This window comes from Triticum aestivum, chromosome 5A (assembly GCF_018294505.1).
Source record: "Triticum aestivum cultivar Chinese Spring chromosome 5A, IWGSC CS RefSeq v2.1, whole genome shotgun sequence".
In the NCBI taxonomy this organism is placed as follows: domain Eukaryota; kingdom Viridiplantae; phylum Streptophyta; class Magnoliopsida; order Poales; family Poaceae; genus Triticum; species Triticum aestivum.
In genome coordinates this window covers 670,434,999-670,507,087 of record NC_057806.1, presented here as the reverse complement: position 1 = coordinate 670,507,087, position 72,089 = coordinate 670,434,999, and the positions used below count along the sequence as shown (strand labels likewise).

Sequence of the window (72,089 nt, the reverse complement as noted above, 5' to 3'; positions counted from 1 at the left end):
CAACTTATGAAGACAATTCCTTATCCTTTACAATTTCACATATTATATTCCCCGTTGAAAACTTCAACTAGTTTGTCATCAATCACCAAAAAGGGGGAGATTGTAAGTGCATCTAGTGCCCCCCTAGTTGGTTTTGGAGTATTGACAACACACCTAGTTGAGGGACTAATGTGTTTGTGAGAATTGCAGGATAACACAGGTAGAAGTCCCTCATTGATTCGGTTTTCCTACCAGAGATGACCCCTAAAAATGTATGAAGACATTGATGTCAAAGGTGGTATATGAAGATATTCACATTGAAGACTATGACAAGAGAAGACATCGCATGAAGCCTATGGAGCTCGAAGACTTAGATCTTTCGTAGTTCTTTTCTTCTTCTTTGTTCAGTCATAGGAACCACCGTACTGTTAAGTGGGGTCCAAGAGAACCAGTCAGAATGACAGAAGTGATGCTTAACCAAAACCTATGTCTTCGAGTGAAGACTATGAGAGCGAATCTTGTCCAGAGTCGGACAAGTCAGCTTTGCTTGTAGCCCAAGTAAAGTTGCCGTGTGAGTTTGAAATCTGACCGTTGGAACACGTGTCAGTTCCTTAGTGACCCAGGGTCATTTCGGACAAATCAGGTCGGGTTGCCTAGTGGCTATAAATAGCCCACCCCCTACAACCAAAAACGGTTGGCTGCTCAGAGTTAGTATACGGCTTTTGTCGTTTGAGAGCAACCCACCTCGAAGCCTTTGAGAGAGAATTCCTTGCGAGGATAAAGCCCTAACCACCCAGAGCCAAAGAGAATTAGGCATCACTTAAGTCTTCTTGTCTGTGTGATCTGAAGACTTATTACACTTGAGGACTGTGAATCCTCCAGCCGGTTAGGCGTCGCGTTCTGAGCATCCAAGAGACATTGTGGATTGCCGGTGAACGAAGTCTGTGAAGGTTTGGGAGTCTACCTTGAAGACTTACCAGAGTGATTGGGCGAGGTCTGTGTGACCTTAGCTCAAGGGGAATACGGTGAGGACTGGGTGTCCTGAGCTGCGTGTTCAGGACTGGGTGTCCGGGACTGTGTGTCCTCAGGTTTAAATACCTAGCCGCCCTAACCAGACGTACAGTTGTCACAGCAACTGGAACTGGTCCAACACATCATTGTCTTCAACGAGTCACTGGTTTCATCCTTCCCTTCTCTTTACGTACTGTTACTCCTTGTGAAGTCATTGTATGATTGCACTATCTTTTATCTTCACTGAGTGACTGTGTGTTCTGTTTGGCTTCATAATATCTTCCTACCTGATCGTTACTACATTGCTGCTATTAGTCATTGTGCTTTCACTCTATTGAATACTTGACTATGGCTTGCCTAGTGTAGTCTACCTTCCGCTGCAGGGTAATAGGTTTATTTCTATCGTTTGTCTTCATAACTTCCACGTTTTGAAGACTTTCATAAAAATCGTCTATTCACCCCCCCTCTAGTCGATATAACGCACTTTCACATACAATCACCAAACACAAATCAGCATACATAACAAGTGATGTTCTCACAGCAAAATACTAAACAACATGGTCATCAGGTTTCAGTTGTCATAGCAAACACAATTTCACATAGTAGATAAAAAAACGTCTTCTGACAGACAAATACGACAAAAGCAATGTAATCATCATCCGCACCAGCAGCGTCAACATCTTCGCCATGTGTATCAGTCCGGATCGTAATTCCCCATGGTGTCATCTTCTTCTTCGTCCTCAACGTCCTCGAACGTTGGCTTCTTTTTGATCAACTCTTGTATGTCCATAGCACGACAGTCAATCTTTTCGCCGGCGTCATTGATGTGATGGTTCTCAACGATATTTGGAACATCTGTGTTATCCTGTACATCATGAGCAGTGTAAGCATCATCTTGTTGTGCAACTTCATTAAACGAATTCCTCTGCTCAAACCTTTGCAATACTCTCCAGTCATCGCTACGTGCAAATGTGTCTTCCAAGAAAAATATCTGCGTTGCTTGATTTGCCAAAATAAAAGTCTCGTTGGTCTGGTACACCGCCTTGACGTTGATGGATTTGAAATAATCATCAGCTCTGGGTTTTGCGATCCTGGAAAACAGGTTATACCAACGACAGCACAACAGAACCACACACTGATGATCCTCGAAACTGGAGATATACTGCAACTGAATAATGTCTGTTATGTTAGCATACATTTCAGTTGTCTCTTTGTCATACGTATCCATGCTCATGATGGCACTGTTTTGTGTCTTCCTGCCTTCGTCTCGTGCAAGGGTGTTGTAGCGCACATCTCCAACAACGCAAGATTCATAATGTCTTACCCGAGTATCAGGACCCATTGCTAGTGAGTAAAGGGCATCATCAACTGCCTGCCCATCCTCCCGCTTCTTCTTAACCTATGGTTAGAAAATAGACAAGCTGATCATCTTATGTACTCAATATATTAAAAAAAACTAACAGTGCACTTCAAAAGCTTACATGATTCTTGAACCATTTCGCAAATCCTACCATAACCAGTTTGTCAATGTTTCTTGGATTTTGTGGCAGTAACTCCTCTTTGTAGATGCTGCACAACATAGTGATCGCATCAAACATCTAAACATATAAGAATGTGCTGCAAGTTTAGTAGATTACGTTGTATAAGCTGCAGTACTGCACTTACTTGATATAAGGTAGTATCTCAGGACAGTTATTCAACACATAGCAAACAATTTTGTCCAGATCTTTAGGTTTGTCCTCTTGTCGACTCTTCCCTATAACTCGAACAGAATAATCAAAAACATTGAGCCCAGGATTGTCTTCACCCACCTCTTTGCTAAGCTGATCAGCTGTTTCAATGTATTTTGAGCAGAATGTCAATGCTTCTGTAGCAATGTTGGCCTCTGCAATGGAACCCTCGGGTCTAGCTCTATTCCTAACATAGCCCTTGAAAGTGCCTAGCCGCCTTTCAATAGGGTACATCCAGCCATACTGTACTGGACCTCTAAGTAGTGCCTTATCAGGTATATGAACAACCAAATGCACCATCACATCAAAGAAGGCTGGAGGATATATCTTCTCAAGGTCGCATAGGATAGTTGGTATCTTGTCCCTAAGACGCTCCAAAGCATCTATCCTGATATTCCTACTGCAGAGTTCCCGGAAGAATTGTCCCAACTCTGCAACTGCTCTGTATAAGTCAGGGCAGCCCAATCCTCTAAGGATAACAGGTAAACCCCTTTGAAGTAGGAAGTGGCAGTCATGAGTTTTCAACCCTTGTACCTTGTTTCCATCTGCACTGACTCTCCTTTCAGGGTTGGAAGCAAATCCATGTGGGAATCTCACACGTGACAGGACCTCGCAGAATTCTTTTCTTTTTACCTTGTCCAAGACGTACACAGTTGGTGCCATATCCCATGGTTTACCTTCATCTTGCACCTGCAAATCCTTTCTAATACCCACATGTGTCAAATCAATCCTAGATTTTAAGGTATCTTTTGTCTTGCCTTCAATATTAAGAAGTGTGCCGATAATGCTGTCACATATATTTTTCTCGATGTGCATCACATAAAGATTATGCCTTAGATCCAAATCTTTCCAATACTCCATGTCCCACAAAGTGGACCTGCGTGTAAACAATAATCTCTCTTCTACCCTGCCACGCTTCCTTTTCCCGCTACCATTACCAGGATGGTTTCCTGGTGTAATATGCCTGACCTTCTCTAATTCCACTTACAACTCATCGGTGGTGAGCCTCTTTGGCGCATCACGGTTTTCAGGCTTTGCATTGAACACATGTCTTCGGTATTTTCTAGGATGCGGCTTGTCCTTGGCAAGGAAACGGCGGTGTCCAATGTAACGGATCTTGCTAAGTATTGCGTATAACAGCGGATTCCTGTCACAGCGAACACATGCATTGTAACCATGTGTCGTTCGCCGTGACATAGTGCCAAAAGCCGGATAATCATGGATGCACCAAATTATAACAACACGCAGAAAGAAATCAGCTGGTGGGCTGCTATATAGGTCTCGAGTGAGAACACCGTTCCATAGCTGTTGAAGTTCCTCCACAAGAGGCTCCATGAACAAATCAAAATCCTTTCTAGGACTTTTTGGACCTGGGATGAGCAAGGCCATCATGTAGTTTGATTCTTTGGTGAAGACATTTGGAGGCATGTTGTAAGGGCTAACAAGCACTCGCCACATGCTATATGTGGCCCTCTGGTGGCCAAATGGGTTAAATCCATCTGAAGCTAAGCCAAGTCTAATGTTTCTTGGGTCAGTAGCAAACTCTTTGTGTTTATCATTGAAGCTTTTCCACTCACTACCATGAGATGGATGGCTCATTACATTCTGATCTCTGTACTCCTGGTTCCTAGAATGCCACAGTACATCATCTCTTGTTTCAGCATCATGAAACAACCTCTGCAATCTTGGTGTAATTGGAAAATGTCTCAGAACATTATGAGGAATCTTCTTCACAACATCGCCATCTTTCCATCTTGATGATTTACATTTCGGGCATTCACTTAAGTTGGCATAATCCTTCCGGGACAGAACACAATTATTCTTAGAAACATGGATCATATCATATCCAATTCCAACTACACGAAGGAAATTCTTCATTTTACTGTAGGTGTGTGGCAGCTCAGACGCATCTGGGAAAGATTCGCGGAAAGCAGCCAACATCGCATCGAATGATTTGTTGGTCATCTCCTCAGATGTCTTCACCTGAAGAAAGGTGACCATAGCTGAGAATACTGACCGCTTATTTCCTGGGGTGACAGCAACGTTGCATTGTTCCAACATGCGGGCCCACCGTTTTTCTTCTTTAGGTGAAAGTTCACGGAATGCACGAGCATTTCGTAGCATTGTTTCAATGTTGGTCAAACTCACTGGCTCCGCCACCACCACCTCCTCCTCCTCTTCCACCTGAGCATCAGGAAGATCAAGATGGTGATCTACTGCTTCCACGTAGTCAATAACATTGACGTTCACAGCTTCACCATGATGAACCCACCTAGTATATGTGACCGACATCCCATACAAGTGTAGATGATTTTGCACAGTTGACTGGGGTCTTGTAACTGAATTCATACAACTGCTACACGGGCAGAGGACATCTCATTTCGGACCACCATACTCAGCTCTGATAAAGTTCATGAAGTTTTCCACCCCCTCGACATATGCAGCGGAGAATCTTCGAGCAGAAGTTATCCAAGTCTTGTCCATCTGTTAGACATACAAATTAGTTCTTCTACTAGATATTACAGGGAAAACATATATGCATTTTTATGAAGTCCAGAAAAAATACCTAGGTCGATGTCTAAAGCTATGGCAAGATATTTGGACGAGCAGATCTAAGTAACAAATTATATGTAAAGCTAATTTAGCAAACAGATTTGAGTGCCAAATTATGGCAGGCTGTTTCATAGTCAATGAGGCCAAGCCCATAGCCATCGAACTATCGGAGGCCATCGCAGCAACAAAGATCGAGTATAAAATGGTGTAGAGGTATTTCAGCTAACAGATTGGCTACTAGACCATGGCAATCTACGTCACAATAAATATATGGCAGGATATTTTAGCAACTAATCGGCCTTGGCATGCCATCTCAGCTAAGCAAATTGAGTGCAGAATAGGGCAAGGAAGCTTCTTAAGCAGAGCATATTGACAGTAAACTACTTCGGCAAACAGTGAGATTAACAGCGTCTATCAGCTAACATTCAGCGCTACACTGACATGAATGGGGCCTCAGTCTAGAATGCGCGTACCATGGGAGAAGCTGACCGCCGTGCGTCTCCACACGAACGTTGCCAGTGCTGGTGGCGCTGACGGCCGTGCGCCTCCACAAGAATGTAGCCAGAGGTGGCGGCGCGGCTAGAGGAAGGCAGTCTACGATAGCGTACTGTGGGAGCGAGAGGATCGCCGAACCGCGGCGCCAACGTATCGGCGCGGCGGGGAGGGCGGCTTTGGCAGAGTGAATGGAGTGGAGGGGGACAGGGGGGAGAGGAGTTTGGGGAATATTATTGGCTAGTTGGCCGAAGGGCGGTTGAATCGGATTTGGGGAAAAAATTTGGGTGTGGGGGGGGGAGGATTTTCGCGCGGTGGGCAGGGGGGAGTTTGGCGCATGGTCGGTTTTTCCAAGTGCAGTCCCACGTGTCAATGAAGAGGCAAGCCGAAGCGTGTTCCGTTTGCGTGAGCCGTGTGCAGGACTGAACATGTGTGGGCTGCAATGCGACCGTGACAGGAGTGTTGTGAGTGTACCGTATTTTTCCTTTTAAACTAGGTGCTTCGCCCCCTCAAAAAAAAAATCGGTTGCTTTGCGCGATCCATCGATACTACTACTAGTAATCCGGTAATCCCAACTAAAACGGCGCGGTCAGGTCTTTTCCCGCGCGATATGCTGGGAGGTTGGCTTAGTTGGGTTTTTTAGGACGAGTAATGCTACACCTACGTAATCTCAGTTACGTAATTAACGTAATGTGAAACGTGTGAGCTGTTGATTGTAGATTGGGGGGAGGGAGGGGCCCACCACCATGAAAATCAGGGGAGGAGAGAGAGAGGAAATTTATGTTAACCCTTTCGTAGGTTCCCGTAGTTGTAGAAAGATGTGTCCGATCCTGCAATATAGGCCGTCCGATCTATATCTAACGGATAGGAAGGAAACTATGACAATTTACCCACACTCCTCTCCACATTTGCAGATAAGGCTTTCCCTCGTTCATCCTTTTCTCCCACAAGATCTTGATCTTCCGTGCTACACACGGGCATCTTGCTAGTACTCCTACAATACGTATGTAATTGTGAAAGTTCATATACACCGGCCGAGATTAATGCAAACACGGCAGATTTTCGTTACATTTCCAACTTTTATAGGACAAAAATATAAAAGAAACCCGACCCTAAACCTATTCTACAGCGGCGACCGACGTCCTCCATCTGTGATCTCCATGTACGGGGGCGGGGTTCAAGACCCGTGAAGTGAAGGTGTGGTCTGCGGTAAGGAAAAGTAGAACACGGGAGACGGACCGGCCAGTTGGCACACCATGCCCTGCTGCCTCCCATGCCCTACTCATCCTCGGAGGAGTCCCCAACCTCGGCGGTGCAGGACGTTGGACGGCGTCAAGTAGGACGCGTGGCTGACGGTGCTCCCGTCGTCGGCCGCCAGCATGGCCACCGCTTGTGCGGCGACTTGAGCGAGGGCGGTGACCTCGAGCTCCATCCCCGAAGACAAGCTCTCCAACAAAGCGTTCGCGCTTGCGGTCATGGCGGATGTGGTTCCAGGTAGGAGGACGATGCGCTATGGTGTGGAGGTTAGCTAGGAGTTGCCGCTTTAAGTAGCGCATTCCGGTGAGGCCAAGCGTCCGGGTGCGTCATTAAGTCGCCGGAGTTGGTTCCGCGGGCACCGAGCCTCTTAATGACGACATACGAACGGACGGCATGAATGCGGGCAGCTGGCGCCGGCTGGGAACGCACCGCGCGACGGCGCGAGGGACGAGGGTTTTGGTGTGCCAGGGTAGTCAGCTGCGGTCGTGGCAACGTTGGAGATGCCCTTTGCTCACATGCGATCCCCGCATGTCATTGGAAAAGCAAGACGACCCGTCATGGTCTCAGGTCCAGAGGATGCAGTTGGCCGCGCTACACCACTCCGCGGACGCGTCGCGGTGCCCCGTGCATCCTCGACGAGCCGGGTGTTGGGGTGTGTTTGGATTGTGGCCAAAGTGCACCTTGCCAAAATTTTGGTCATGACCAAAAGATTGGTCTTTGTTTGGATGGTTGCCATTTTTTGGCATGCCAATGAACTCTAGCCAACTCTAGTTCATTTTTCTTGCCAATGTCGGCCAAATCATGGGCAACCAATACCTCAACCAAAATTTTGGTCATGACCCAAAGATTGGTCTTTGTTTGGATGGTTGCCATTTCTTTGTCATGCCAATGAACTCTAGCCAACTCAAGTTCATTTTTCTTGCCAATGTCGGCCAAATCATGGGCAACCAATACCTCAACCAAAATTTTGGCTACCCAATGCTTTGATGGGGCAACCTTGGGCACAAACCAAACATACCGTTGGTCGTGCCACAGCACTAACGCCACCCTCGGCAAACTGAAACCGACCGTGTCTAGCGACGATATGAGCGTGTCGCTCACCGCGGTCGCCGTGTCCAGAGGCGGTGCTGGAGCTGCGCCCCGTTGTTGGACCCAACGACCCACATGAACAGTTATCGGTGGCGAGGAGGTCGTGGGCCAGCTCCTCCATTGGACTAGTCTGCGCTACGTCGTCCCGACGGGTGTGCCCCACATGTCTGTTTCCCTGTTTTCCCGGCCATATTCGAGCGTCAGTGCTCCACGTTGCGCATTAGGCCTTTCACTATGTAGGCCAAGCGAGACAACTTATTGTTTATTTGAGCCGTTCAAGTATAATCATGTGGCGTTTGCTTATTTCTCATTCCTCTCCAACCCTCTTCTCCGTCGATCATGTTTCCCTCCAGTCGAGTCCATCCTCCCACATGCCTCATTTGAACATTCTGCCGAGTATCATTCGCATGTACCCACCCTAGTCCTCTTTCAATAGATCTCCGGACCCCGAGATGAAATCGAGAGGGAACGAGTGGGGGCACGTGATACCTAAGGCAGATTCAAAATTTTGAACCGGTGATCATAGCATGCGCAAATCATATATTATTACTATAACATTTCTAGTTTACATATATTATTAAGGGTATTCAATGTTCGTTTCGTATTTGAACGTACAATATCCTCCCTCCTATCCTTTCTAGTTTACATATAAGTTTTATGTGTAGTCAAAGTATATCTACTTTGATCAAAAAGGTATCAACATTCAACAACGCCCAATCAATATTGTTAGATTCGTATATACTCCTAGATTTGTACCCGAGATGGTTTCCAATTTGACTATTGACAAGATTAATAGTACATGAGATGTATAATGTGAAAATTATATCATTGGAAACTCCTTTCATATACGAATTTGACCGTATGCTTTGTGTAAGTTGCATGTCATATATTATTACTCTAACATTTGGTCAAAGTTAGCCTCGAAAAACGCATTAGACCCTGTATGCTTTGTGTAAGTTGCATGTCATATATTATTACTCTAACATTTGTCTAAGTTGCATGTCATATATTATTACTATAACATTTGGTCAAAGTAGTATAGTGGAAGTGGATCCTCTGACGTAGGTATCCCTGCCTTACCCTCCCTTTCGGTCACTTACTGGCGGACCCCATGCTTGCTAGGCCCCGCATGTCAGTTACTCAATGGGTTCGGCCACGTTAGGGGATCCTCATCCGTAGTATACTCCCTCTGTTTTTATTTACTCCGCATAAAACAGAGGGAGTGGTGGTATAATAAATGACGCAAGCGGGAGAGGGGGAGTGACGTTGGTTTGCTCTCAACTGTGGTCCCACAAGCGAGCGAAAACGCAAGACGAAGCGCGTTCCATTTGGTGAGCGACGTGGAGGGTCCAGCGTGCCGGGCTGCAACGCGAACGCGACAAGAGCGATGTATAGTCAAAACCGATTGATCGGTCGTCACCGGAACCACTATTCACACCAGAACCTTCACTACTCAGCCTACGCCAGCCACTACCCTAAAACCACACCAAATCTCCAGCCCATTCCCCCACCTTTCGATCCCCTAGCCCTCATCAAGCGTCCCCTTGTTCGCCAAAAAGCCATGGTGCGCCCCAAGATCACTTACTACAAGATGCTGACGCCGGAGCGCCGCGCAGAAATCACGGCGGCGGTCGACGCCACGGACCTTCGTTCCCAAGGTCGCTTTGCGGCAGGCCAATCCCCAAGTTCTCTGGAGCCAAGCTACGAGGAGGAGGAAGCCGATCCAATGTTCATGGCGGAGGTCACGGCGCAAAAGGCCCCCGATGGGTATGAGAGGATGGACATCGACTTCGTGCCGGCGTTCGAGTCCCCCATGGTGCAGGCGGACCAGCGGTTCAACATGGCGATACTAAAGGAGGACCGGGAGGCAGAGGCTCAACTCGACGCGGAGCGCGCGCATGCCGCTGCCATCGAGGCTCTCCTCCAGGCGGAACCGGATGTCGTGGATGTGAACCGGGCGGCGGAGGCTCAACTTGAGGCGGAGCACGCGGATGCCGCTGCCATTGAGGCCCTCTTGCAGGCAGAACCGGACGTCCCGGACTTGAACCGGGCGGCAGAGGCTCGACTCAACGCAGAGCGCACGGATGCCTCTCTCATTGACGCCCTCCTGCAGGCAGAACCGGACGTCCTGGACTTGAACCAGGCGGCGGAGGCTCGACTCGACACGGAGCGCGCGGATGCCGCTGCCATCGAGGCCCTCCTGCAGGCGGAACCGGACGTCCTCGACTTGAACTGGGCTGTGCTCTCATCCGTGCAGAGCGCCCGCACGCTCCTCTTGAACGAGTAGTTGGAGGCCAAGGACAACCACGGTGCGGAGACACATGTCGGCAGCGACGGCTGGTTCGCGCTGGCAGCCAAAGACGATGAGGTCGTCTCTTTCCGCGAGCAGTGATAGTTTTTCTTTATGTTGTTGTTTTTATGGATCTTTTGCTGTGTAAAAACATATATTTGTTATGCAAGTCGCCTGACTTGGGTCAGTCTACCATTTCAGGTGGTTGGATGAATATCCTACGTCTCCAAACCCTTCTTTCCTTCTTCCTCACCTCTTCTTCCCCAACAGACCACCGCACGGGCCGTACGGATACTCCACCACATGCGGTTGGATAAACATACTCTATGAACGAAAATTATGTGTCAGCAATAGGATGGCTGAGTTTGGTGTGTTCACATGCGACAGCACGTGTCAGTGAGGGTGCGTTCCCTTGGTTGGGTTTGCGGCGTGCAGGAGCGACCGTGTGAGGGTGCGGTGCGACCGCGGCGTGCAGGAGCGACCGTGTGAGGGAGCGGTGCGACCGCGATAGCCGTGCACAAGTGTACCTCCTTCTCATTTTGAAAACTTTAGGCAAGCTTGGAAAAATGTGTGGTGAAGTTTGGCAATGCAAGGCCTAGACCCAAACAGGATAAGTACGTACGTACTAGGAGTACTAGTGTTAAAAAAGAAAGGTTGGGTTTTCCTTCGCGAGATTTAATCGATACAAATCCTCGTTTCACGTGTCAATTAATGCGTATTTTTTCTCCAAAGACCAAAGAGCTAACCATCTCACTCCTCATCGCTTGATTAATGCAGCGCCTTGCAAACCAACCTTCTCACTTCTGCATGCATGCAGGGGATATTAATGTCCTTGGTTGCTAACACCATCAATTTTGCCTCGATTAGTGTTAGTGGCCCTTTTCAAATTGTAATTTTGATATACTGGCCTTGTGTACAAAAAAATGGAGGTAGTAACTATATTTGACTTCCTTCCCCATTGCGGTGACGTCGACGATATATTTTTTGGGTGGTTTGGCGAAGTGTGTTCGACGGAGAACACCATTGAGGGAGACCACGGTAAGTCGTTCGCAAGTGCCGCCTGCAAGCCGAGACAACCGCCTTATTTGCATCCAGGAAGTCCTTTACTAGTACTACTATAACTAATGCGGTGAGATGGCTTCTCGAAGAAGACGATGGAGAAGCGGAGTCAGCGAAGAGTGAAATGATGGTTGCTTCGTCCGTGCTTTTGTGATTTGATGCCTCACTGCTTTGTGATTTGTGATAGAAGGGATAGGGGAGTAGACTCTGTGCTCTATACTGTACTACATGCGTCCAAGCATGGGAGAAAGAGGAGAGACGTTGCATTTTTCTATTCCTTCAATCAATCAATCAGGGAGATTCGCTTCCATATTTTTGGCTTTGGCAACACCGTCCATAATGGTTCCCACGATGCCAAAAGCTATTTTCACATTTGGCTACACATTGTGGATGCCCTTAACCGTAGCACTTGGTTTTGCTCCTGTGTGCTATCTATACAAATCTCAATTATATTGATCTAAAAAATTATAGAATCGAGATTAGTAAAAAGGAGGTGGTTTTGTCGCGCAGATGGTGGGGGAGGTTTCTTATTTGAGCAATGCTACATCCACGTAATGGTTTACGTAAAGTTACGAACTGATGTGATGTGGGACTATTTGATTGGATTAAAGGAGAGGATTAGGCCCACCCCACCTGAAAATCAGGGGGGCATATATAGATTAGATGGAAAGTATACGTAGCCCTTTGTAAGTCTAGGATTAGGCTTCTTATTTTCGGAGGACGTTGTCCTTGCGGTTTTCTAACATGCGGTCCCATGTGTCAGTGCTTTACCAAGCCGATCCGCATCCCACATGAGGCAGAACAACGGCAGAGGCAACACGTGGTTAAGTTGAAGAAGATGAGGGAGAAGCGGATTCAGCAACGAGTGAAATGATGGTTGCTTCGTCCCTCCAACTTAACAGCGGGAAAGGTGCAGCTTTGTGATTTGACGCCTCATTGCTCATTACTACGCTGGCGCCATGACTGGGGTGCTTCACCCCGGATGCTCTGCACTGTATTCCGTTATGGCCCGTGGACCCGGTAGCTTGATGTAACACATGTCGGCGAAAGGGACTAGAAGATTTATGAAAGCGAGCACTCCACTCTTACGACGGAGGAGTAGACGACACGACGGCCCAGTGAACTGTCACTTGTACTGTATAGTACTATAGTTTTGCTGTTTCGCACGATCCATCGATACAAACCCGATTAAATAGGAGAGGGCGGGATTTTTCCCGCGTGGTAGATGATACTGGCCATACAATTCAAAGGCAATTTTAATGTATGCAAACTGAATAATTATAAGTAACAATATGATATCTAGTAAAACTAAAAACACATATGATTTATTGTGTTAGAGTGTAGTAGTAGTAGTGATGTATTGCATAGTTGTTAGATGTAACATGCGAGAACGTGTAGAGATGTAGTTTTGGAGGGCCTATAGAGAGAAAAGCGTAATAGGGTCACCGAACTTCAGAATAAGCTGATTACTTTCACTATATACGTTTTGCGGTGATTATATGGTCACTTGCTCATAGCTCAGCATCGGATTGCACTCTGTTGACCGGCCAAATAGTCTATGTGGCGCCATGTTGACTAGTTAAATTGACCACGTTCGTTGTGGGTCCCACCTGTCAGTTTGCATAGGCAAAATGTCAGATAAACACAAATTTACGCAGGCGCGACAAGGCTCCAACTCGTGCGCGGGAATCACCTGGTTGTGTATGTGTCTGTCAGGGCCTGATGTGTGCGCATGCACGTGTAGGTTGAGCACTTGAGCGTGAGAGTGTGTGTTGGTCGTGTGGTGTACTGGGGTGTGCATGCAAGCGTGTATGTGAGTATTGCGTGCGTGCGTGCCTGGCTGCGTGTGTACGTGTGAGTGTTGCGTGCATGCGTGGGTGCATGTTTTTGTGTGAGTGTTGCGTGGATGCAGTTCGTGTGCGTGCGTGCGTGTGTGTATAATCACCACACCAGCTCCTGTGTGTTAAAACAGACGGCTCAGCATACCAATACAAGGCCACCTTGTCCGCTGTGCCCGTGGTCATGACTTCGAACCACCGTCCAAATATTTTTTTGTCGTTTGTTTTCATACTTACTAGCAAGAAGCCCGTGCGTTGCATGTAACATCAAGATGCATTTGTATGACTTGTTTATCTTGTGAGAGAAAAGGATGAACGAGGGAAGGCCTTATTTGCAAATGTGGAGAGGTGTGTGGGTTCCTTTTTGCAAAATTGCCATAGTTTCTTTCCTATCCGTCAGATATAAATCGGACGGCCTATATTGCAGGATGGCAGTCACACCATCATCACCAACTCTATTTTTTATAAGAGTGTAGATGTAGAGTAGATACAAGTCGATAGGTGGGCACGATGGTAGTGAGATAATGTGATGCAACACTAGAGGTTCCACGTGGAGCGTTTAACTGGTCAACTAGTCATCTCATGAGCAAATACAGAGTTGTACGGTGAGCCCGTGACTGCATAATAACCACTAAACGTAAATGTTGACCGTAATGAGTGGATTCTGAAGTCCAATGTGCGTATCATGCTTTCGCTTCAAATACAATGATCGTCATTGCATATATCGCGAGAGAAAGATGAAACATGCGTGAATTTTCTGGGGGCTTACTTTTAGAGGACTTGGAGATAGTTTTGTGTGCATATGTGAAAGGGGCGTACAGGGGGGTATGCGATGGAGAGAGAGATGCTCTTCATTTCTCTTTATTATGACTAACTTTGTATATAGTATAAAAATATACAAATTCATAGTGCGGAATAAATATCATTGTGGGCACCATGCAATGCAAATTAGCGTTCGTACTCCTCCATATAACTTTGTAATGTTGTATATATGTAGAAACTCTAAAATAATTTTTTGGCCACACTTTATTCAAAAGGAATGTTGCATGTGAAATAAACGTGAAGAGAGGGCTTTTTAGATCAATGGGGTACGTGATGTAACATGTGTGAATGTGTAGTTGATGCATTTGGCGGGGCCTAGAGAGGTATTTGTGTGTATTATGTATTCGAGAGAGGCATGGCTAGAGGGGCCGACGGGGGGGGGGGCATGGGAGAGATAGCACGAGAAATGAGAGTGGTCTAGAGAGAGAGACGAATATGACGTCACGACAAGAGATTCCATTCCCTTGAGTGTGTATATGCAAGGGGGAGGGAATAGAGGCACCAGGAGAAATTTTCTCTGTGTGTGGTTTTTGTGTTGGTATGTGTGGGTGTGAGAACATAATGAGACGTGGGGGCAGAGGGTGTGTCACCGCGTGAGGTCCGGTGGGTCGAGGTGAGGCCCTTCGTTCTGTTCCGTCCTGCGCCACATTGGTCGGCCCGTGATGCATTTAGGAAGACCCATGGATGACTAGTCGTACTAGACAAAGATAGCAGAATTGTGAAGGACTCTGTGTCCACTGACAAAGCCAGCTAGGATTTGTAACCCTAGGTTCTCAAACTAAGGTAACCCCTTTATCTCTGATATTACTATTCATCCAATCTAACTTTAAGGGGCATCCTACAGAATGCTCTGCTAGAATCATAATCATCGATTAGGAAGAGAGGTGTGAGACAATGCGTGAGAGATAGGCGTAAAGATAATGTGCGTACATGAGACACGTACGCAGGTCCATGTATATAGAAAGGGTCGATGAGGATTGTGCATGTGTATGTTTGCGAGAGGAAGAGTGCTTGTGATAAAGGTTAGTGAAAACAGTTGTAAATGGTTACGAGAGGGAGGGAGGGTTATATCTAGAGCATGTGTGCGAGAAAGACACCTCGGGAGAGAGTGTGTGACCATGTGTGAGAGAGCACCGATGGAGAGTGAAACTACACGTAAAAGACTGCTCTACACGTTGATTAAAGATATAAATTGTATCCAAATATTAGGATGGGATCATGATATTTGCAATTCGCATAAGGAGCGGTCATTGATCCATAAGACATCTAGATTCTATCGAATTTGAGCATGTCTATGTTATTATTCGACACAATTGATCCACATAGTTAGTATTTTGAACTCCAGACAATGCATCGCTTTAGCAATCGAATATAAACGTGAGTATAGTTCATGTTGTGTGTGTAAAGCACATTATACATACGAAAGTTACACAATGGACATTTTAAATAGCTACTACCTATGAACCAGCATACATTTGAATTCAACTTAAGGTGGTTTAAAAAAATCAAATTCAACATGAAGTCCATTCAATTATTTGAATTTGATATCATGGCATTTGTAAACCATACCTAAATTATGGGGGCACCAATCTTTGCTCTGATTTTGTACATAATAGCATATGTAGTCGTGTACAAAATAGATTCAAATTTAGCTCCTCCATTCCAAAATAATCGTAGTTGTAGGATTTTCAAGTGTCAAAATTTCAAAAAGAAGCGGATAATTTAATGAGGTTTTCAAACATACAAGGTCAAATATAACGTTGTATATTTAGGTCAATCCTCATAGTTCAAGAGTACTCTAAACGTGAATTCTATTGTTTCAAAATTTTGAACGAAGTGCCAAAAGAGCCTCTACTCGCCTGAAACCGCGTGAGACCAATGTTTGGTAGTACAAGGAAATTACTTTTCTAATAACTCCGACCTGTGAAACCTACCGGCCCGATGTCCAAAGGTCTAAACCGGGGTAGGTTTGTAGCTTCATCTAGATGCCACGCAACCGCATCCGAAAAACATTCATACACAATGGCCGCCTAAGCACACATGCGTGTAGCTGAAATCGCTCCCGCCCACTATTTGGGACACCTGGGATTACCATCCTACCCCTGACCCATAGTAGGTCCGAAATTTAAGAGGGGGGCAAAGTTTGTACTTTCCCCAAATTTCAAATGTCCCATTTCTGTTCAAAAAAGCCAACAACAAGCGCGTCCCAGACCGAAACATGGTTCCCCCCACCCGTACGATTCCCCATTCGTACTCTGTGGGCGCCAAAACTACCTCTCCACCAGCCGCGAAACCCCGGCGTCCTCCGTCCGCCACCCCATGCCACCCATCAACTGCCGCCCTCCTCCATCACGCCGGAGCTGATACCCCGACGTCGTCGTCCACCGCAACCTCAACCGCAACGCCCTCCATGGCTAGTAGTTGAAGCCGAGGCCGAGCCGTACGTACCCGAGCCAGTTCAACCACGCCATCCTATGCCTCACCGCTGCCGCTCCAACTTCGCCACCCTCCACCGCACCGGACTTGTTCCTGCTACGCCGTCCTTCGCCGCCTCGGATCTGCTTCCCCTCCGCCGACATACGGCCATGGCAACACAGTCAACAATTTTGCCATGGGTTCGTCCAAGCCTGCACCCTCCAGAAGATCGGTTTCCCCGGTAAAAAGAAGAAAATCGGCGCGACTTGTGGAGGTGACCACACCAGCAACCGAAAAAGGTACTCCTCTTCCCTTATTCGTGCAAATCTTACGTCTCTGCTTGCACGGTATTCATCCCATAGAAGACACTAGTTGACCGCTTCTTCTTGATACTAGATATTCCTAGTAAGTCGTGATGCACAAGGTTTCTCCTCATATCTATTTTACCTTAGCTAGAGGTCCGTCGCCCCCCTGCGTTTCAATTTCTGGCCACTTGATTCCCAATTAATGGAAGCATTCCCCGGCGTAATAGGCGCTAGTACGCCTATTACACTGGGGAAGCAGCGCCTTGGTGTTTATCTTAGGGGCGTGTGTGGCCTAGAGCTACTGGCGCCCGATCTGGAGGTCGGCCGGGATTAAAGGGATGGCCTGAGGGTGCTGCCAAGCACGGCGGTGGTGTGAGGTCGATCGGAGGGCAGAGCGGCGGAGCCAGGGGTCTGGGCCGGTGGTCACTGGTGGTTCAAGAAAGATCGTTAACAGTGACTGGTGGGAGGTAGATGAAGGCCATCTTCCCGTTCCTTATAGATCGGACGGTTCATTAAAAAAATCGACTGACCTATTTATTTTCAGTCGACTGTTATCTTAGATATGACCACATGTGGTGGTGTGTTGGAGGAGTACCTGCATTTTCGGTGCTCATATATTACAAAATCATACAGAGTAGAATCTAAATTTGTTTGCCATACAATGTTGTAGAGCTATCATATGTCTCATGTCATTTATTTTTTCAGCCACCTGCTATCTGCTACTTTTACAGTGCACTAGTTTTGCACACACTTCACCCTTACTCTCACTATTGTGTTTTTATGCAAGGGTATTTCAGACTCTGCTGTCATGAGAGAAGCCAAAAAGAAAAGAGAGAAGTCGCTCCAGTTTGGTGTGCGGCTAGGCAAGACATGTTTCAACGCTTTAAAGGGTGTAGTGTCAGTAGATGGAGACGGGGAACGTAGCTCTGGTGCTTGCTTTAACTTCGCAGTGTCATATGTGGTTGCATGTTCCATATGGTGTCTAGCTTTTATTTGTAAGGCCGAAGTTGGTAAGATAAGGAACGATATTTTTTTACATGAACCACCATCCCGTGAGCACCAGAAGACAAATAGCTAGTCAGGGCACTGGCCGAGCCAGTGAGAAGCCCAGCAAAGATAGGCATCACCTGGAAGCCAACTAAAAAGCTGCGATGGTGGCGAAGCAGCCCGCCTCCCACCAGGCTCTCAGGTCCTAGATGATCATGCTCACCACTCCAGCCGGATGTCTAGCTTGTATTGCTTCCTATTTGGTTAAATTGCATCTGCTTAGCTTACACATTATACCTTTGAATATGACATGCCTTTCTGTTTTTGGTACATACTAGTACATCTGTGTATTAACCATGTTCTTACATCAAACTAATGTTCTTGTGTATCCCTCATCAATCACTTATGATGAGGCAGGCACACAAGGAGACTACTCCTCATTTAAAGAATGCAGCGTCAGCCTCCCGACATGATTCTCAAGAAACAGAAATGCTAGATGAAGATAGTGAACGTAGCTCTGTAGTTGATTACAGCATTTCCCCTACACTAGCATCGTAGGTGCTTGCTCTAACTTGACAGCGTGATATGTGGTTGCATGTTGCATATGGTGTCTAGATTGTAATTCTTCCAATCTGGTTAAACTGCATGTGCTAGTCTGCTTAGCTTATACATTATACCTGTTAGACATGCCTTCCTGTATTTAGTACATAGTACATCTGTCTATTAAGCATGTCCTTACATAAAACTATTGTTTTTTTGTATCCCGCATCAATCAACATGACGAGACACCTTTAGTATATGCAGTGCGATATTAGTTGCATCTTTCATATGATTTATAGCATGCGCTGCTTCTAATTTGTTAAAATTTCATTTATGATGGGACGCTTTTAACTTGGCAGAGTCATATTGGTTGCATTTTCATGTGGTGTCTAGCTTGCATTGCTTCTTGTTTGCTGGAATGGTTTCTGCTTAGTTTACACAAACAGTTGTGAACATGCCATGTCATCCTATTTTTCGTACATATTCCATCCTGGTATCATGTGTTTTCCTTACATCAAAGTAGTGATTGTCAGTATCTTGCATGAATGAGTTTTGAAGAGAGAATTTTATTGCTTTTTCTTGTCGGTTTTACTTGACAATTCAAAATCAATATAGCGGAAGGAGCGGTCATTGATCCATAAGACATCTAGATTCTATCGAATTTGAGCATGTCTATGTTATTATTCGACACAATTGATCCACATAGTTAGTATTTTTGAACTCCAGACAATGCATCGCTTTAGCAATCGAATATAAACGTGAGTATAGTTCATGTTGTGTGTGTAAAGCACATTATACATACGAAAGTTACACAATGGACATTTTAAATAGCTACTACCTATGAACCAGCATACGTTTGAATTCAACTTAAGGTGGTTTAAAAAATCGAATTCAACATGAAGTCCATTCAATTATTTGAATTTGATATCATGGCATTTGTAAACCTTACCTAAATTATGGGGGCACCAATCTTTGCTCTGATTTTGTACATAATAGCATATGTAGTCGTGTATAAAATAGATTCAAATTTAGCTCCTCCATTCCAAAATAATCGTAGTTATAGGATTTTCAAGTGTCAAAATTTCAAAAAGAAGCGGATAATTTAATGAGGTTTTCAAACATACAAGGTCAAATATAACATTGTATATTTAGGTCAATCCTCATAGTTCAAGAGTACTCTAAACGTGAATGCTTGTGTTTCAAAATTTCGAACGAAGCGCCAAAAGAGTCTCTACTCGCCCAAAACCGCGTGAGACCAATGTTTGGTAGTACAAGGAAATTACTTTTCTAATAACTCTGACCCGTGAAACCTACCGGCCCGACGTCCAAAGGTCTAAATCGGGGTAGGTTTGTAGCTTCATCTAGATGCCACGCAACCGCATCCAAAAAACATTCATACACAATGGCCGCCTAAGCACACATGCGTGCGGCTGAAATCGCTCCCGCCCACTATTTGGGACACCTGGGATTACCATCCTATGCCTGACCCGCAGTAGGTCCGAAATTTAAAAGGGGGGCAAAGTTTGTACTTTCCCCAAATTTCAAACGTCCCATTTCTATTCAAAAAAGCCAACAACAAGCGCGTCCCAGACCGAAACATGGTTCCCCCCACCCGTCCGATTCCCCATTCGTACTCCGTTGGCGCCAAAACTACCTCTCCACCAGCCGCGAAACCCCGGCGTCCTCCGTCCACCACCCCATGCCACCCATCAACCACCGCCCTCCTCCATCACGCCGGAGCCGATACCCCGACGTCGTCGTCCACCGCAACCTCAACCGCAACGCCCTCCATGGCTAGTAGTTGAAGCCGAGGCCGAGCCGTCCGTACTCGAGCCAGTTCAACCACGCCGTCCTACGCCTCACCGCTGCCGCTCCAACTTCGCCACCCTCCACCGCACCGAAGCTGTTCCTGCTACGCCGTCCTTCGCCGCCTCGGATCTGCTTCCCCTCCGCCGACATACGGCCATGGAAACACAGTCAACAATTTTTCCGTGGGTTCGTCCAAGCCTGCACCCTCCAGAAGATCGGTTTCCCCAGTAAAAAGAAGAAAATCGACGCGACTTGTGGAGGTGACCACACCAGCAACCGAAAAAGGTACTCCTCTTCCCTTATTCGTGCAAATCTTACGTCTCTGCTTGCACGGTATTCATCCCATAGAAGACACAAGTTGACCGCTTCTTCTTGATACTAGATGTTCCTAGTAAGTCGTGATGCACAAGGTTTCTTCTCATATCTATTTCACCTTAGCTAGAGGTCCGTCGCCCTCCTGAATTTCAATTTCTGGCCACTTGATTCCCAATTAACGGAAGCATTCCCCGGCGTAATAGGCGGTAGTACGCCTATTACACCGGGGAAGCAGTGCCTTGGTGTTTATCTTAGGGGCGTGTGCGGCCTAGAGCTACTGGCGCCCGATCTGGAGGTTGGCCGAGATTAAAGGGGTGGCCTGGGGGTGCTGCCAAGCACGGCGGTGGTGTGAGGTCGATGGAAGGGCGGAGGAGCGGAGGCAGGGGTCTGGGCTGGTGGTCACTGGTGGTTCAAGAAAGATCGTTAACAGTGACTGGTGGGAGGTAGATGAAGGCCATCTGCCCGTTCCTTATAGATCAGACGGTTCATTAAAAAAATCGACTGACCTATTTATTTTCAGTCGACTGTTATCTTAGATATGACCACATGTGGTGGTGTGTTGGAGGAGTACCTGCATTTCCTGTGCTCATATATTACAAAATCATACAGAGTAGAATCTAAATTTGTTTGCCATACAATGTTGTAGAGCTATCATATGTCTCATGTCATTTATTTTTTCAGCCACCTGCTATCTGCTACTTTTACAGTGCACTAGTTTTGCACACACTTCACCCTTACTCTCACTATTGTGTTTTTATGCAAGGGTATTTCAGACTCTGCTGCCATGAGAGAAGCCAAAAAGAAAAGAGAGAAGTCGCTCCAGTTTGGTGTGCGGCTAGGCAAGACATGTTTCAACGCTTTAAAGGGTGTAGTGTCAGTAGATGGAGACGGGGAACGTAGCTCTGGTGCTTGCTTTAACTTCACGGTGTCATATGTGGTTGCATGTTCCATATGGTGTCTAGCTTTTATTCGTAAGGCCGAAGTTGGTAAGATAAGGAACGATATTTTTTTACATGAACCACCATCCCATGAGCACCAGTAGACAAATAGCTAGTCAGGGCACTAGCCGAGCCAGTGACAAGCCCAGCAAAGATAGGCATCACCTGGAAGCCAACTAAAAAGCTGCGATGGTGGCGAAGCAGCCCGCCTCCCACCAGGCTCTCAGGTCCTAGATGATCATGCTCACCACTCCAGCCGGATGTCTAGCTTGTATTGCTTCCAATTTGGTTAAATTGCATCTGCTTAGCTTACACATTATACCTTTGAATATGACATGCGTTTCTGTTTTTGGTACATACTAGTACATCTGTGTATTAACCATGTTCTTACATCAAACTAATGTTCTTGTGTATCCCTCATCAATCACTTATGATGAGGCAGGCACGCAAGGAGACTACTCCTCATTTAAAGAATGCAGCGTCAGCCTCCCGACATGATTCTCAAGAAACAGAAATGCTAGATGAAGATAGTGAACGTAGCTCTGTAGTTGATTACAACATTTCCCCTACACTAGCATCGTAGGTGCTTGCTCTAACTTGACAGCGTGATATGTGGTTGCATGTTGCATATGGTGTCTAGATTGTAATTCTTCCAATCTGGTTAAACTGCATGTGCTAGTCTGCTTAGCTTATACATTATACCTGTTAGACATGCCTTCCTGTATTTAGTACATAGTACATCTGTCTATTAAGCATGTCCTTACATAAAACTATTGTTTTTTTGTATCCCGCATCAATCAACATGACGAGACACCTTTAGTATATGCAGTGCGATATTAGTTGCATCTTTCATATGATTTATAGCATGCGCTGCTTCTAATTTGTTAAAATTTCATTTATGATGGGACGCTTTTAACTTGGCAGAGTCATATTGGTTGCATTTTCATGTGGTGTCTAGCTTGCATTGCTTCTTATTTGCTGGAATGGTTTCTGCTTAGTTTACACAAATAGTTGTGAACATGCCATGTCGTCCTATTTTTCGTACATATTCCATCCTGGTATCATGTGTTTGCCTTACATCAAAGTAGTGATTGTCAGTATCATGCATGAATGAGTTTTGAAGAGAGAATTTTATTGCTTTTTCTTGTCGATTTTACTTGATCAATAAAGCGGAAGGAAGTTAGCAAGGCAGCGGATAAAGGTGCTCCTTCCGAACGGAGGGCCTCTACAGTTTCTACTCCTCCACACCCCCAAGATGATTTACAAGACAACACATGCATAGACACTCAACAAAGTTGTGTTTATGATGAGCACGTCTCCCCTAGTGCAGCATCACCGGTGCCCCCTCTAACTTGGCACTGTTATATGTGGTTGCATGTTATGTGTGATGTCTAGATTGTATTGCTTCTAATTTTCTTGAATTCCATCTGCTTACTTTACAGATTATACTTGAATAAGACACGTGTTCCTGTTTCTAGAACATACAATATCTGTCTACCACACCATATTCTTACATCAAATTACTACTGTTGTGTAACCTGCAACAATCACTTATCATAAGACACGTTTGACTTCGGAGTGTGATATAGGTTACATCTCACATGTTATGGTGTCTAATTTGTTGAAATGACACTTATGGCGAGACAGTTTTAACTTGGTAGAGTGATATTCGTTGCATCTTTCATATGGTGTCTAGCTTTCATTGCTTCTAATTTGTTGAAATGCCTTCTCCTTAGTTTACACATCATAAGCTATGAATATGCAATGATGTGAATATGCAATGGCACTAATGACGAGTGACCTCTAACATGGTAGTGTGATGTTGTTTGCATCTTGCATATGATTTATTTCTTGTACTGCTTCACATTTGTTTAAACGCCATTTATGATGAGACACTGTTAACTTGGCAGAGCGATATTTGTAGCATCTTTCATATGGTGTCTACCTTCCATTGCATTGCTTCTAATTTGGTGAAATGTCTTCTTCTTAGTTTACACATCATAGTTCTGGTTATCTCTTCCGTCCTATTTTTCATACATATTACATCCTCCTATAATGTGGTTGTCTAACATCAAAGTTCAGTTCGTCTGCATCACGCATCAATTTGTTCTGAAGAACTAAATTGTTATTTGTTTTTCTTGTCGGCTTGACTTAACATGGCACAAACAAAGAGGAAGAAACACAGAATGGCAGGGAATGAGAAGAGGGTGAATCCTGGAGATTCTGCTGGTACTGATGGTGCAATAGAAGGTCAAAGTCCAGCAGAAAATTCTACAAACATGGCATCCCATGCTACACGAGTTGCAAAAAAAGACAAACAGAAACAAATAGCTGCCACCAAACAAGCAGAGACAGCCCTAGTTCTTGCAACACCTACCACAGTACTACCAGCTGCACGACATACTCGTGCATCAACTGAGCTAGTAGCACGTTCCCAAGCTCCCTTGCCACCTGACACTACTTCCCAAGCACTCTTGACACAAGACGAGTTGGCAATATCATATGAACCTTGTGAGCTTCAACAGCAAGAAGGTAGTTGCTGGAGTCAAGTTACAGTTGCATGCTTCTTTATATGTAGTCTCACAGTTTGATGTACACTAACACTTCCTATGTTTGTTGTTGGACTAGCACCTAGGTGCAATAGGAAACAAACATCAAGGATAATTCTCGATAGGTTAACTAAATCTAGAGGAGGAAGAATGGAGATCCGTTTTGAGGCAGGTTTAAAAAGGCCACGTGATGCTACAGAGTCAGCCAAATTAGTATCAGAGGCAACGGTTGCTGTTAGGTGTCATGTATGTATCCTCCCAACATGGATTCAGTACAGGAATGACAAAGACGAAACCCAGTTCAACATCTTCCTCGACCATTTATCTGTAAGTATGGTTATGTATGGAAACTAGTAATATCGTCTTGCTCTGTCCAATACTTTCTAGGTTGCTGATAATGAGACTCCCATAATTTTCAACAATGAGGTTCAAGTTGGATAGCTGTAGGATCGAAAGTATGTCTAGAGGGGGGTGATTAGACTACTTGACCAAATAAAAATCTAGCCTTTTCCCAATTTTAGTTCTTGGCAGATTTTAGCTATCTTAGCACAAGTCAAGCAATCTCCACACAATTCAAGCAAGCATGCAAAAGAGTATATGAGCAGCGGAAAGTAAAGCATGCAACTTGCAAGAATGTAAAGGGAAGGGTTTGGAGGATTCAAACGCAATTGGAGACACGGATGTTTTTGTCGTGGTTCCGATAGGTGGTGCTATCGTACATCCACGTTGATGGAGACTTCAACCCACGGAGGGTAACGGTTGCGCGAGTCCACGGAGGGCTCCACCCACGAAGGGTCCACGAAGAAGCAACCTTGTCTATTCCATCACGGCCGTCGCCCACGAAGGACTTGCCTCACTAGCGGTAGATCTTCACGAAGTAGGCGATCTCCTTGCCCTTACAAACTCCTTGGTTCAACTCCACAATCTTGTCGGAGGCTCCCAAGTGACACCTAGCCAATCTAGGAGACACCACTCTCCAAGAAGTAACAAATGGTGTGTTGATGATGAACTCCTTGCTCTTGTGCTTCAAATGATAGTCTCCCCAACACTCAACTCTCTCTCACAGGATTTGGATTTGGTGGAAAGAAGATTTGAGTGGAAAGCAACTTGGGGAAGGCTAGAGATCAAGATTCATATGGTTGGAATGGAATATCTTGACCTCAACACAAGTGTAGGTGGTTCTCTCTCAGAAAATGTGTATTGGAAGTGTAGGTATGTTCTGATGGCTCTCTCCACGAATGAAGAGTGGGTGGAGGGGTATATATAGCCTCCACACAAAATCTAACCGTTACACACAATTTGCCAAACTCGGTGGGACCGAATGGTTAAACTCGGTCGGACCGATTCAGCAAACCTAGTGACCGTTAGGATTTTCGGTGGGACTGAGATGCAACTCGGTAGGACCGATATGGTTAGGGTTAGGGCATAACGTAATCTCGGTGTGACCGATTACACAAACTCGGTGGGACCGATTTTGGTAATAAGCTAACCAGAGAGTTGGTCAGGTAAACTCGGTGGGACCGATTCGCTCATCTCGGTGAGACCGAAATGTTACAAAAGGGAAACAGAGAGTTTACATTGCAATCTCGGTGGGACCGATCGCTCATCTCGGTAAGACCGAAACGTTACGAAGGGAAACAGAGAGATTACAATCCCATCTCGGTGAGACCGAGATCCCTATCGGTGAGACCGATTTGCCTAGGGTTTGTGGCAGTGGCTATGACATTTGAAACTCGGTGGCGCCGGATAGAAAGAATCGGTGGGGCCGAGTTTGACTTTTGGTTTAGGTCATATGTGGATGTGGGAAGGTAGTTGAGGATTTTGGAGCATATCACTAAGCATTTTGAGCAAGCAAGCCATTAAGCAACACCTCATCCCTCCTTGATAGTATTGGCTTTTCCTATAGACTCAATGTGATCTTGGATCACTAAAATATAAAATGTAGAGTCTTGAGCTTCAAGCTTGAGCCAAACTTTTTGTCCTTAGAATTTTGAGGGATCCACTTTCCTCATCCATGCCATGCCATTCATTGAGCTTTTCCTGAAATATTAATCTTGGAATAATGTTAGCTCAATGAGCTATATGTTGTTAGGAATTACCAAAACCACCCAGGGATAGTTGCACTTTCAATCTCCCCCTTTTTGGTAATTGATGACAACATATAGATCAAAGCTTCGACAAATGATAATAAGAGTGAAAGATATTGTCGCTTTGAGAAGTATGTGAAAAGCAAGAGCTCCCCCTAAATTTGTGCATATCTTAAGATTTGCTTTGGACTGCAAATGCACAATGAGTTAGGATCATGGGTTACTCTTCCATGTCACATACATCTTGGTGGAGCGCTCAAAATAATAAAGATTGAATACATGCACTCATCACCAAGCAAAGTGAATGATCATATAAGGATAAGTAAGATAATATCATCTAACAAGCATAAGTGTAGCTTATGATCAACCACATGATCATCAATGTCTCACAGATAATAGCATTGTATCTCAAGCAATCAAAAGACAAACAAAGTTCAACCATCAAAGCAAGAGAGAATAAAAAGCAACGCTCTCTCTCGAAGCCTATGATCTATACATGTTTCTCCCCCTTTGGCAACAAGTTACTAAAAAGTTCATAGAAAATGCATAGCACTAAAACGTCTCTCAAGCTTGGTCTTCAGGTGGTGGCGTAGAGATGGCTCCTTGGACGAAGACTTCAGTTGATGTGGATGGAGCTGAAGGAGTTGGTGCTGGAGCTGGTTGCACTGAAGCTGTAGCTGGTGCAGATGAAGTGGCTCTAGTGTCTGGAACAGGCACTGCAGCAGACCTCTGAGCTCTAGGCACTCTGGCAAATGCATCAGTGGTTGTCTTGCCCTTCCTCTCCTGCATATCATCTTGAAGTTGCTCCACAATAGACTGAATCTCAGTTACCTTCACATCCAAATCATAGAATTTTTGCTCCATGATTCTTTCCAAGCTCTCCTGGTTTTGAGTCAGGGTGGCCAGTCCCCTTCTCAATCCTCAGAGTTGATGCAATCAGGTAGCCAAGCTGATCTTGCTTGCTTTTCAAAAAGTACTCAGATGCCTCCTCTTGAGTTGGCATCTTGCAGCCTTCTCTTTCTTTGCTTTCTCCTTCTTCTCTTGAGCTTGTACTGATGATGGTTCATTCTCATTCATCACAACTTGATTGTCCTCAAAGTCAGGATAGATAGGCAAGTGTTCCTTATCCAACAGAGTATGTGCCTGTGCCCATCTTTTGAGTTATCAACTCCTGGATTTGTGGGGCATATCCACAACTTCTTTTCTGGTCAGCTGCAGTCCTCTTGATAGTCTCAACTATAAGGCTTCATGACCTTGAACTTCTGTGGCACATCAAATATATGTAGCAAGTTAATTGTCATGGCCCTCTGATCATTCTGTGATCACCAGACTTGGGCAAGAGAGTGTGCCTAAGGATCCAATTGATTGTAGGCAGCCCTGACAGCAAGTGTTTTACTGACCCAAACTGGTGAGTCTCAAGATCATCTTTCAGGAATCTCCTTGTACATGTTTGCCATAGAGTTGTGATCCATCTTCTTCTTGGCATAGACATCCAAGTCATCTTCTTCTTCCTTAGGAGCACTGATCAGATTTGCCCATTCCTCAATAGTTGAGTGGTACTTGTACCTTCAGACATCCATACTATCCTGCCATCTGGATAGAAGTGTGCTGTGGAGTAGAATTGCATTATGAGCTCCTCATTCCACTTTGTGAGCTTTTGCCCAACAAAGTCTGCAACTCCACAAGCACTGAAGCTGTCAAACACACTAGGATAGTGTTCCTCATTTTCCTTGATATACTTCCAGTCGACCCACCTCATTTCACACACTATAGGCTTCTTGTCCAACAACACTGTCTCATAGAAGCCCTGTGTTCCTTTGTGTGGAACCTGTAATCAACAGCAGTCCTTCTCCTGGTGGCATATGGATCTGACTCTCTCCATAGCCTCAACCCTGAGTCTCTCCTGATCTTCATGTTCTCAGCCACAGGATGAGCATCATTGTGGTCTGGGAATCTTGGGTTTGAGCTTCCTCAGGACTTGTCCTTCATCATCTTCATCAGCAGCAACTTCAGGCACTGGGGCCTTGTTCTTCTCAGCAGCTGGTATACTCCTGGTATTCCTCTTAGGTGCACTCTTGGGCTTGGAGGCTGCTTTGGGTGCTTCTTTGGGCTTTGATGTTGTAGCCCCTGACTTTATAGCATCACCCATCAGCTTTTGTGCCTTGGGTGCTGGTGCAGCAACCTCTTCTTCCTCTTCATCTTCAGAATCTCTCATGATTGAGGATCTCCCAAGCACTCTAGCAGTGGTCTTTTTGATCCTCTCCTTCCTCTTCTTCCCTTCTGCAACAGCTTCTTTGGGTTCAGATCCCAAAGGGACTTGAGTAGATGCTCTAGCCTTAGACATTAGAATTCTCTTTGCAGGAACCTTTTGCTTCATGCCAGGCTTGGTGGCAGCAGCAGTGCTATATTCCTTCTTAACCACTTTCTTCTTGGAAGTGGCCTCATCCTCAACTGCCACATATTCTTCATCCTCAAATTCAGAGGTCTTCTTCTTTCTGGCCCTGGTGGCAGCTTTGAGTAAGTTGCTTGGGGTGGTCCTGCTACCATCATCTGAATTGCTAGAGGGACTAGTGCCCTCACTCAGGTGAACCTGCTCCTCTGACCTGTTCTGGCTATCACTCTGATCAGACATATTGCAAACACTGACAGCAAACCATGTGAATAGATATAGATGAGATAGAGTGGATGAGCATCACAAAATGCAGAGGTTTTTGCAAAAGAATGAGTCAAAAACTTAGTTTTGGTTTTCCATAGAAAGCATTTCGGATCAACCGATTTGTAAACTCGGTGATACCGAAGCAGCTGTTGGAACCTAAACTAGTGAACTCGGTCAGACCGAGTCACAGTTCAGTGGCACCGAGACTACTAGGGTTTCACAAAGTCCTGAACTCGGTCACACCGATTTGCAATTCTCGGCCAGACCGAAAATTACATGTGCAATGGCCTGAGCCGAATCGGTGGTACCGAGTTCCACAACTCGGGTGGTCCGAGATGGTTTCGGCGGAAACCTAACCCTAAATTTTCAATTCAACTCTAATCTATGGAGTGTTTTGACTGGATAAGATCGTTTCAATCGTGGCAAGATTCATGGCAAACACAATGTTCTAGGAATCGGATTGAGGATAGCACAGTGATCAAGTTCATACCCTAGTTCGGCGATGAACTTGCTACGGCGGCAACGGCGGGAATGATTTCCGTTGACGGCGGCAGAGACCACCGGCAGGAGGCAACTGGTGACGAGGAGGACGATTCGGAGACCCTGGAGGTAGAGCGGGCTAAGCACGGGCGAAAAGACTTCAGAGAAATTTCCAAATTTTTTGCCCGTGGATATATATAGCTCGACCCTATCGGTGTGACCGAGTTGAACAACTCGGTGGCACCAAGATTCATAACTGCAAGCAGTTACTGAAACTCGGTATGATCGAAAGGTTCAAATCGGTTGCACCGAGATTGAAAACCTAGATCGACTTAGTGATCTCGGTATGACTGAAATGGATGAATCGGTTAGACCAAAACGCACAAAGAAGTTTTGGAAGTTTAAGTATATGACGAATCAGGGACTCCGAGTGCTCCTCACACAGAGTGGTTCGAATCTGACTTGATCAAATTTTGTGATGTAGCATGAATAGAGTTTGAGACGAGAAAAGCATAGATAGCTAGAGAGGGTTCTTCGGCATTCTTGTCCATCCACTTGGCAAAATAAAAGAAAACCAATCAATCAAAACAACAAGTGGATGTCCTCGAATGAGTAAAATATGCAATCAACATGCTCACACAATAAAATGGCAATTGAAATATGTGGCAAAGCATGCACAACCAATTCTAGCATCTATCAAACAATTTGCGATGACTAGGTCATCTATATATGAGTATATTGACTTAGGAGTCAAATGAGAACATTTGATCATAGGTCATACTCATCGTTTAAGCACAAGTGGGGTTACCACTTTTACATAAAGCATTGTTGTGTTCACACCATTAGAGTTGCTTTAGCTCAATTCTTAGAGTAAAGCTCCCCCTAGATGTGAGATCCCCCCTAAGAGGGATGAACTAACCTTGGGTTTTGTCGATGATGACTTCATGTAGATGTTGAAGATGTGGATGCTCAATGTTGATGTAGATCATTTGAAGCTATCCATTGGAGTGAGTTGCACTTTCAATACCTACACGGGTTAGTCCCACAAGGAACAAACAAGGATATCCATAGACATAAAGTGATGCACACACAAGATGATGTCTATGAAAGCTTTTAGGTTACCTTGTCCCTTGTCTTACCAACAAGAGGGTTTGTGACTCCTTGAACTAGTGCAAGATGTGGAAGTTGATTGCACTTGTTCTTGCCAAGATGATAAGAGTGAAGTATGTTGGCGGAGTCACCCTCAAGAACTCTCTAGTTCTTCTTCTTCGGGATCCACACCATCTTGATGGGAATCCTCGGTGTTGTAGTTGTACTTGATGAAGTGGAACTTGAAGTAGTCTTGGGAACCCACTTGACCAAGGCCTTAGGAGCTTCTTCAAATGCATCAATTTCCTCTTGAAGCTTGTCCTTGCCTTTTTGCTTGTGGTCTTGTGGTGGAAGATCATCTTGAGCTTGTGTCCCTTTGAAAGAAGTAGGATCATACTTCTCTTGTTGAGGAACAAACTTCGTCTTGGGGTATTGATCTTCTTCCCACTCAACTCCATTGGCATTGAACTTTCGTTCAAAACCAACACCTTGATTCTTCCGGTGCCTTCCTTGCTTGCGTACAATTTCCTCGAATTGCTTACTTCCGGCAAGGCTCTTGTAAACACCTTTCTCTATAATTCCCTTCAATAAGCTATTTTCTTGCTCAAGTGTAACTTGGCTAAGAGAATCATTAGTGGAATCAAGAGAACTACTAGAAGCAACAATATTGGATTTAGCATGATTATTGTTACTACTAGAGGAAGAATCTTTCTTGTTCTTGTTACTAGACTTGACTTGAGGCATGTAAGTGGATAAGAGTAAACGCTTGGCAATGTAAGAAGAACTTTTCTTACGAAGATCATCATTGATTGCTTTTAAGAACTCATGCTCTTGCTCAAGGTTGAGCTTTTCAAAGCGTAATTTCTCATGAGTCCTTAAAAGTTCTCGATGATCTCCTAAGATAGTTTCATGAGCTAACTTAAGAGTGTTTAGTTCTTTAGTTAGAGACTCAATCTTCTCCTTATCATTGTCATTCGTTTTATCTTGATTAGCATGATTAATTGATGTTTCATCACAGTATTCATCACTAGAGTTGTCAACAAGTAAATCATCATCACCTAACAAGTCATCTTCATCACTATTGAAATCAACATACTCGGGGTGTGATACCTTTGGGCCTTTAGCCATGAAGCATGTTCCAACTCCTTCATTTGGTGAGTCAAATATGTCGTAGGAGTTGGTTGTCACAAGTGCTAGACCGGCAACACCTTCATCTTGAGTATATTCGGAGTCGGAGTGATAGCTTCTCTCAGAGTGGTTGTCGGAGTCGGAGCTGGATACCCATTCACCAACATGAGCTTGATGTCTTCATTTTGTGTAGCTCCTTGATGACTTGTCCTTTCTTTCTGAATCCTTGCTTCTCTGTGATGGTCTTCGTTCATAACGATCATCTCTACTCCTTCTTTCTCTAGATGGTGATTCTTCTCTTCTACTTCTTCTCTTGGGAGAATCAATTCTTTCACTTCAATTGTTGTGATGTTCCTCTTTATCCTTGAGTGACATCTCATGAGCAACAATTCTTTCGATGACTTCCGTTGGCTTGAGATCTTTGTAATTTGGCATCATTTGGACCAATGTGCACACGGTATCATATTTTCCATCCAAGGCTCTTAGGATCTTCTTGATGATGAATCTATCTGTCATCTCTTCACTCCCTAAGTCGGCAATCTCATTCGTGATAAGAGCAAGCCTAGAGTACATTTCAGCAACACCTTCACCATCCTTCATTTTGAACTTGTCAAGTTGACATTGAAGCACATCCAATTTGGATTCCTTGACGGAGTCGGTACCTTCGTGCATATCAATCAAAGTATCCCAAATTTCCTTTGCATTCTCAAGACGGCTGATTTTGTTGAATTCTTTGGGGCACAATCCGTTCAAGAGGATATCACAAGCTTGAGTGTTGTATTGTAGCATTTTCAACTCTTCCGCGGTGGCTTCACGGTTCGGTTCTTTCCCGTCAAAGAATTCACCTTGCAAGCCAATACACACAATAGCCCAAACGACGGGGTTATGTCCAAGAATATGCATTTTCATCTTATGCTTCCAACTAGCAAAATTAGTGCCATCAAAGTAAGGACCTCTACGGTGATAATTTCCCTCGCTAGACGCCATACTCTCCTAGGTTGTGAAACCAAGGCTATGGCCGCAAAAAGCTATGGAAATCAAAGCAAATGGAGACCAAAGCTCTGATACCACTTCTAGGATCGAAAGTATGTCTAGACGGGGGGGGGGGGTGATTAGACTACTTGACCAAATAAAAATCTAGCCTTTTCCCAATTTTAGTTCTTGGCAGATTTTAGCTATCTTAGCACAAGTCAAGCAATCTCCACACACTTCAAGCAAGCATGCAAAAGAGTATATGAGCAGCGGAAAGTAAAGCATGCAACTTGCAAGAATGTAAAGGGAAGGGTTTGGAGGATTCAAACGCATTTGGAGACACGGATGTTTTTCTCGTGGTTTCGATAGATGGTGTGAGGGAGTCCTAGATTAGGGGGTGTCCGGATGGCCGGACTATACCTTCAGCCGGACTCCTGGACTATGAAGATACAAGATTGAAGACTTCGTCCCGTGTCCGGAAGGGACTTTCCTTGGCGTGGAAGGCAAGCTTGGTGATACGGAAATATAGATCTCCTACCATTGTAACCAACTTTGTGTAACCCTAACCCTCTCCGGTGTCTATATAAACCAGAGGGTTTTAGTCTGTAGGACAACATACAGAACAACAATCATACCATAGGCTAGCTTCTAGGGTTTAGCATCTCCGATCTTGTGGTAGATCTACTCTTGTACTACCCATATCATCAATATTAATCAAGCAGGACGTAGGGTTTTACCTCCATCAAGAGGGCCCGAACCTGGGTAAAACTTCATGTCCCTTGCCTCCTGTTACCATCCGGCCTAGACGCACAGTTTGGGACCCCCTACCCGAGATCCGCCGGTTTTGACACCGACATTGGTGCTTTCATTGAGAGTTCCTCTGTGTCGTCGCCGTTAGGCTTGATGGCTCCTACGATCATCAATAGCGATGGAGTCCAGGGTGAGACCTTCCTCCCCGGACAGATCTTCGTCTTCGCCGGCTTTGCACTACGGGCCAATTCACTTGGCCATCTAGAGCAGATCGAAAGCTATGCCCCTGGCCGTCAGGTCAGATTTGGAAGTTTAAACTACACGGCTGACATCCACGGGGACTTGATCTTCGACGAATTCGAGCCACTGCCGAGCGCACCGCACTGTCACGACGAGCATGATCTAGCTCTGCCGCCGAACAGTTCCCTGGAGGCCGCACCCGCATCTGCTTCGACCCTTAATTCGGAGCTAACTGCGCTGATCGAGGATGGGTGGTTGGATGCCGCCTCGGGGGCTGCGATCCCAACGGTGATCGAGCTAAACACCAGCCCCGCACTCCGCGAGACTCGTGACTCCAAGGAGCCGGACTCCACTCCGGACTCCGGACCCTCCGCGCCCCTGCTGATCGAATCCGATTGGGCGCCGATCATGGAGTTTACTGCCACAGACATCTTTCAGCACTCGCCTTTCGGCGATATTCTGAAGACACTAAAGTCTCTCTCTTTATCAGGAGAGCCCTGGCCGGACTACAGTCAGCAAGGTTGGGATACGGACGATGAAGAAATTCAACGCCCACCCACCACCCACTTTGTAGCCACTGTCGACGATTTAACCGACATGCTCGACTTCGACTCCGAAGACATCGACGGTATGGACACCGATGCAGAAGACGATGAAGAACCAGCGCCTATTGGGCCCTGGAAAACCACCTCGTCATATGACATATACATGGTGGACACCCCAAAAGAAGGAGACGGCGATGGAACAGCGGAGGATGACCCCTCCAAGAAACAACCTAAGCGCCGGCGTCAGTGGCGCCGCTCAAAATCCCGCCAAAGCAAATACGGTGATTCCAGCACGGGAGATAATAATACTCCGCAGAGTGCCGAAGAAAACCCCCTCTAGCAAGATTCAGCACAGGAGGATGGAGAAGCCAGCCCTCATGAGAGAGCGGCAGACAGAGAGGTCGAGGACGATAATTATATGCCTCCCTCCGAAGACGAGGCAAGCCTCGACGACGATGAATTCATCGTGCCAGAGGATCCCGTCGAGCAAGAGCGTTTTCAATGCAGGCTTATGGCCATGGCAAGAAGCCTCAAGAAAAAACAGCAACAGCTTAGAGCTGATCAAGATTTGCTAGTTGAGAGATGGACTGAAGTCCTTGCGGCCGAAGAGCATAAACTCGAACGCTCCTCCAGGAGCTACCTAAAGTGCAGGTTGCTACCCCGATTAGAGGAGGAAGCACTTAAACCTACATCACTAGCACTCGATACGGCCGATCGGCCACCTCGTGGCCGCGACAGAGAGGCCTCTCGGCCCTCCACTCAAGCCGCACCCCGTACCAAGGCACGGGAAAATGCGCCTGACCTGCGAGATATGTTGGAGGACAAGGCAAGGCAAACAAGATCGATCTGCGGATCACGTTGGCGCCCCACGACTCGAGACAGTAACCGTCACGCCGGACACAAATCTGGTAGGGCCGAACACAGTAGACAAAGCTCATTGGAGCTACGTCGTGATATAGCCCAGTACAGAGGCGCCGCACACCCACTATGCTTCACAGACGAAGTAATGGATCATCAAATCCCCGAGGGTTTCAAACCCGTAAACATCGAATCATATGATGGCACAACAGTTCCTGCGGTATGGATCGAGGATTATCTCCTTCATATCCACATGGCCCGCGGCGATGATCTCCACGCCATCAAATACCTCCCACTCAAACTTAAAGGACCAGCTCGGCATTAGCTTAACAGCTTGCCAGCAGGATCAATCAGTTGTTGGGAGGACCTGGAAGCCGCATTCCTTGACAATTTCCAGGGCACTTATGTGCGACCACCAGACGCCGATGACCTAAGCCACGTAATTCAGCAGCCAGAGGAATCGGCCAGGCAATTCTGGACACGGTTCCTAACAAAGAAAAATCAAATAGTCGACTGTTCGGACGCAAAGGCCCTAGCAGCCTTCAAGCATAATATCCGTGACGATTGGCTTGCCCGGCACCTTGGACAGGAAAAGCCGAAATCTATGGCAGCACTCACGACACTCATGACCCGCTTTTGCACGGGAGAAGACAGCTGGCTTGCTCGTAGCAACAATATGACCAAGAACCCTGATAATTTGGATACCAGGGACAGTAGTGGCAGGTCACGTCGCAACAAGCAGAAGCACCGCATTAACGACGACAATGCTGAGGATACGGCAGTTAATGCCGGATTCAGAGGCTATAAATCCGGTCAGCGGAGAAAGCCATTCAAAAGAAATCCTAGGGGCCCGTCCATTTTGGACCGAATACTAGACCGCTTGTGCCAGATACATGGCACCCCCGAAAAGCCGGCCAATCACACCAACAAGGATTGTTGGGTGTTCAAGCAGGCAGGCAAGTTAGATGCCGAAAATAACGACAAGGGGCTGCATAGCGATGACGATGAAGAGCCCCGGCCGCCGAACAACAGTGGACAGAAGGGTTTTCCCCCACAAGTGCGGACGGTGAACATGATATACGCAACCCACATCCCCAAGAGGGAGCGGAAGCGCGCGTTAAGGGACGTATACGCGATAGAGCGAGTCGCCCCAAAGTTGAACCCATGGTCCTCCTGCCCGATCACCATTGATCGAAGGGACCATCCCACTAGCACCCGTCATGGCGGATTCACTGCATTGGTTCTAGACCCAATTATTGACGGATTTCATCTCACTAGAGTCCTTATGGACGGCGGCAGCAGCCAGAACCTGCTTTACCAGGATACAGTGCGAAAAATGGGCATAGATCCGTCGAGGATTAAGCCCACCAAAACGACCTTTAAAGGCGTAATACCAGGTGTAGAGGCCAACTGTACAGGCTCAGTCACACTTGAAGTGGTCTTCGGATCTCCGGATAATTTCCGAAGCGAGGAGTTAATCTTCGACATAGTCCCATTCCGCAGTGGCTATCACGCACTACTCGGGCGAACCGCATTCGCCAAGTTCAACGCGGTACCTCACTACGCATACCTTAAGCTCAAGATGCCAGACCCTCGAGGAGAAATTACGGTCAATGGAAACACTGAACGCTCCCTCCGAATGGAGGAGCACACGGCGGCCCTTGCAGTGGAAGTACAAAGCAGCCTCTCCAGGCGGTTCTCCAGTCCGGCCATTAAACGTCCGGACACCGTCAAGCGCGCCCGGAGTAACCTACAACAAGACCGCCTGGCACGTTCCGAGCAGGAGTAGCAATGCGGCCCCAACCCCAGCCCTCGCAAAAATGCGACGCCAGTGCTTCACATACATAACTACGCTCTAGAAATACCATGGGTACAGGGGAAGGGGCTCCATCACAGCACACCCAAAACACGGCTTAAACCGCACTAGGGGTTGCCGATTTTTTATTTTTCTCTTACTTCAGGACTCCATTCTTCGGAAGGCCTGTTCGGCGGTTCAATTGCCGCACAAATGATGCAAGAACCAAGGAAGCAGACAAGCCATGCCGCATTACGGAACTCCCAGGTGGTCTCTATCACGAGCAGTATACCTGTTTCACATACCATTCCATAGCCTGCCCCTGGAATGGACATGTTAAATAGTCCAACCTTTTGCTTATCGCATTATTTGTATCATTCTGCTTTGATCGCAGCCCTTTTTAATAAACAATGCATAGCTTTTGTCTATTTTTGCATTACTCTTTTTTTTACAAATATATGTTCCTTAACGACATGTGGCCCCCGTACACTTTGGTACGGCCAAAATACGCCAGGGGCTTTAGTACCCCTCAATATGGTGTGAGAAGTCCGAACACTTTAACAAGTGCGGCACCCCGAACTTATAGCATTATATGCATCGGCTCCGAATCATGTCTTGGGTCAATAGTTGGGTTTGCCCGGCTCCTATGTTTTGGTGCCTTACGTTCCGCTATGTCGGCTAAGGTAGCACTAGGAGAACTACTGCGATTGTGCCCCAGTTGAGCTGGGTCGAGCACCTCAGAAGAGAAAGCTAAAACTGACGGTCATGATGAAGCGAGAGCTGGTCGCTGTTCGATAGGTTTTTCGAGTCCCTAAAGACTTATGCCGCTTAGAGCGAGGAGTCGGCTCTGTCTGGCCAAGGCGTGGATAGCGCCCCGAACTCGGTCTTCCAAATACCAGGGGCTTCGCCAAAATTTAAAATTATAGAATTCTATGGCTAAGTGAGAGTGTTCACGCATTATAGTCCGATTGCCTTGTTCGTTGTGCTGAGCGCCTCCCTCGAAGGACCCAAACATGGGAAAAAGAGCGCTTAGGTTTATTGTAACACCCTCGATGCGACCATATCTCCCACGTGTCGAGGCACGACTTAGAGGCATAATCGCATTGAAGGCATATGTCGCAAGTGAGGTAATCTTCACACAACCCATGTAATATAATAAGGGAAAGAGATTACATAGTTGGCTTACAATCGCCACTTCACACAATTATATGAATAAAGCATTACATCATCTAGATGCAATCAAGGTCCGACTACGGAACCCAAAACAAAAGAAGAACCCCAAATGCGACAAAGGTCCCCGATCGACCCCAACTGGGCTCCACTACTGATCAACCAGAACGAAACAACATAAAGGACAAGATCTTCATAGAGCTCCTCCTTGAGCTTGGTTGCGTCATCTGCAAGGACTCATCGGCACCTGCAAGCTGGTTTTGGAAGTATCTGTGAGCCACGGGGACTCAGCAATCTCGCACCCTCGAGATCAAGACTATTTAAGCTTATGGGTAAGGTAAAGGTATGAGCTGGAGCTGCAGCAAGCGACTAGCATATATGGTGGCTAACATACGCAAATGAGAGCGAGAAGAGAAGGAAAAGCACGGCCGATAAAAGTATGATCAAGAAGTGATCCTATAACAACCTACATCAAGCATAACTCCAACAACCGTGTTCACTTCCCAGACCCCGCCGGAAAGAGACCATCACGGTTACACACGCGGTTGATTCATTTTAATTAAGGTCTACTTTAGGTTTTCTACAACCGGACATTAACAAATTCCCATCTGCCCATAACCGCGGGCACGGCTTTCGAAAGTTCAAATCCCTGCAGGGGTGTCCCAACTTAGCCCATCACAAGCTCTCACGGTCAACGAAGGAATAGACCTCCTCCTGAGACATTCCGATCAGACTCGGTATCCCGGTATAACAAGACATTTCGACAGGGTAAAACTAAACCAGCAACACCGCCCGAATGTGCCGACAAATCCCGATAGGAGCTGCACATATCTCTTTCTCAGGGCACACTCAGATGAGCTCTCCATACAACTAAAACCAAACCTCGAGTTTCCCCGAGGGGGCGCTGCACAGGACTCTAGTTCGGACCAACACTCAGAGGAGCACTGGCCCGGGGGGGGGGGGGGAGAATAAAGATGACCCTCAGGCTCACGAAAACCTAGGGGAAGGTGGTAGGTTGTTAGTGCAAATGGTAAAACCAAGGTTGGGCATTGCTGGAGGAGCTTTACTTAAGGCAAACTGTCAAGGGGTTCCCATTATAGCCCAACCGCGTAAGGGACGCGAAATCTGGGAACATAACACCGATATGACGGAAACTAGGGCGGCAAGAGTGGAACAAAACACCAGGCATAGGGCCGAGCCTGCCACCCTTTACCAAGTATATAGATGCATTAATTAAATAAGATATATAGTGATATCCCAACAAGTAAACATGTTCCAACAAGGAACAACATCTCCATGTTCCAACAAGGAACAAACTTCAATCTTCACCTGCAACTAACAACGCTATAAGAGGGGCTGAGCAAAGCGGTAACATAGCCAATCAACGGTTTGCTAGGACAAGGTGGGTTAGAGGCTTGGTTCATCAATATACGAGGCATGATAAGCAAGTGGTAGGCATCGCAGCATAGGCATAGCAAAAGAGCGAGCAACTAAGCAAGCAAAGATAGAAGTGATTTCGAGGGTATGATCATCTTGCCTGAAATCCCGCAAGGAAGAAGAACGAGTCCATGAAGAAGACAAACGGACGTAGTCGAACGGGTCCTCACAAACGCGACGTTACCGGAACCAACCCGAAGAAGCAAGCACCGGAAAGAAACACAACATAGTAAACAACCAACACATGAACATGGTATGATATGCGGGATGCGGTATGCGATGCATATGCATGATTGGACAAGGAATGCATGAACCTGGCCTCAACTTGGAAATCCAAGTGTGCAACTAGAAAGGTGAGATGAAATCGCTTGAAAACGATATAAAGAACACCGGAATCGGAGTTACGGTTTGGAAATGGCAAGCGATTCAAATATGACACCGGTCTGCGATTTATAGCAAGTGGCCATCTAAATGCAATGAGATGAACATGCTACCGCACTCAAGCATGGCAACAAAATACATGGCAGGGATGCATTCAAGATGCTTAACAAAAGTCTAGCACTGAGCTACGGCCAATTCATCCATTAACAGGTTCAAACAAGCATGGCAAAAATGCATATGGCAAACAGATCTCAGACTTAGTGAAATTAACACTTGTCTGGAATTTCAGATCAGGTAGCCCTCTTCGGAGCAACAAAACTAAATGCTACAGGACCTGAACATGGCAAAGTAAAGCATGGCATGGATCTGCTCAAAGAGCTTAACAAAAGTCCCTTAGTGACCTTGAGCCAAAAGAGATCAGAAAATACAATTGCAAGCATGTGAACATAGCAAAAACATAATCAGTTTTCGGACTTAGTGAAAACTGGCACATGCTGAAATATAACTCAAGTAGGCATGTTTACGAGCTCGATGCACTCACTACAGTGCAAGTCATGGCAAGACAAGCATACATCCATCAAGAAGGCATAAAATTCAAGCTAGACATGGCAAGAACAAAAGCATAGCATGCATGGATCAACCACAACATCATCGGCAAAATTGCAAACAAGTTGACAATCTGCCTAGATTCACAAAGTAGCAAAAGTAGAGCTCGACTGACTCAAGCTAGGGTGCTCCATAATTGCAAACAAAGACATGGATGTATAGAACACTACAATATTAACAAAACATCCTTACTGATCATCCTCAAAAGAGGCACGGATCACTAGGAAATAACATGAACATATGGCATCATGAGATAAGCAGCTCAAGGACTTAGTGGAATTGCTAAGTCCCTGAAAACAGAATTAGCAAGTGCACCACTTTGCAAGCTTGCACTAGTCACCAAACACATCACAAAAATACATGGTTGCACCTCTGGAAAGATGACAAAAGACTTAACAAAACATATGTAGAGCATCAGGGCATATCATGCACACATTAATCATGGCAAAAATGACAAAAAGCTAAATGGAGCAGCAGATCTGACAATTAACTCAAGTAGCCCTCTTCTAACAGCATTTCGGGAATCAAGATGAACTCAAATGAAAATTATGCAATGGAATAAAATGATGTACTCTTTGAGATGAACATTTTGATATGCTATATGCATGAATCGGAGCTACGGATGCAATGTTACGGAGCTACGAATAGAGGCACTTGGAACTGAGAATTTCGGGACTTAGTGGAATTTTACCTCCGCGGAAGTCAACGCGGGACGGAGAAAAGCGGGACGAAGAGATCCGGGACGAGGGGGCCGTTTGGATCGCGGTATTGGTGGATCTGATCCAATCTTCGGGATCTCGCCGGAGTACGTCGCCGGAGCAAACGAGGAAGGAGGCGTGAGGCGCGGGGGTTCGCTGGAGTTCGGGATCCGCATGGCGCGGCGGCGCCGGCGAGCATGGCGAGGCGGCGGCGGAGGCCGGCGATGCGGGTGGCGGAGGCGGCCTGTGGCGCGGGCGGCGGCGCAGGCGGTCGGCGGGAGGCGCGTGAGGCCGGGCGGCGGGTGGCGGCCGGAGCGGCGCCGGGCGAGCATGGCGAGGCGGCGGTGGTGCAAGGCCAGCGGGCGGCGCAAGGAGACGAGGCGGCGCGGGCGACTCGGCCCAGATCCGGCCCGGGGCGGGCCTGCCTCGGGCCCCGGCGGGCTTCGGCGGGTGAGGGAGGCGCGCGACAAGTGGTGCTGTCCGGTTGGGCGAGGGCGGCGGCCGGCTGACGTGGCGCGATGTGATTCGCCGGAGTGAGGTGGCGGCTGGACGTGTCCGGCGGGCGCGGACCTGTCCGGCAACGCGAGGAGGAAGACGCTAGGGTTTCGGGGAAAGATCCGAAAACGAAAATGAAGGGGTCTATTTATAGAGGTAGAGGGAGCTAGGAGAGTCCAAATGAGGTGCGGTTTTCGGCCACACGATCGTGATCGAACGCTCTAGATGATGGAGCAGATTTAGGTGGGTTTTGGGCCAACTTGGAAGGGTGTTGGGCTGCAATACACACGAGGCCTTTTCGGTCCCTCGGTTAACCGTTGGAGTATCAAACGAAGTCCAAATGATACGAAACTTGACAGGCGGTCTAACGGTAGTAAACCAAGGCCGCATGGCAAGTCTCGGTCCAATCCGGAAATGTTTAATCCCCACACACAAGAATAAGGTAGAAATGGACACCGGAGGAGAACGAAGCGCCGGATTGCAAAACGGACAACGGGGAAAATGCTCAGATGCATGAGACGAACACGTATGCAAATGAAATGCACATGATGACATGATATGCAATGCATGACACGCAAGCAATGACAACGCCACAACAGCGAATAACTGCACGACACCTGGCACATCGGTCTCGGGGCATTACATTTATCCCCGAACACCCCAGCACTAGCGGCACGGGGGCAGAAGTCGACGACTCGCCATCTCTCAGAATTGATAAACAGCCGCATAGCAGGTAATATTTTAAATTCCAACAACATTGCTTAGCGCATATGAACAAGTTTTCAGCGCACAGGACAAAACGAGCGAGTTTTACTCAAAAATTACATCCTTGGAACATTCATCCGCCATAAGGCAGGCACCCTTCAGAACATCCTTATAATAATTCTCGGGATTGCGATGCTCTTTCCCCGGCGGTGGCCCGTCCTTCACAAGCTTCTCAGCATCCAGCTTGCCCCAGTGCACCTTAGCACGGGCAAGGGCCCTACGGGCACCTTCAATAGAGACGGAGCGCTTGATGACTTCGAGCCTTGGACAGGCCCCCACCAGCCGCAACACCAGCCCGAAATAGCTCCCAGGCAGAGCCTCTCCAGGCCACAGCCGAACTATGAGGCCTTTCATGGCCTGTTCGGCCGCCTTGTGGAGCTCGACCAGTTGCTTCAGCTGGTCGCTCAGGGGCACGGGGTGTCCGGCCTCAGCATACTGAGACCAGAACACCTTATCTGTCGAGCTGCCCTCCTTGGCTTGATAGAATTCGGCGGCATCGGACACGCTATGGGGAAGATATGCGAATGCCCCTGGAGAGCCCCTGATTCGGGTAAGTACCAAGTAACTCACGTTTATGTGTTTGCTTTGCATAAAGAATGCCTTACCCGCCGCTATCTTTTTCACCGCATCCAACTCCTGAAGGGTCTTCTGGGATTCGGCCTTGGCAGACTTGGCATTTTTAATAGCCACCGCGAGCTCGGACGCTCGCGTCTTTGAGTCAAGCTCCAAACTCTCATGTTTTTTCATGAGAGCCTGGAGCTCTTGCTGCACCTTGCCAACCTGGGCCTCATACTTCTCCCGCTCAGTGCGCTCCGTGGCCGCCCTCTTCTCGGCCTCGACCAGCGCTTGCTTAAGGGTCGCCACCTCAGACGTGGCCCCTACAATAGCCACGATAATCCTGTCATTTTTTGCAATTGCACTTTTTATATATATATTTAAACAAGGTATTTCTTACCTTCCTTGTCCTCGAGCTGCTTCTTGACACGCCCGAGCTCTTGCTCGGACTGCTCGAGGTTCTGCTTTAGCGTGTCCACTTCCGCAGTCAGTGCGGCGGACGCCAGCAGAGAAGCCTGCATACACATACTGACTCCTTTTTGTTAGACTCCTGCGAATTTTATTTGATCCTCTATTCGGCTTTTCTTCCAGAACGCCAAACAGAGCATCAGGGGCTACTGTCTATGCGGTAGTATTATTTACACATTCTTTACTTACCGCAAAGCCTGTTAAAAGGCTAGCACAAGCTTCAGTCAGTCCACTCTTGGCGGACTGAACCTTCTAGACCACCGCACTCATAATGGTGCGGTGCTCCTCATCGATGGAGGCGCCTTTGAGCGCCTCCAACAGATTGTCCGGCGCCTCCAGTTGGACGGGGGTCACCGGCACGGTGGGCTTGATCCTCTTCGAAGGAGGTCGCCCGCCGGACTCTGGAAACTTTGAAGGTTCTGGAGCGGTGTCCGGCCTAGGGCCGGACTTGGAGCCCTGGGGGGTTTTATCCCCTTTACTCCTGGAGTCCGGGAGGTCGCCTTGCGGCGCCTCCAGGACCACCTCCTCCTGGCTTGGAACCTGTTGGGACAACACTTCGGCGTCGTCCGTAGGGCGGGGGGAGGTAGCCACCGGAAGCGAATTCAGATCTGACTAGTCCAGTGAACCGCTCGATGACGCATCGAGCCGGTCTTTGGGTGGGCTGCATAATCATATTCGACATAAAGGAAAGCTGTGCAATAAAGGAATACTATGAATTACTCTGGTATCCGGATACTTACGATTTCGCCAGGGGCTTGGCCCTGAGCGGCCACTCCTCTCCGCCGTCGTCGGCGTTGGTGGAGTAGTCCGGAGGAAGGGTTTTCCCCTTCTTGGACCCTTCGGCCTCCCCAGTGAGGGCGGCCTTCCTTTTCTTCTCTCCCCCCGCTGGAGGGGGAGAGGTCTCTTCTTCCTCCTCCTCGTCTTCATGGGAGGAATGCGCCTTGGAGCCGTCGGATGATGAACCCGACACCTCCTGGCGCTGGGCACTTTTTCGAGTCCCCGTGGCCTTCTTCGTGGCATTCTTCTCCGGCACCACATAGGGTGCCGGTACCAGCAGCTTCGCCAAGCGGGCATCGGCTATGTCTTCGGGCAAAGGAGCCGGACAGTCGATCTGTCCGGACTTCGCCTGCCAATCCTGTCAAAGGTAAGGGAGCTTAGATCCCGCATAGAGTTAAACTATGAAAAACTAATACCCTGTAAAAGGTACAAACAACTTACCGCGCTAGCGTGACGCTGCACACTGAATCCACGATCCTCGGTAGCGGATGCGGGAGCCTCAGCGCCCTTGAAAAGCACCTTCCAGGAATCTTCATACGTCATGTCGAAGAGCCTGCTCAGAGTTCGGTGCTGCGCCGGGTTGAACTCCCATAGATTGAAGGCCCGTTGTTGACACGGGAGGATCCGACGGATGAGCATAACCTGGACTACGTTGACAAGCTTGAGCTGCTTGTCCACCAGGGTTTAGATGCATGTTTGCAGTCCAGTCACCTCTCCTTTGCTGCCCCATGATAGGCCCATCTCTTTCCAGGACGTGAGCCGTGTTGGGGGTCCGGACCGGAACTCGGGGGCTGCGGCCCACTCAGGGTCGCGCGTCTCGGTGATGTTAAACCACCCAGATTGCCACCCCTTCAGGATCTCCACAAAGGAGCCCTCTAGCCATAAGACGTTGGGCATCTTGCCCACCATGGCGCCTCTGCACTCCGCCTGGTTGTCGCACACCACCTTCGGCTTGACATTGAAAGTCTTGAGCCATAGGCCAAAATGGGGGCAGATGCGGAGGAAAGCCTCGCACACGACGATAAACGCCGAGATGTTGAGGATGAAGTTCGGGGCCAGATCATGGAAATCCAGGCCGTAGTAGAACATGAGTCCCCGGACGAATGGGTGGATAGGAAATCCCAGTCCGCGGAGGAAGTGGGGAAGGAACACTACCCTCTCATGGGGCCTTGGGGTGGGGAGGAGCTGCCCCTCTTCGGGAAGCCGGTACGCGATGTCGTTAGACAAGTATCCGGCCTTCCTCAGCTTTTTGATGTGTCCCTCCGTGACGGAGGAGACCATCCACTTGCCTCCCGCTCCGGACATGGCTGGAGAAGGTTGAGGTGGGGAGTGCGGACTTGGGCCCTGGAGCTCGAGTGCACGAAAATGGATAGGCAAAGGAGGAAGAAGGCATAGGTGAAAAGGTGGATCCTTATCCCCTTATATGGGTGGACGCAACTACGTGTCCCCACCAGCCTGGTAAAACTCGCTTATCTCCAAGCACCGTAATCAATGGCGTGGTTGGGTTACCCACGCCCGTATTGATGAGAATACCGGGATAAGGGTACACGATCTCTGCTTTAACAAGACGTGCCAAGGAAACCGCCTCGCATGACGCACTGAGGTGGGATAATAAAACAATTCGGATAAAGGCTTGGCCATGGTGTGTCACACTATGGAATACATCAGCAGATTAGATTTGTGTAAATAGTATTCTCTCTATGGCAATATGTGGAAACTTATTTTGCAGAGCCGGACACTATCTTTGTGTTCAAAATCTTCTATGAAGTACTTGGAGGAGGAACCCGCCTTTCAATGTCGAAGACAATCTGCGTGCTGGACTCGTCATCATTGAAGCCTGGTTCAGGGGCTACTGAGGGAGTCCTTGATTAGGGGGTGTCCGGATGGCCGGACTATACCTTCAGCCGGACTCCTGGACTATGAAGATACAAGATTGAAGACTTCGTCCCGTGTCCGGAAGGGACTTTCCTTGGCGTGGAAGGCAAGCTTGGTGATACGGATATATAGATCTCCTACCATTGTAACCGACTTTGTGTAACCCTAAACCTCTCCGGTGTCTATATAAACCGGAGGGTTTTAGTCCGTAGGACAACATATAAAACAACAATCATACCATAGGCTAGCTTCTAGGGTTTAGCCTCTCCGATCTCATGGTAGATCTACTGTTGTACTACCCATATCATCAATATTAATCAAGCAGGACGTAGGGTTTTACCTCCATCAAGAGGGCCTGAACCTGGGTAAAACTTCATGTCCCTTGCCTCCTATTACCATCCGGCCTAGACGCACAGTTCGGGACCCCCAACCCGAGATCCACCGGTCACCGACATGGTGCTATCGTACATCCACATTGATGGAGACTTCAACCCACGGAGGGTAACGGTTGCGTGAGTCCACGGAGGGCTCCACCCACGAAGGGTCCACAAAGAACTTGCCTCACTAGCGGTAGATCTTCATGAAGTAGGCGATCTCCTTGCCCTTACAAATTCCTTGGTTCAACTCCACAATCTTGTCGGAGGCTCCCAAGTGACACCTAGCCAATCTAGGAGACACCACTCTCCAAGAAGTAACAAATGGTGTGTTGATGATGAACTCCTTGCTCTTGTGCTTCAAATGATAGTCTCCCCAACACTCAACTCTCTCTCACAGGATTTGGATTTGGTGGAAAGAAGATTTGAGTGGAAAGCAACTTGGGGAAGGCTAGAGATCAAGATTCATATGGTTGGAATGGAATATCTTGACATCAACACAAGTGTAGGTGGTTCTCTCTCAGAAAATGTGTATTGGAAGTGTAGGTATGTTCTGATGGCTCTCTCCACGAATGAAGAGTGGGTGGAGGGGTATATATAGCCTCCACACAAAATCTAACCGTTACACACAATTTGCCAAACTCAATGGGACCGAATGGTTAAACTCGGTCGGACTGATTTAGCAAACCTAGTGACCGTTAGGATTTTCGGTGGGACTGAGATGCAACTCGGTAGGACCGATATGGTTAGGGTTAGGGCATAACGTAATCTCATTGTGACCGATTACACAAACTCGGTGGGACCGATTTTGGTAATAAGCTAACCAGAGAGTTGTTCAGGTAAACTTGGTGGGACCGATTCGCTCATCTCAGTGAGATCGAAATGTTACAAAAGGGAAACAGAGAGTTTACATTGCAATCTCGGTGGGACCGATCACTCATCTCGGTAAGACCGAAACGTTACGAAGGTAAACAGAGAGATTACAATCCCATCTCGGTGAGACCGAGATCCCTATCGGTGAGAACGATTTGCCTAGGGTTTGTGGCAGTGGCTATGACATTTGAAACTCAGTGGCGCCAGATAGAAAGAATCGGTGGGGTCGAGTTTGACTTTTGGTTTAGGTCATATGTGGATGTGGGAAGGTAGTTGAGAGTTTTGGAGCGTATCACTAAGCATTTTGAGCAAGCAAGCCATTAAGCAACACCTCATCCCTCCTTGATAGTATTGGCTTTTCCTATAGACTCAATGTGATCTTGGATCACTAAAATATAAAATGTAGTGTCTTGAGATTCAAGCTTGAGCCAAACTTTTTGTCCTTAGAATTTTGAGGGATCAACTTTCCTCATCCATGCCATGCCATTCATTGAGCTTTTCCTGAAATATTAATCTTCGAATAATGTTAGCTCAATGAGCTATATGTTGTTAGGAATTACCAAAACCACCCAGGGATAGTTGCACTTTCAATCTCCCCCTTTTTGGTAATTGATGACAACATATAGATCAAAGCTTCGATAAATGATAATAAGAGTGAAAGATGTTGTCGCTTTGAGAAGTATGTGAAAAGCAAGAGCTCCCCCTAAATTTGTGCATATCTTAAGATTTGCTTTGGACTGCAAATGCACAATGAGTTAGGATCATGGGTTACTCTTCCATGTCACATACATCTTGGTGGAGCACTCAAAATAATAAAGATTGAATACATGCACTCATCACCAAGCAAAGTGAATGATCATATAAGGATAAGTAAGATAATATCATCTAACAAGCATAAGTGTAGCTTATGATCAACCACATGATCATCAATGTCTCACAGATAATAGCATAGTATCTCAAGCAATCAAAAGACAAACAAAGTTCAACCATCAAAGCAAGAGAGAATAAAAAGCAACGCTCTCTCTTGAAGCCTATGATCTATACATGTTTCTCCCCCTTTGGCAACAAGTTACCAAAAAGTTCATAGAAAATGCATAGCACTAAAACATCTCTCAAGCTTGGTCTTCAGGTGGTGGCGTAGAGATGGCTCCTTGGACGAAGACTTCAGTTGATGTGGATGGAGCTGAAGGAGTTGGTGCTGGAGCTGGTTGCACAGAAGCACGGTAACAGGTCGTTAATAGGCCGTAGGATAGCAAAGGCTTAATTCTGTCATAGGCATAACGGGTCATTAATGGGCCAGAATATAGGACGGGCTGGAAACGGCGCAACGGGTTAACAGGCCAGAAACGGGCCGACTCTTGCCATGGGCCGAATTTGGCCCATTAGGGTAACAGGCCAGTAACGGGCCGACTCTTGCCATGGGCCGAATTTGGCCCATTTGTGGAACAGGCCAGTAACAGGCCGACTCTTGCCATGGGCCAAATTTGGCCCATTAGGGGAACATGCCAGTAACAGGACAGAAGTAATCGAGGGCCAAAAAGGAGCCCAAGAATGTATGGGCCGTCAATAGGCCGAAAGCTAACACGGGCTGGAAACGGCCCATGTAAATCACGGGCCGTTAATGGGTATAAATAAAATTACTGTTCATTATGGGCTAGAGTCACCGTGGGCCTTTACCTGGGCCGGCCTATTATGGCACACGAAAATCTTGTGGGCCTTTACCTGGGCCGGCCCATTATGGCCCGCGAAATCTTGTGGGCCTTTAGCTGGGCCAGCCCATTATGGTTCGCAAAATATCGTGGGCCTTTAGCTGGGCTGGCCCATTATGGTCCGCAAAATCTTTTGGGCCTTTAGTTGGGCCGGTCCGTTTAAACTTGTTGGGCCGTGCCACGTGTCGACGTATCATAGACGCCTTCTGTCCAGTGAGTGGATGACATTTGTCCCGATGATGAGCCGACACGTGTTTCCTCTAGCCAATGATGATTTTACACGCGGAAAATCCCCATTGGTCAGGGCTGTTAACGGGTTATCGGATCCAAAACCCGACCCGATAGCTTAACGACGTTCCTTTACAGTGGATGCCACGTGTCGATCACCCTTGACGAAAGCACTTCTGTGACGCGCGATTTATCGTCATGGAAGTGGACACTTCCGTGATGATAATTTTGGTAATGTCATGGAACACTTCTATGACAGCACATGTATGACTATCTTGATTCTGTCATAAATTTGTCATGGATGTACATGCATGACAAAAAAGTGACCTACTGTGACAAACACGTATCATCATGGAAGTGTATTTTTTTTGTAGTGATAGGGGTGTGCGGCACCCCTGTATTTGGGTGTACCGTCGTGTTGGGATGTTTGTTGTGTTGCATTGCATGCTGGAGTGCGCTTGCGTGGCCCGTAGATGGATCTGGTTGCGTCGTCCTTTTGATGCGAGCCCTCACGCGGATCGTGTACTGGCTTATGTGCGGCGTCGTTTGCCGCTCTATGTTGGCCACGAGGTCGTCTATCCGACCGGATGGCCATTTTTTTTATTGCAGGGGATCTAAGGCCTCCTCATCGAATTCAGGTAGCAACTTTCGCTTCGGTGTTGAGTACTTCACTCCATCTGATTCTGAGTGTGTCTTGTCCAGCCCTGAGCCTTTGCGTCTGCTTTTCAGACTCCTCACAGTGGCAACAAGCCTTTTATGGGTATTCTGTTGCTCCGGGTGCTTGTCCGGTGTGATGTTATCCGGACTGTTGTCTTCGACGGAGTTGAGTTGTTCGGTTTGATTCTCCGTGTTGTCATGGTCGGACGATGGTTCAATGCCGTGTTTGTCGTCCGCTGGCTCGCCTTGCTCTATCGCTGGTTTTATATGATCACTGCTTCTGCCGAGGCAGGATTTGGAGCGGCGCTTACGCTGCCGCTTTGACTGCTTCTCGAGGGAACAACCCTTCGCTACATCCTTCAGCTCCACGTCGTCGTTTTCTTTGGTCATGTCCACCATGTATACATCATATGATGAAGTGGGCGTCCAGTGCCCTGTGGGCAGTGGTTCCTGTTCGTCTCCTGCATCGTCGTCCATACCATCGATGTCTTTGGAGTCGAAGTCGAGCATGTCGGTCAAGTCGTCGATAGTGGCTACTAAGTGGGTGGTGGGTGGGCGGCGAATTTCTTCGTCATCCGCATCCCAATCCTGTCGAACATAGTTCGGCTAGGACTGTTCTGGCAGGGAGAGAGACCTTAATGAGTTCAACACGTCGCCGAAGGGCGAGTGCAGAAAGATATCCACGGAGGTAAACTCCATGATCGGGGCCCAGTCGGATTCGATAGGCACGGGCGCAGGTGGTTCGAAGTCCGTGGCCGGGGAAGAATACGGCAATTTGGCGTCACGGCTCTCGTGAAGGGTAAGGTCGATATTTGGCTCAATCGCCGCTAAGAATGTGGCCTCCGTGGCGGGGTCTATCCACCCGTCCATGGATGGCGCAATTGGCTCTGAATTGAGGGTCGGAGCGGTTGCCGGTGCGGTCTCCTGAACACTGTCCGATAGTAGAGCTAAATCATGCTCATCGTGACCGTGCGGCACACTCAGCAGGGGCTCGAATCCGTCGAAGATCAAGTCTCCGCGGATGTCGGCCGTGTAGTTTAAGCTTCCAAACCTGACCTGGTGGCCAGGGGCGTAACTCTCGATCTGCTCCAGATGGCCAAGCAAGTCGGCCCGCAGTGCGAAGCCGCCGAATACAAAGATCTTTCCGGGGAGAAAAGTCTCACCCTGGACTGCATTGCTATCAATGATCGAAGGAGCCATCAAGCCTAACGGTGACAACACAGAGGAACTCTCAATGAAAGCACCAATGTTGGTGTCAAAACCGGAGGATCTCGGGTAGGGGGTCCCGAACTATGCGTCTAAGGCGGATGGTAACAAGAGGCAGGGGACACAATGTTTTACCCAGGTTCGGGCCCTCTTGATGGAGGTAAAAGCCTACGTCTTGCTTGATTATTCTTGATAATATGAGTAGTACAAGAGTAGATCTACCACGAGATCAGAGAGGCTAAACCCTAGAAGCTAGCCTATGGTATGATTGTATGTTGTCCTAAGGACTAAAACCCTCTGGTTTATATAGACACCGGAGGAGCCTAGGGTTACACAAAGTCAGTTACAAAGGAGGAGATATGCATATCCGTATTTCCTAGCTTGCCTTCCACGCCAAGTAGAGTGCCATCCGGACACGGAACGAAGTCTTCAATCTCTTATCTTCATAGTAAAACAGTCCGGCCAAAGGATATAGTCTGGCTGTCCGGAGACCCCCTTATCCAGGACTCCCTCAGCCGCCCTCCCGCTACTGCTGCCACCGGCAAGCGGGCAAGGAAGCCGACGACAGTCGCATCAAAACTCACCAAGGAGGTGTCTTAGAAGAAGAAATAGAAGGTCGTTCTGGTGCCTTGTGCTCGTCTGGCGCCTCAAACACTATCTCTGCCCAGCATACGACCATTCCTCCAGCCTGTGTAGTTGCCGCTATTGGCTACAAGGGTCATGGCCGCCAAGTGGTCGATGAAATGCCATCAAGGTAAAAATGTTCTTTTCATCTTGGCCGATGCAATGTGTGGTGATTGCTTGCGGTCGAAGTGTGATGAAGATTGTTGCCGTTGTGGTCGTGGTGGTGCTAAGATGAGCGTGAATGAATTCTTGTCATCATTGAAGTACTGACATATATGCTTGGGATTAAATATCGCAACTACGACTACATGTTCAATCATCAAGTGGGCGAAGAGGAGGTCGAGACCATGGAGATGGCCAAGGCTGAGGATGTGGCTGAGGCCTAGGAGGAAGAGGTTGACAATCCCATGGAGACACAACCAACCGTGAATCCACCATCATGATCAAGGACTCACAACTATTCCCATGAAGAAGATGTCGCTTTGTGCTATGCTTGGATGAGCATTTCCCTTGATGCATTGGTAGGAATGGGTCAATCAAAGGACCGGTATTGGGGGAGGATTGCCGACTACAACATCAACACTGTGATGTCACATCAAGATGCACCCAAGGCTCCCTTTGGCACCATTTGGGTACCATCCAAGACAAACAGAACCGATGTTCTAGTTGTATTTATTAAGCGAACCATGCCCCACCAAGTGGTCACAAGTCCTTCATGTTGTAACATTGCTACAAAGAACATTGCAACAAGGAGAAGTGGAACAGGAGAAACTGCAAGACCACACCAAAGAGATTAAATTTAAGTATACCCACTGAGGATGATGAAAAGGCCAACAAGAGACCGGATGGAAACAATATTTTGAAATAAAGGAAGAACAGAGGAGCATTTGGTGGAACATACAAATAAGAGCTTGTAGCCATGAGGGAGATCAAGAAAGCCTTTGTGGCCAAACACAAGGAAGAGAAGGCGACTAGTTGGAATGAGCTCAAGTTGGAGGATGAGAAATCGATGTCAAAGTTGGCGGCCAAAGAGAGGAAGTTCAAGGCGGAGGAGCGTAGGCTTGCACTCGAGGAGGAGAGGCTTCAGAAATAAGCAAATTGATATAATGTTGATAATTTCCCAACACCTTAATCGAGCAATGGGCACAAGATAGTTACTCCTTTATCCATAGTAATGAGAATAGAAAAATGAGCTTTGTATTCTTACTTGTGAGATAAAACACTCAAAGAAATCATACCCAAGTAATGTACATAACTCGCTCTTACAGATTATTCATCTAAACAAGGTTAGTGAATAAACAAATATATTAGATAGAATATATGTACCTATAAATCATGCCAACAAAACCAAAATATATCAATATATAATGTGATCATAAAGTGACAATTCATTGATACGTCTCCAACATATCTTTTTTTTCTCACGCTTTTCCTCTTGTTTTGGACTCTAATTTGCATGATTTGAATGAAACTAACCCCGGACTGATGTTGTTTACATCAGAACTACCATGGTGTTGTTTTTGTTCAGAAATAAAAGTTCTTGGAATGGAACGAAACTTTTTGAGGATTTTTTATACCAATAATAAGAATTTCTAGAGCCAAGACCCACCGGAGAGGGGCCCCTGGGTGGGCATAACCCACCAGGGCGTGTCCCCCTCCTAGCGCGCCCAGGTGTGTTGTACCCACCTAGTGGCCCCGCTGATGACCCTCCCTGATACTATAAATTCACATTATTCTAGAAAAAATCAGGAAAATTAAATTATCACGATCCACGAGACGAAGCCCCCGCCAAGCCCTGTTCTTCCTCGGGAGGGTAGATCTGGAGTCCGTTTGGGGCTCCAGAGAGGAGGATCTTCGATCTTCGTCATCACCAACCTATCTCCATCGCCAATTCCATGATGCTCCCCACCGGGAGTGAGTAATTCCTTTGTAGGCTCGCTGGTCGATGAGGACTTGGATGAGATTCATCATGTAATCGAGTTAGTTTTGCTAGGGCTTGATCCCTAGTATCCACTATGTTCTTAGATTGATGTTGCTATCACTTTGCCATGCTTAATGCTTGTCACTTTGGGCCCGTGTGCCATGATTTTGGATCGGAACCGTTTATGAATACATCATTATATCCATGTTTTAGATCCGATCTTTCACGTTCTAGTCACCTACTATGGTTATGATCCGGCAACCCTGGAGTGACAACAAACGGGCCCACTCCCGGTGATGACCGTAGTTTGAGGAGTTCATGTATTCACTATGTGTTAATGCTTTGTTCTGGTTCTCTATTAAGAGGAGGCCTTAATATCCCTTAGTTTCCAATATGGACCCCGCTGCCACGGGAGGGTAGGACAAAAGATGTCATGCAAGTTCTTTTAATAAAGCACGTATTACTATTTATGGAATACATGCCTACATTATATCGATGAACTAGAGCTAGTGCGGTATCGCCCTAGGTTATAACTGTCTCATGATGAATATCATCCAAAAAGTCACCGATCCAATGCCTACGAATTTATCCATATTTATTTTGCTACGTTACTATTGCTATCATCACTGTTACACTTGCTACAAATTACTGCTATCACTGTTACTGTTAACATTGCTGCTGTCACTACTATCAAAACTATCATATTACTGTGCTACTGATCATATTGCTGTAGATAATTAATTTCTAGGTGTGGTTGAATTGACAAGTCAGCTGCTAATACCTTCAAATATTCTTTGGCTCCCCTTGTGTTGAATCTATAAATTTGGCATAAATACTTTACCCTCGAAAACTGTTGCGATCCCCTATACTTGTGGGTTTTCATTCATCACACCATAAAAAAGTACATTAAAGATTACATCAAATTTATCACAACCGTGTTAGGAACATCATGTGATCTTTTTGTACTAAGGTTCCGGGAGAGAAAATGCCACATAGCTAATATTGTGAACCCATAGTCCAAGGGAATAATACTCACACATGGGAGCAACAATGTTAGGGAATAAAGCATCGGTGAGGACCCCCTCTAACAGAGTACTAGAAAAGGACTCCAGAATTGGTTATACCGAAAACACTAGAAAACAACAACTGGCACTTTGTTAATGTGTTTTTCCAGAAAAATGATACAAATATGCTTATATGAAACATAACAAAAATTATATATCATTTTAGGACATATCAACCACTTGCTACACTCATTTGCTTTATTGTTCCTTCAACACTTGCAGCTACCATTCAAGCAAAACACATAATTGTCACTCTTTTCAGGTTTTGAAGTGATTCTTAACTTATTTCGATACAACAATTCCTTCTATTCTTTATTGGTTTTGACACTATTACTTTTGGTAAAGATCTACAATCGATCGCCTACACTTGTGGGTATACTTCTCCGGTGGATTGGTCTTCTTTTAAGAAGGCCCCTTGATGTCCACTCTTCATAAATGCCACAAAAAGGGATTTTTCTTCCAATAATAAAGTGCCCATAGTTTATACTCCCGAATAAATTATGGCAAAAGTGCAACACAACCATGGTAAAACATGAAAAATGCTAACGCTACAGTGCAAAAATGTGAACGACAACATGGAGCAAAATGCACACATCAATAAGCCTTTGCATATCGTAACCACATGTACATTTTACAGCTCCATCTATTCATCAACATTGTTATTATAATAATCATATAAAGCTGTAGTAATACATATACAAGTGCTCACATGGATCATGTGGTTATTTACACACTTTATTGTCCAACAACAAAATCATTGTGGACTTTTGCTTACTTTGACTTGGTGTCTCACTTGAATTATCTTTATCTAGTTAAGAAATTAACTGACTAGTGTATCATCGGTCCAGTTCAATATGTTTGTGTTACCTCCGTTGGAACTTCAATTGCTTGATGAAGATGAAGAAGAGGAATGTGAAGAGGGAGATGATGGTCAGATGCAGGCATGTGACAAGACTAAAGTAGCGGCTCTCAAGTCCAAGGTAGCCCTCAAGGAACTACTTAACAGTCTGGTCTTCTTGCCCTGGCATAAGGATCATCTCCGTCCGGTCACCCAGCTGGGAGAACATGAGCCCATACATTGTCCATGTCGCCGGGTTAGCCCAATATGCCCACCTCACCATATTGGGATCAGCTGCATCCATGTCATCACATTTTTGTTGTTCATTAGGTTAGTCATGCACAAAATATCATATATTTTTAATTAAATATCATCTCCATGTAAAAGTACAAATCTAAATTATATGCATCCTATGTGTGGTTTACTACAGTTTTACACGAGTTCTAATTTGCATATGTTCTCTCTAGGTAGCATTGTAATTAAGTTGAAAATGTTAAGGTTAATAAGGAGTGAGATTAGTACCTCTCTTCCGATGATAAAGCCAGAGAAGACATTCCAAAATATGAAGATAAGGAACGACAATCCGGCAGCTATCTCAAGGTTAGGTGTCAGTGCCACTGTCATCATTCCGAAGAGTGTGTAGTACATCATGCTTAGTGCCATGTATATTACAAACCAACAGAACATGCACATGGTCATCTGGAACCCAATCATTGGGTATATGATTGACGCAAAGATGAAAACTTGGACAAGCATGTAAGGCATTTCAATTGCCATCTGCAAAATAGAAATCAAGCTGGAGTTTAAAATTCATATGCCAATAATTAGAACACGATGGTAAAGTAATATGACCTGAGCTATGACATAAGCCAATGTAGAGTACATGCCCGCTGCCTTTTCTCGATAAAGAACAACTCTCTCCATTGATACAACTGGTTGTAAGATGGTGCAATTCATAAAGCCCAAAAATAGTCACGATCCATATACTACTCCCAGTATGTTGAGTATGTCTTGTTGTTGTTTTCTATTGCAAAGGAGTACCAAGTTACGATCTAAGTGAGGTATTATTAGTTTGCATGAAATAAGCCATCACTTGGGTTGTCACCATTTATGCTTACATGGTTGAGCCAATTTTCCAGAAAACAATTCCAAACATAATTGGAAGAATCAATGTGTTCAGAAACCGAACAAGATTGTGTTCTGGATTTTTCCAATATGCATATATTTGCCTCCATAGGCAAACCATGCATTGTGCTCTAAAGTCTTGCCAATATCCCGATGGAAATTTTAGATCCTCTGTGTTTGGCGCTGCTTTCCCCAGCTCATCAATTAGAAGCATGTTATTGCTGCAGAAACAAGGTATTCATTATACCTATCTTCACCCTATTGCTCAGACGAGTTAACAGGCTTATATGTATAGGGAGGAGCTGCGATAAATTTGTGCGTAGTCCACTCCTATCTCATATTCTGCTGATTGTGAAGTTATGTTTAGCACCCATGCTGCTGGGTTTTGTCCCTCTTTTATTATAGGAATGCCAGGTATAGCCTACAATATAACAATTTTAGTATTTTTTATCTCTACCTTTTGGATAGATGTTTCTGATCATGCGATATACCTGGAAATACTTGATCATATTTTCAGATAGTGGACCTAATGAGCCACTATATATGATCTGACCACCTCTTTTCATGAGTACAAGCTGGAATTATTCAAATTAAATTCAAGTTTACAAAGCTAGCTTTATAGTACTAATGCTAATAATTTGTAAAGGCTAATTTATGATCAGCCATTATATTTAAGTTACTATTAGAAAACTAAATAAATTTGAGGCCTAACTGTATGTGATGTTTTATTTTGGTAAGAATATAGTGGTTTGGTTATCTCTAATAAATAGTTCACTGCTCTTTTTTTAATCTTCTGGTGTTGACACCATGTGACCATAATTTTCCTTTCTTGCAAAATTGGTCGCATTTGTTTTGATATATAAAAAAGGTACACTTAAGAATACCTCATCAAAAGCTTCAAATATCTCAATGCTTGGTTGGTGTATTGTGCAGACAACAGTTCGCCCAATGTCTACTGTCTTTCTTACTGTTCTCATGACAATTGCTGCAGCACGAGCATCCAGACCTGTGGTCGGCTCATCCATAAATATAATGGAAGGACTAGCTACCAACTCCACTGCTATTGTTAACCTTTTTCGCTGCTCGGCTGAAAGACCAGTTGTTCCCGCGAGACCTACCATGGAATTCTTCAGTCCAGTTAATTCGACTAGGTCAATTACTTCTTCTATGAGCATCTAAAAGCATGTTGAAGAGGAATCTTGTGAGATATATATAGGTATATGTTAGCTTCAAATATAGTCATGATTGTAGCAAGTCAATGGCCATACATGTCTTTGGCGAGATTTAACGTTCGAAGGAAGTCGAAGCCATGCAGAGAACTGTAGTGACTCATACACGGTGAGGTTAGGGGAGTGAATGTCACTCTGTTCACAATAGCCTGAGATCCTTGAGAATATTTCTTGCTTCTTTGGGTATCCTGCTATTCTAATAGTACCTTCAATACGTCCTCCAGTTTTTCTTCTAGCTAAAACATCGAGCAACGTTGTCTTTCCAGCACCTGTGATCCCCATTAGCGCCTTTAACACCCCTGGCCTAAAAACACCACCCACATCTTGTAGCAGTTGAAGATTTTTTCCTGTTACTCCATACTTCACCATCTCCTGGTGGAAGAAATGACAATATTAAAATGACTGACTTGAATGGATACTATTTTATAGTGACGGGAATGGATTAAACTATTTAGTAAGGCATTGTCTTACCTTAGGCAAGTCGAAAAAATAATTTATATGATAAAATGCAAGGGAAAGAGGCTGAAAAGGGAGGGTAACTTGACTACTTGATGCATTGACATTTCCAACTTTTTGGTTCTTGTACTCCAGATCTATCTTCGTGGCATTGATCTTAACTTGATGATTGTATGGAGCTACAAATGAAAAACAAGCATGATAATTGTAGCTTGCATTTATATTTTAACACTTAAAAGGATTGTTGTGCATTTGAATACATACAATTCATGAACTCCAGCGCAAATATAGTGAGGATGTTGAACACAATTGAGAATCCAAATAAAATACCGACACAAATCCAGTACCAGTGCCACTCTGTGAGCAACCCTCTAATCTTGAGGATAGCTTCACCAACTGTTTTAGCATTTGCATAATAAAGTTCCTATTAGCATGAACAATCATCAGCATCCGGTCATAAGTAATGTCACAGGTTATGCACTTTAGATAAAGAATGATATTAAATTAGTTACATACAGTAGCCCATCTTTCATCAAGGAACTCATTTAGGGAAACTGCATTTTGTGCGTATGTGAATGGGGATGCCCAATACCCCCACTGCAACCATGGTTGGAGATTATCTGTTCCGATGTACACAATTGGTGAGTATCTTTGATGGACATACGTCTAGATATATGTCATGTTTCTATCATACATCTTATGTTATTATGGCTAAAACATCTAACCTTTGGATATGACGAAGCCTCCAAATATGTAGATTGCTATAAGAATTATGACACTTAGCATGTTGGACATTACTTGTGTCCTTCCTATTGCCGCTAAGAAACGATAGAGGCCCATTGACATTTGATGCATGGCAAAAAGTACCAAAAACTGTTGGGTGAATCTGTAAGAAGCAAGGTTACCCTAGCTTAGTAAACATTTAGATAATCAGATATTGATTGACCAAGATCAGTACCTAACAAAGGAAGGTGAGTAACCAATCACATAGTAGGTTAAGCTGGTTCAGAGACCCGTCTCTACAAGTGACATTGGGAGGTTGATGATGTAAACCGAAGAAAGAAGTGCCCATCCTGGCAATGCTAGTAACTCTCTTTGCTTGTAAAAAGTCGGTAGTCGCTTCATTGTCATTGCAATTTCTGTCATGCCATTGAAGTTTGCTATCACAATAGCCATAAAGAGTGATCCCATATACTTATTGGCATCAAGTATAGTCTTATGATTCATATTTCCTCGAATAAAAACCGTTGAGATGACAAAAGCAAGAATAATTATTTGTACAGTCTTGAATATATGAAGTGGGGAGTTTTTTTTGAGAAGCAGTACTTCCCTTGAAAAGCATGCTTTGAAAATATTCCATATAGAGATATTGTGATTTGCGTTTGTTTTGATCTCCCTGTCATTTCCTCTATTGTTTGTCATTTTGTTTTCTGCAAGTCGAGGGAGATAAGATGAATAGAAGAATTCTGCTATATTTTCTATTGGCCAGTACTTATACATATTTTCATCACCAATCCAGTATTGCCTTTGATCCATCTTTGAGGTCACCTGGCCAAATGGAGAAAAATGTTGTTGTGAGTTAGATACATTATTATGCATGAACATGCCATATTAGTGAATTTGGGGAATGAGATTATGACACATACTGAAGTTACTTGGTACTATTAATGCATTATTTCCCTTAACTTACCTGAACACTATTTTTGTGAGGATGTTAAAAAAATCTCACTATTAGTTTATTTAATAGTTCATTGCCATTAGAGTTGATAACCTAATACCTCTTGAAGGAAATCATCTACATTCTTCCTATTGGGGCATCTGAATCCCATCATTTGAAAACAATCAATAGCATTTTCTCGAGGACCATGATATACAAGTTGACCCTCGCATAATAGAATTATGTCGTCAAATAATTCCAACGTCTCGGGAGATGGTTGCAATAAGGACATAACCATGTTGAGATCCATCAGATGAGTCATTTGTTGGAGGAACTTTACAATCTCGTATGTGGTGGAGCTATCTAGACCTGTTGAAATATCGTCCATAAAGAAGCATCTTGCTAGACCAACTAGCATCTCTCCTGCATTTATAATTTTATCTTGAAATACATCAACAATGTTAAATTTGAAAAAATGTGCTTTCAATATTCATACTTGTTAACTTGAGCACTGGCATCATCAAGCACAGTTTTTCTGTATAACTATCATATTGGTAAGAAGAGCATGAAATTTTTATGTTATTACATAGAAAATGTATATTACAAATGCTATAGATTCCATTGTGGGGAAATTTTAGTGGACTAGATAATTTATAATTGCGTCTAACATATTTAGGGCTTATTTAATTCAGTGGCATAAATATCAAACCTAATGTGGAACTAATTTTTTTGGAGAACATATATAGTTAAAGGAGAGAGAGAGAGAGAGAGCATTCTATAGTATTTTCACTGGCTCACTACTAGTTTACTACTTTCTTAGTCCATTTAACTGAACATGCAAAACAAAATTGGTGTCATTTTTAACTTTTGTTACTTTATAATGTTCTCATGGTGGGCTAACTAGGAGTTTTTTTGTTCTACCTAGAAATATTGTACACAATATGGAAGTTGTTGAGGTGATAAATTTTACTTGTGCCAAGTACTATAACATAAAGTTGGATTGAAAATGCACTCTAGGAATTGGCATGTAGGGTGATCACATGAATAAGGTATATAGTAGAAAATATAGGATACCTACCTATTGTGGCCCTTTTCTTTTTTCCTCCTGATATGCCTCTTCTCAACTCATCCCCCACTAGGGTATCAGCACACTCGGACAAACCAAGCATCTCCATATACCAAAAGTTTGTGATTATGTTACCAAGACAAATTTAAAATTTAAAATTTACTAAGTTACCTTGATAGTATAGTTTGTTGTAAGGTTGCTTCCTTCTCCAAAGGTAGTAGCCTGCAGAAGACGGATTGAAGTAATTGATGCACTACTTACAAGTTTATCAAAATTGGGGGAATGTAAAATTAATGACCTTCATAGATGTGTTGAGATATTGGTCCACTTTATTAATGTCTCCATTTTTCCTTCTCATTCCTTGTCCCAACGTCCCTAAGGCGGCAGTGTCACACACGTATTATTGTACTAGTATACATTTCACTAAAAAAGGTACCCCTTGAACATCTTGAAGAGTGCTTCTTGAGTTACATTGTATATGTTTGGTTATAAATTAGTTCAGTCCTATACACCTTTATATCATAAATGCAATATGAATAACACACCATGCACAAGAGCGTGCTCACCAAATTCATTATTGGTTCCCAACATCTTGGAAGAGAAATCAATCGTCTCTCTAACGGTCATCTCCGCATGGTGAAGATCATACTGGCTAATGTATGCATGCAAGTATTGTGGTGTTGAGGAATTTACTTCTTCTCCATTATACATGACCTTTCCTTTGAGCTATTAATAGATGTGACATCAACAAAATGCAATTTTGGTTAACCAACACTTTTGTTGTTAGAAAGTGGTTTTGGTGATAATTAACTACTTAACATAGTCTACCTTCAAAGAAGAATCCAACTTTCCTGCCAATGCTTTTAGAACAGTTGTTTTCCCGGAACCTGGTGCTCCTAGAAGAAGGGTCATCCTAATTATGCAATAAGATCACAAAATTTCATAGATGAGTAAATTAATGAATGGTGAACTCTTGATTATGAAGATAAATAGTGTAAAAATAATCATTATCGATTTAGTGTATATGATGCCTACCGTGATGGATTAATTGCCCCGCTCACTCCATTTATGACTTTGATGGGTTTTTTTCTTGTAGTACACATGTCTGAACATGTTGCCAATTTCTGCATACATACAAAAAACTATTAGAACGATGATTTTAGATGTGACCTACCCAACAATAGGTAGATTGAAGGAAACATCTAGATTTAAACATACATATGCTATGAAGATGTTAAACATTATGGAAACTTGCATTTCGTTTTGGTTCTGGAAGCAATATGAACATTTTTCAGTTTAAGTCCTGGGATGCAAAAGCCTGAGATGTACTTTGATCTCCATTTAAATTAAGTTGAACTATTTGAAATTATCTTGGCGTAGGGCGCACACTATCGATGTCTCAACTTGCTTAATTTTGTGTACCATACATCCTAGCTCTAGAACTATCACCTCCTTCCTTTCCTTTTTCTGCATGTCGTTATGCCTAGCCGGCCGCTTTCCTTTCAATGGAGTGATGTGGCTTGCAAAGTAATCCAATTATCTGGTCGTTGTGCATTATAGTTTTCAAACTTCAAAACCCTTTATGTGCAGGTAGTTTACTTTGGCCGTGTAGTTGGCTTGTGTTGTACTTTCTTTCCAGAGGAAATGGAGACAGAGGTTCACATATCCTTAGAAATCAACCAGATGTAGTTAGAATGATCATTTTTTTAGCAGAGTCAAAATGAATCTTTGATAAACTGCTCGAGGGCAATGACACCGCACTTTACATAGTCCCACAACCATGAATTGATAATACTCCAAAGGGATGCGGTCCATTTCTTTTATTTATTTGAATCTACAAATAACAACAATCAAACTCTGCTAACTATTTAATTAGTTGATTAGTACTACTTGACTAGGTAGTGACATAAAGATATGTCGCCGTATGGCGACATATGTTGATGTCATTATTTAATTAGTTGATTAGTACATCGTAGCACCAATAAAGTTGGTTAACTAGGCACCTTGTCGTGAACTCTTCATTTAATTGCCTAGATACATTACAGCTAAATAATAATAGATGTCTTTAGGGATGCGGCTAAATAATACTTCCTCCATTCCACAATATAGTGCGCCCACGCTTTCCGAGATTTAAGTTTGACCATAAATTTGACCAACGAGACCGAGTGCGGTGAGAACAAAAAATATACCACCGAATTCGCCGCAGTCGGTCTCATTGGTCAAATTTATGGTCAAACTTAGATTTTGGGAAGCACGGGCGCACTACATTGTGAAACGAAGGGAGTAGTGGATTAGCGATAGCACAACGAAATAACTAAGTTTGATGTTTTTGGCAGTTAGAATATCACTTTAAGAGCAAGTATAATAGGATGACGTAGACGGGCTATAAGAAATAGCAGATTAGTTTGTTGGCTAGTTGGATGAGAGGAGAGGAGAGGAGAGGAGAAAGCAGAAAAAGGGGGTTATAGAATTACAACTGATTGTAGCACTGGCTCCAACACCCTTGGAGTAACATACTAGTACGACTAACTACTGTAGAAGTTAACTGTTAGGTCGACTATAAATGATGTTGCAACTTCTTATAGCTGCTTGTTGGCTATACTGCTAACTATGCTCTAACCGGAGAAATTCACATGGGCGCAATGGCTAGTGCACACACTTTGTGGGCTGCAGATTTGCGCTGAAGATTCGGGGTCTTATGCATGGCTTAGCCCTTAGTACTGTGAGGGTATGTGCTGTGTCGACCCATCAATTATCATTATCCCATGCATGCCTACTTTTTGCCAAAGATAGTTTCTCTCTCATACTTTTTCATTTGACTTCCAATTTTAAATATAACATATCTCCACTCGGCCCCAACCTGAAACACCACCCATCTAGCCCGGTCTAGGCCCATCAGCCCTGTGTCTATCTTATAAGTGTTGGACCCTTAGAGCCTACTTACATAGTTGATGCTTCACTTTTTTGCTAGGACATGACGTTTCGTGAACTTCAATCCATTTTATATATAATTTTTCTAACATGATTAGTATGTTTATTGTTATTTCAAAAGTAAACCGGGAACACTCGCACAAAAACAGTTGTATTGCTATTGGAACTTTGTATGGGATATCAACTTGTTTAACCAACAACGCCAACAATTAGTCACATGCTAGAGGACTTCCATATGGCAAAGTTCGCTACTGATCGACCAGCAGCAAGGAAAGTTTAAAGTAAGGGGAAAAAGTACTGGGCGTAGCATCAAAGTACACCCTCTGTTTATAAACATAAGAAGTTTTGGCAGTTGAGGTAGTACTAATTAGATGGTGATTCCTCAGCAAACAAGCAAACAAACCAAAAGAAATAAATGAGGGCAACATTGGTAGCTGATCCAAGCATAACTTGATCCCATCAAATCTCTCTTGGTCGCAACGGATATATCCACGCATATACAGAGCAATTAATTTTCTGTCGCAAGTAACACCATATACCTGGGCGGCATTGACGGCGCAGTTAAGCAGCGTCGGCAGCGCGCGGTGGCCCACATGCACGTCGGCCTCCACGGTCAGCTCCTCGAACCGCACCTCCACTTTCTCGGCGCCGAACCCCAGCCTGCGAAGCTCTCGGCCCGAACTCATTTACCCAACAAATTAAAGCCTGTTGGCTGGCTCAATCGACCCTTGCATGCGCATACCTTTCTTTCTTCTCGCGGAGCATCTCGAGGAATCGGCGGTTGTCCTCATGGGTGAGCGGCGGCGGCGGCCTGACCCGCATCTCCGACGCCTGCTGGGCCTCCCTGCTGTATTCCATCATCCTTTCACAGCCGGAGACGACGCCTCGTTCGGCTTTGCATCCAACGTCGGCGGTTGCTGCTTATTCTAGACGGGGTGTCAATGGGCCTACACGTGCATGGACTTATGGTTTGTACGAGATACTACTCCGATATAGTACTATGTTCCTTCTTAAAGGCGTTGAGATTTGAGAGTACCATCTGGTCCAGTTCTCCTGCCCAACGGCCAACGCCGCCCCGGACATTACTACAGAAAAATAATACTCCCTCCGTTTCAAAATAGATGACTCAATTTTGTATCAAATTTATACTAAAGTTAGTACAAAGTTGAGTCATCTATTTTGAAACGGAGGAAGTACATGTCACACTAATTAACTTAGAGCCCCCCCGAAAAGAAACTGTACTTTTTCTTTCCTTCGATATGCTCTGAGTTTTCTTTAAACACGGTATTGACACAAATGTTGACGCTTATGCACACACTCATCCCATGAATGGATGCACATACTTACACCTGTGAGCATCTTCGAGAAACTGAGCGCCAGATCTTGAGATTGATGAAGTGTCACGGAAACCTCAAAGTTGACGGCCATGTTATACCATAGGAAGAGTAGTGTCTAAAAGACTGAAATAAATCTAAGAAAATGCAACCACCGTGCCAAGTCCAGGACTTGACCTTGATCATGCTCTACCACAAAAAACCTAGTCATCTGTGTTATGCTCTGTTTTAGATGACTAGTTTAATGATCAAAAAAATTTATGTTAGTCAGATAAAATACATAACACAACATCGTAAGTAGTTACAATGACTCATCACATATGTACGTTGCGCTTCTCGTTACCTATCACTAGCTGGACGTTTGTACTGAGTCACATTGACGTCATGCATATTATATAAACTCACTAGATGGTACCCATGTTGTTCTTTGGTTTCTAACTATTACATTTGCATCAAATCCAAAAACATGTGAGAAGTATCTGCAAGAAGTAAAAGAGAAATCTTAGCGGAAACGTTAAAGCCATGATTCAACACCATTGATTTAGAGTCGACTACATATGATTGGAGCTCTGGGGGCGCTAATCCTTACGGGGCAGATGCGCAAAGATTCCCCAATTATCATCGATAATGACAGGCCAGCTCCGGTACGGGAGCGGCGACAACAGCTCGTCGACAGCTTGTTCGGATGGCAACACTGGTCGCTTGGTGGTCCAATGACATCAATGTAACTTCTATTATGTTTGAGGTGTTTTGTACTTCTGATGAACCTTTATAATAGAGCCGAGTCCTTTTCAAAACGAAATAAAAAAAACTATTACATGTTGGATGTTGATTTTTTTAGATCTTGCAGTTGGTGGACTAGGATAGCAAATCCAACGATTCCAGCATTTTGATGATGTTGCTCATTGTGAGATCAGAATTTGTTTTTACTATGAATGTTTGCTAGTATGGTTTCTCTATTTAAGATGTACTCCACACTCACGCACAAAAAGAGAGATGTACTCCATACTGTCTTTCCCTACGAAGAAATATCCCAACAGAGACGACGTAGTGTGGCCCCTTGTATAAGTTGGTGCAACGTCGGCGGTTGCTGCTTGCCCTAGACGGCGTGTCAATGGGCCCACACGTGCATGGACATATGATTTGTACGAGATACTAGTAGGAGATAGTACTATGTTCGTTCTAAAAGGCGTTTTTTATGGTATTTTATATCTTATTCATATTATAAAGATCAAAATACAAGTCATGTAAAGACCGGCATTACAAAACTGCAAAGATAGCAGAATATCTGTGAGCTTGACACCAACGTTCGTCACCTGTCTCCGGCACCACCACAGCAGCCACCGAAGAAAAGAGTGACGGATCACCTTCTTACTAGTGCTTGACGAGGCTCCATCGCTGATATGCAGCTTTGCAGACCTCCAAGGTGGCTCACCAAAAGTAAAACCCTTGCTGTTAAACGAGTCAGACCGGGGCAACAACCCGGACACGCCATTGAACTCCAGATCTGGCACCCCATCATGACTAAGAAGCCGAAGGAGGAAACCATACCTACCATCCATGAACCACGAGCCTAGCACACATTCCGTCTTCCAGATATTGTCGATGCAGACCATAATCTACATCTACTCCTGGACTACCTCTCAAGCCCCGAGCCAGCGCTAGAGCAGATGTCGTCGCAACAACGGAGCCCGAGGACACAGGTCCACCGCGAGGATGCCGCCGCCACCATGCCATCCTTACTTGAACATACATGTTTTCAAATTCATCCCCAATAGTAGAACCAATTGCCTCGTCAGGGAAGGATCCGAAGAATCTTCATTCAGCATCGCCATCGTCGTCGCCGAAGCAAAGACGACCAACAACCTAAAAATCTAGACTACAAAGGAGTAGAAATGATTCACATGCATGGATCTGGCGATCCCCCCTCACCCCACCACCGACAACGAAGGTCGCCGGCGGAGGGACGCCGCCAGAGAATGGCGCTGGAAGACTGACCTCCCCTGGCGGCGGCTAGGGTTACAGCCGCTAGGTACTACAGAGATCGATGGACTCATTAAGGCATTGAAAGTTGAGAGTACCATCTCCTATATATTGGCCGAGATCTACGGCCCAACGGCCAATGACGCCCCGGACATTACTACATAAAAATAATACATATCCCATTAATTTAGGGCCCATCCGAAAGAAACTATACTTTTTCTTTTCTTTGATGCGCTCTAGTTTTCATTAAAGACAGTACCGACACAAATGTTGACGCTAATGCACACATTCATCACTATGAATAGACGAACACACTTACACCTACGAGCATCTTTGAAAGACTATGTGTTGGAAAATGTAGCATGCAATTTCAAAAAAATTCCTATGCTCACGCAAGATCTATCTAGGAGAAGCATAGTAACGAGAGGGGGATGATACGTCTCCAACGTATCTATAATTTTTGATTGTTCCATGCTATTATATTATGCATCTAGGATGTTTTATATGCATTTGTATGGTATTTTATGTGATTTTTGGGACTAACCTATTAACCTAGAGCCCAATGCCAGTTTCTGTTTGTCCTTGTTTTTGAGTATCGCAGAAAAGGAGAACCAAACGGAGTCCAATTGACCTGAATTTTCACGAAGATCATTTTTGGACCAGAAGAATCCCATGAAGTACTTGAGATGGGCCAGAAGAGTCCCGAGGCCACCACGAGGGTGGGGGGCGCGCCCTACCCCCCCCTGGGCGTGCCCCCCTACCTCGTGGCCGCCTCGGGGACCCCCCTGACTTGTTCCCGACTCCAACACCTCTTATATATACCCAAACTTCTAGAACATAACTTAAATCGGTAGTTCCGCCGCCGCAAGCCTCTCTAGCCATCAAAAACCAATCTGGACCCATTCTGGCACCCTGCCGGAGGGGGAATCCCTCTCCGATGGCCATCTTCATCATCCCGGTGTTCTCCATGATGAGGAGGGAGTAGTTCACCCTCGGGGCTGAGGGTATTTACCAGTAGCTATGTGTTTGATCTCTCTCTCTCTCTCTCTCGTGTTCTTGATTCGGCACGATCTTGATGTATTGCGAGCTTTGCTATTATAGTTGGATCTTATGATGTTTCTCCCCCTCTACTCTCTTGTGATGAATTGAGTTTTCCCTTTGAAGTTATCTTATCGGATTGAGTCTTTAAGGATGTGAGAACACTTGATGTATGTATTGCATGTGTTTATCTGTGGTGACAATGGTATATCACGTGATCCACTTGATGTATGTTTTGGTGATCAACTTGCGAGTTTCGTGACCTCGTGAACTTATGCATAGGGGTTGGCACACGTTTTTGTCTTGACTCTCCGGTAGAAATTTTGGGGCACTCTTTGAAGTTATTTGTGTTGGTTGAATAGATGAATCTGAGATTGTGTGATGCATATCCTATAATCATACCCACGGATAATTAAGGTGACATTGGAGTATCTAGGTGACATTAGGGTTTTGGTTGATTTATGTCTTAAGGTGTTATTCTAGTACGAACTCTTGGATAGATTGAACGGAAAGAATAGCTTCGTGTTATGTTCCTACGGACTCTTTAATAGATCGATCAGAAAGAATAACTTTGAGGTGGTTTCGTACCCTACAATAATCTCTTCGTTTGTTCTCCGCTATTAGTGACTTTGGAGTGACTCTTTGTTGCATGTTGAGGGATTGTTATATGGCCCAATTATGTTATTATTGTTGAGAGAACTTGCACTAGTGAAAGTATGAACCCTAGGCCTTGTTTCCTAGCATTGCAATAACATTTATGCTCACTTTTACCACTTGTTACCTTGCTGTTTTTATATTTTCAGATTACAAAAAACTATATCTACCATCCATATTGCACTTGTATCACCATCTCTTTGCCGAACTAGTGCACCCATACAATTTACCATTGTATTGGGTGTGTTGGGGACACAAGAGACTCTTTGTTATTTGGTTGCAGGGTTGTTTGAGAGAGACCATCTTCATCCTATGCCTCCCATGGATTGATAAACCTTAGGTCATCCACTTGAGGGAAATTTTCTACTGTCCTACAAACTTCTACACTTGGAGGCCCAACAACGTCTACAAGAAGAAGGAGGCCGGCCCTAGGCGTGCCCCAAGTGGGAGGAGTCCCACTTGGGCTCCTAGTAGGATTCAGCCCCCCTTCCTTTTATCGGAGGGGGAAAGGGGGAAGGAGGAGAGGAGGAGAAGGAAAGGGGCGCTGTCGTGGTAACGATTTCGACAATAAGAGAGGGGTAGGATAAAGGAGCATGATCTATTCAGATGCATATGGGTGACACGGTGATTTTAGCGAGTTCGGGCCTCTCACGGTGGAGATAACAACCCTGCGTCTCGTGCTCCGGAGAGGCTTTGTTTTATCTTAGTATGTATCCGAAGATTACAATGAGAGGAGAACGGATCCCCGTAGTCATGTGACTAATGGTGAAAAAGAGAGAAGTAGAACCAAAGAACCCCTAGTCTAGTGGTGGGGGTGGCTTATATAGAGTGCGCCACACCCACACCTCCTATGTTACAAAGTGGGGCATGAATGCCATAAAGCCAGCCCACTATCAAGCCTTCACTATGAGAATGATGTAGACTGCTTTGCTGCCTGCTGGTCATCGTATATCTGAGTGAGTCGTACGGTCGAGTGGTGAACTGTCATCCGAGTGGATGGCATGCTGCTTGGTCGAGTGGATAGTATGTCTCTATGAAATTTACCTGGACCCACATGCTGTGTGGACCCCATGCTTCATGATATTTCGACCCTTCGTGGGCCTACCTGTTATGTGTATCCCCAACAGGCGTCGCCCCCTCCCCTCGCCACTAGTAGTGCGCCATTAGTATGGCTAGAGGTGCGCCATTACTATCTGACTTAGTATGCCTAGAGGTGCGCCATTACTATCTGACTTAGTAATGACGCACCACATAGAAGTGCGCCATTAGTAATAATTTTTTTCAATTTTTTTCAAGATTTTTATTTTTTTATTTTTCTTAATCGCGGGTCACTATGGCTTAATCTCGGGTCAAATAGCACTCCGTGGTTAAACTTCCAGAAAGGTCACCCATCCTCACACTACTACAGCCCAAGCACGCTTAACTTCAGAGTTCTATCCAACCCCAGCACCAGCTCACTTCACAGGCACTTGTTGATATATCTAGCATATCAATCCTATTAAACCTTGTTGATGTTTAGGACTTTGTTCATGTTCATGAGTGTGATGAAATTTTGAAAAAATATTTCAAACTTCCGTTCATATTACGTATAATATTTTGAAAAGAAATTCCCGAAAAAAATTGAAACTAATTTTTTTCCTGTTACTAGTGGCGCACCTAACATACGGTGCGCCACTAGTAAGTTTGAAATTTTTTGAATTTTTTTTGCCTCCAGATCTTAAAAGCCCCGTAACTTTTTTCTGTTAGGTTTTTGAGTAGATGATTTTTCATATAGAAAACTTTTTAATCCGAGTTCGTATGCAAAAGTTATGCCCATTTTACAAATTCCAGAGAGATTTTGCAAATAAAGTCGAAATTCATATTTGTAAATTTTCCCAACAACTAGACCACATATCACATGGGAAACTTATTTTCTTTTATTTTTTTGACATTTTCATCATTTTCTTTTATTTTTTAAAAAATGAAAAGGCGGTCCACAGGGGGGTGTATGCGAGGGAATTTTTGGGCCAAGTTAGTAATGGCGCACCGTGGGAGTGGTGCGCCATTACTAGTTGAACTAGTAATCGCGCAACTAGTAATGGCGTACCACTCCCACGGTGCGCCATTACCAGTTTTCAAAAAAATAAAAAAATGGAAAACATTTTGAAAAAAATTACTAGTGGCGCACCGTGGATGTGGTGCGCCATTACTAGTTTAACTAGTAATGGCGCACTATCCCCTGGTGCGCCATTACTAGTTTTGAAAAAAAATAAAAAAAATTGAAAAAAAATTACTAATGGCGCACCGTGGATGTGGTGCGCCATTACTAGTTTAACTAGTAATGGCACGCTATCCCCTGGTGTGCCATTACTAGTTTTGAAAAAAAATCTTGTTACTAATGGCGCACCATGGATGTGGTGCGCCATTAGTATTTGGACACTAATGGCGCATCAACACATGGTGCGCCATTAGTATATAGTAGTGGCGCACCACATGTCTGGTGCGCCATTAGTGTCAATTTCATCTATAGCCTTTTTCCTAGTAGTGTCCTATGGCCCATATCTTCCACCGGGGGGGGGGGGGGGTCGGGTAACCCCCCTGGTACTCCGATATGTACCCAATACAATCTGAAACACTTCCGGTGTCCTAATACTATCATCCAATATATCAATATTTACCTCTCGACCATTTCAAGACTCCTCATCATGTCCGTGATCTCATCCGGGACTCCGAACAACATTTGGTCACAAAATCACATAACTCATAATATAAATCGTCATCGAACATTAAGCGTGCGGACCCTACGGGTTCGAGAACTATGTAGACATGACCGAGACACCTCTCCAGTACCAACAGCGGAAACTAGATGTTTATATTGGTTCCTACATATTCTACGAAGAGCTTTATCGGTCAAACTGTAATGACAACATACGTCATTCCCTTTGTCATCAGTATGTTACTTGCTCGAGATTCGATCGTCGGTATCTCCACACCTAGTTCAATCTCATTACCGACAAGTCTCTTTACTCGTTCTGTAGTGCATCATCCCGCAACTAACTCATTAGTCACATTGCTTGCAAGGCTTATCATGATGTGCGTTACCGAGAGAGCCAAGAGATATCTCTCTGATACTCAGAGTGAAAAATCCTAATATCGATCTATGCCAACCCAACAAACACCGTCGGTGATACCTGTAGAACATCTTTATAATCAGCCAGTTACATTGTGACGTTTGATAGCACACAAGGCATTTCTCCGGTATTTGGGAGCTGCATAATATCATAGTAAAAGGAATATGTATAAGTCATGAAGAAAGCAATAGAAATAAAACTTAACGA

The 72,089-nt window shown here is 45.2% G+C and overlaps 1 pseudogene; it reads right to left on the bottom strand.

The window, feature by feature from the left end:
• Positions 1-55,324: 55,324 nt before the first annotated feature.
• Positions 55,325-64,621, bottom strand: LOC123108329 (ABC transporter G family member 45-like; annotated as a pseudogene).
• Positions 64,622-72,089: the final 7,468 nt, after the last annotated feature.